Source organism: Euprymna scolopes, chromosome 1 (genome assembly GCF_053919585.1).
Source record: "Euprymna scolopes isolate OS-2025 chromosome 1, ASM5391958v1, whole genome shotgun sequence".
Lineage (NCBI taxonomy): Eukaryota > Metazoa > Mollusca > Cephalopoda > Sepiida > Sepiolidae > Euprymna > Euprymna scolopes.
The window spans coordinates 156,595,911-156,657,637 of NC_136482.1; the positions used below are offsets into that span (position 1 = coordinate 156,595,911).

The 61,727-nt window shown below is 35.4% G+C and overlaps 2 protein-coding genes across 3 annotated transcripts in view; one reads left to right on the forward strand and one right to left on the reverse strand.

Annotated features, from left to right (window-relative positions):
* LOC145276853 (structure-specific endonuclease subunit slx1-like) overlaps positions 1-2,620 on the reverse strand; it is a 251,566-nt gene extending 248,946 nt beyond the window's left edge. Inside the window, exon 1 of one of the 2 annotated variants that reach the window (XM_080128253.1) lies at positions 2,575-2,620. The gene's annotated coding sequence lies outside the window, so the exon portion shown is untranslated. Of the gene's footprint in view, positions 1-1,824; positions 1,979-2,574 lie in introns of those variants that run through there. The other variant, XM_080128244.1, reaches the window with a different exon arrangement.
* Positions 2,621-11,996: 9,376 nt separating this feature from the next.
* Positions 11,997-48,120, forward strand: LOC145276862 (sodium/calcium exchanger regulatory protein 1). Its single transcript, XM_080128265.1, has 4 exons — positions 11,997-12,591; positions 41,875-42,047; positions 44,929-45,027; positions 47,380-48,120. Exons 1-4 carry the CDS (start codon positions 12,519-12,521, stop codon positions 47,431-47,433), a joined length of 399 nt encoding a protein of 132 aa, XP_079984391.1. The 5' UTR covers positions 11,997-12,518; the 3' UTR covers positions 47,434-48,120.
* Positions 48,121-61,727: the final 13,607 nt, after the last annotated feature.

Below are 61,727 nucleotides of genomic sequence, written 5' to 3' on the forward strand. Positions count from 1 at the left end.
CCACTATCTTTTTGTTTTATCACCCCCTGGTCCATCCCTACTGGAAGGTCGCCGCCTACCCCCCCCCCCCATCCATCTTCCCCTTTTTGTTTTTGACAATCTATTTATTTTTCCTCCCTACACCCGATATGAATTCTTCCCAATCCCCACTAGGGATTTTCCCGCTAGTTTTCGGTGCCCCGGAAAATCAGTAGGTGATCTAACTTTCTAGATTAGCTCAGGGAGGACCTTACTAACAATGCACTAGGCAATTTTATTTTTTGTATATATTTTCTAGATACCCCACGAACTGTTTTTCTTCCAAATTCATGAACTTTTTATTTTCCAATGAATTGAACTTTTTTCACACACACACACACACACACACACATTGTAAAAAAAAAAAAAAGAAAGAAATTGCTCACACACACATACAGAAATTGTATATATATCCTTTCTTGCAAAAACGCTGGGGTTTTCATTAGTTAGCTTTAGATTCCACAGAGTGAATGAGGTATTGTGGTAAAGTCGACAAGGCTCCAATTTTTACTTTAGTTACAAAGACCCTGCAACACTCCCCTCCCCAGATCTTATAGGGCCTTGTGCCTAAATTTGTTTTGTCTTTTGGAGATTTTACTTTTTTAAATTTTATATTGGAATTTTTTTAATTGTAATTTTTTCTTTAAACGGAATAAATTAAATATGAAGATCAAAGTGTAGTATCTGTTCTTCAGATGCTGCACTTCCATTTCTTGTTCTCTTTCGGTGGAGGAGCAGTCCTTCACGACTGAGACAATTTTTTTTTTTATTTTTGTACCTTTTCTTCACGTTAAAAAACAACCCCGGTGTCTAACTCTGTCCCGTGGGGAGGCATTGTAAATAGGTACAATAATATCAGGACGTCTCCATTTATGCTAAGCATCCACAGAATGCCAACATCAATATATTATATATGAAAAAGTCCGCTGTGGAATTTCCACAGGTCCCGCTAGTTATTATTATTATTATTATTACTACTTATTTACTTAGTAAAAACATGGTTTATGTACACAAAGAAGTTATTTTTGAATAATGCTGGAACCCATTTCAATCTAACCAATTTTTGTGACTAAAACAGGAATTCACTATGAGGTTGTTTCTTTCATCTTTTGGCTAGTAACAAAGCGTGGTATCTGTTCTGATATTGCACTATCTTTTACTGTCTTCGTTCAATGAAGGAGAAATCCTTCTAGACTGAGAGATTTTATTTATTTTGTCCCCATACAGTGTCCATTTTGGGGAGCTGGATTTTTTCTCATTAAAACCGACCTTGTTTCTAACGATGCCCTCGTGGAGAGACAATTAAATAGGGCGCTTCTACATAATTGGGACGAGATTTTCGGAAATCGTAAAACTTAATTTTACATGAAAACAATGGTATCTGCGTATTCCTCGTATTTTTTAGATGATTATATCAAAAAATTACGAAAATTGACAATGTAGAAAATCAAAATCTCGTCCCAATAATGTAGAAGAGCACCGGATGCCGGGTTGTTTCTCCCCCACCTGCACTACGAAAACAAAAAGAAAACAAACACAAAAATGTTAATAACGCAACACAATCAAACGAATTTTAAAGGAAGATGTTAAAAAAAAAAAAAAAATCGAAACATGAACGTCACTAAAAAAAGCGAATAATAATTTGAAATCATATTCCTTCATTCCATTCACGAGGTATTTATACCAAACAAACATGAAACATCGGCTTGTGTTTACTATAAAAATACGTTGTCGTTGAAAAGATTTTATTTTTTTTAATCAACATTTTATTCTTGTTAAATGATTGCAATCGGTTTGTTATCCTACCTGGAATGATGGGTCGGCCGGAGGGGGAAAAATAATTTGATGTCGTAAAGTTTACGATCGACTCCGAAATTTCAAACCTAACAGAGTTGTTTATTTTCAATAGACCGCCATTTTGATTCCAGAGGGTCACATGACCAGTAAGAGGCGTGGTTTTCAATGCGAGGAGGGGGTGAAGGGTAAAAAGGTCATAGTTCAATTATTCTTTTTACTGCAACGTCCTCCTTTTTTTCAATTAACATTTTCATTACATTTTATTTATTTATTTTTTTTCATCTTTTTCTTTTAGCTAAAAAATTATATTCTCTCTATAGTTGTTACTGTTCTTAGTTGTTTAGTGAATTTGTTAATGAAACTTTTGTAGAATGCAATACTACGGGCTGCTTTCCAACTAACTACAGCATGGGCATTTTCAAGTCTTATATTTACAAGTTCTTGTTGAATCGTTTTCTAAAGTAATCGAATTTTACACATACATCGTCTGTAATCACCAAGATGTTTGTCTCACAATACTTATAACACAAACCTTTGTCCTCGAATGATCTTTGAGCCATAATAATGATAGTTAACGAAGCCTTGATTGTCGTATGGGTGATCAGGTTTCGATCCTGACTTGAGGTCTAGCCGCACTGATGAGCTGTGATACAGCGAAATAGTACTATATGTGGATGACTGTATATATATATATATATATATATATATATATATATATATATATATATATATATATAGTTAAAATCAAGTTCCGTTTACCTTTGTTTACATTCTTCAGCAGCTGATCATTCTGCTTCACGATAAATACCCTGGAAAAAAATCAATTTTGATTAATGTTTACAAGTTTAAATATATGCAAACGAACTTGGCTGTTTTTTTTTTCAGAAATACAAAATATTTTAAAACTGGTAATTATAGTGTACGGAAATAAGGGAAAAGCACACCAGTTACTGTGAACACCGGTGAGTTATGTAGAATATAAAGGCATGAAATTTCATTCTAACATTTAATAAGCGGCTTTATTGGTTATCTTCGTTAGTAGGGATAAGGAAACGGGTTAGTTGTGGAAAGTGTTCCTGTGTCGAGAAGTAGATTAAAGATTAGACAGACTTGTTGAAAGAGACAGAGTTCATGTATGGTTGTGCCTAAACTAGTAGTGGAAACGTACATCCCACAAGATTAGAGACAGTACTGTAGGATTAGAAAGAAAGTTCACATGTGGACGGCATGGACGTTTGTATGTAGAGATAGCCATGTTGGCTTGTTTGTATTCACGTCTTAGCTGAACCCTGAGTCCAAAAACTGAGTGAGTTCTGTTGTGTCACAAGAAAGAAGTTGGGAGTGACAAGTCCATTCCACGTGGAATTGTTGTCAGTCCAAGATCTAAGAAGAAAAAGAGAGTGTGTTGCCGGTTTGACCTTTTATAAACTTGATCATGTGACTGAGAACTGGTTTCTGATTGGACAAGCCAGAAAGGAAGTGTATGCAAAATCTCCAGCCACAAGAATTCGCTCCTGCTTATGTTTGTTGCAATTTCTTCTGCTACACTAGATTGAGTTCTAATCCTTTGATGAATAGTAGTAGTGGTGGCAGTAGTAGTAGTATGGTTGGATCATTGTACTGCTCCAGAAACTACCTGACTACTGACGTAATCCTTTACCTACATTAAAAGCCAGATTCGTCTTAGGATAAAGCACTGCTGTTACATCTAGGGAGGTGCCACTCGGAGCACTCTTTCTTGTCTTGGCAGAGTTCAAAATTGACTTCACAATCTACTCGTAACAAGGATGATCTATTCTTATTCCTACAACCTCTTTCTTACAGAAGAGATGTTGCTAGCCTACAGTGTTGTTGCTTATGGTAGATACTAGTGTAGAAATAAGGAGTAGATGTTTTCTTGAAATTAGTAAGAATAAGCAAACTGGTTAGTCGTAGAAAGTGTTCCTATGTGGAGACGTACCTTAAAGATTAGACAGGCCTGTTGAAAGAGACAGAGTTCATGGATGTCTGTGTCTAAAGTAGTAGTGGAAACATGCATCACAAAAGATTAGAGACAGTACTGTAGGATGAGAAAGAGAGTCCGGGTATGGACGGCATGGACGTTTGTGTGTAGAGATAGCCATGTTAGCTTGTTTGTATTCACGTCTTAGTTGAATTCTTTTTTGGTCCCCCCCCAACAAAAGGAGGGTGGACCTGTAAATTCACCCTTGTCCCTTCGTCCATTTGTCTGTCCGCACTTTTCTTAATAACTACGCCTTCGAATTTAAAAAAATTTTGCACAAACATTAAACATGAAATGAGTAAGGAAGTAACAGAAAGGATTTTCTGGAAAAATTCCAGTTGCCCCCCCCCCCACCTCCTCCAAGGGTGTCTTTCGGGTTAAAATGACTAAAATTGACACTTTTGTGCTTATTAAAAAAAGTTGATACCTTGGAGTTTTATAAAAAGTTGTAACTAAGTGATTTCTATATAATTTTGTTTGTCTATACTTCGTGATAACTCTTGGGAGTGCCCCAGGGGCTCTTTTAGGGCTAATAAAAACACTCCATTTTTGGGACTATTTTACCATATTTGTTCAAAATTTTCTGTGTATGTCTATTTAGCAGTTTTGCATGGTGCTGAACTCAAATTTAAATATGTTAAGGCCTCGGGGACTTTTGGGGCTAAATGTGGGGGGGGAATGATGGGCTTAGTTATTTCTTTTTTTCAGAACTCAAATTTACATATGTTAAGGCCTAAAACTGCGTCGTTTGTTCATTTTCACCAGAATTTTACGTCCCCTGGAGACTTTCGGGGTTAAATGGGAGGGGGGGGCTGAACTTAGTCACTTTTTTTTATGCCTCCTTCACTGTGCACTCACGAGGACCATGCATGCTTCACTTGTTTTTTTTAAGTTCCTCTTAACTTGGTCAGTTCTTTCTCCTTCCTTTTCGAGTACGTACTTTCTGTGGTAACTGTTTTTTTTTTCTTTTCCTCATTTTTACCCTATTTTGTGAAAAAGGTCTAGTCAATATCGTGCCAAAAGAATCTTCTGTAACCTTGTCATCGGACCAACACACGTTGTGTGCAGTTTCAGATGCAAAGGAGACCAAGACAAAGAATAGGAAATAACTCCGACTTGCTTGTTCTTTTTAGCAACAGTATTTATTTCCTTGTTGTTACAGCCGTGATGTCACCCACATGATCTAGATCATTCTCAACGTTTATCATTTATTTCCTTGTTGTTACAGCCGTGACGTCACCCACATGATCTAGATCATTCTCAACGTTTCTCATTTATTTCCTTGTTGTTACAGCCGTGACGTCACCCACATGATCATTCTCAACGTTTCTCATTTATTTCCTTGTTGTTACAGCCGTGACGTCACCCACATGATCTAGATCATTCTCAACGTTTCTCATTTATTTCCTTGTTGTTACAGCCGTGACGTCACCCACATGATCTAGATCATTCTCAACGTTTCTCATTTATTTCCTTGTTGTTACAGCCGTGACGTCACCCACATGATCTACATCATTCTCAACGTTTTTCACAAGATCTTGAACATTATCTCGTCCCTCACAAGATCTTTGTCTTTGTCTTTTTTTTATAGCCTCCCCCCCCCCCATCAATGATGTCACTTATCCTGCCTTTACATCTGCACATTCCACGCTATGTTACAGTATCATATTTCGTTAGTGGTATATATTTATCACAGAGTGCTCAATATCCTAGATTGTGTAAGGGTGTTTAAACGCAGCATTACTTGGGACTCTACAAAGAATAATTTGAAAGTCTTACAAATCGACATCGACACATGGGAAGAACTTACTCTGCAAAGGTCGAAGTGGTAAAAGCTTGTATGTGAAAGTTGTGATGCTCTAGAGAAAAGAAAGTAGGCTCACAGCAATCTTAAGTGAGAGCTTTGCAAAGGTTTAATTGATGGTCTTAACCATGACGCACAGAGCTGGAAATGCCACACTTGTGAACGAGTCCTTTTGTCAAAAGCTGGCTACGTCAACCACCTTAAGTCGCACAAAACTCCTGTTCAGGTCAACTTTGCACCTATTAGTCCGAACCAAATGATCTGTTTAACATGCAGCAAAGTTTGCAAGTCTATTGCTGATATGCGAAGACATGTGATTGTTCATACCCTTCAACCTCCAGAGGAAGTACACTCGATGGAAATTGCTCAATTTGTATGTCACATCTGCTTCAAGATGTGCAAATCTGCGGCGGGAGTGCAGAGTCATCTGAGATGGCATGGACTACAAGATTGGAAGAACTGAATGTGACTGTGATCATCTGGACAGATGCAGCAATCATCATCACCATGTATGTATGTATGTATGTATGTATGTATGTATGTCTAAAACTTTCGACACTTTCACGAGATCGGTATTGTTTTGAAGCTTGACCATTCGGATGACAAATATCAGAAAAAATGGCTCAAAATATCAATTTCTTCATCCTCAATTGGGAGTGCAGAGTCATCTGAGATGGCATGGACGACAAGATTGGGAGAACTCAATGTGACTGCGATCATCTGGACAGATGCAGCAATCATCATCACCATGTATGTATGTATGTATGTATGTATGTATGTATGTCTAAAACTTTCGACACTTTCACGAGATCGGTATTGTTTTGAAGCTTGACCATTCGGATGACAAATATCAGAAAAAATGGCTCAAAATATCAATTTCTTCATCCTCAATTGGGCACTTTTCTACAGAGAGAGCCGCTTTTTTCGCCAATATTTTTTAAAGTCATCCCCTCTTTTTGATTGGCTAGCCTTAATTTAAACCTTCGCCACTTCTGGTTTGGTGATGGACGCTATGGCAAAGACGCCACGTTCTTTTTTCACACTCTTTTCCTCCTTCGCAGTACAGGTTCGAGCCTGTCTGTCTACTACCACTTTTTTTTCTTTTGCTCAACACACGCCTCCAAACACCCAGGCAACGCCGGGCACCCAAGCTAGTATACATCCATAAAGCGTATAAGTTAATCAATCTAAAGTGCTCAATATCCTCGATTAATAGAGCAGGTATGTTTAAAGGTTGTGTTGTCCCAGAAAAACAATGTCACTGTGTTTGTTATACTATTTTGTACATGAATATCTTGAAGCAATCACCATAACAAACTGTTTTTTCTTGCATATTAATGCCTCCAGCCTGATTGATGCAGTCACGCACTGACCAGTCAGCTAGTAGGATGCATTAATCCTATACGTCCCTTAAGGAACTAATTAACCCTGTCAGGAACTAGGCAGCAGCCAGCAGAGGAGCTTAGACCACCAAAGAAGACAGACCTCTCTCTCCTCTTACTCTCTGTCCACTGAATCCCTCCAGGCTGCAATAGCTTCATTGAAGACCTCCACTGGACAACCTGGGGACAATTTAAGTTTCTGCCACCCGATACGATAACATTCAAGAATTTTCTATTCCTTTTCTTTCTTTCACTTTGAACACAGTCCTTCTTTCGGAATAAACCTTTTTTTTGTTAAAAAAAAAACAGATGTTGATTAATTACTGTGTGCTTTTGTGTTGCAAATTAATCTTTTATTAGGAGTTTTTTGCATTCATGCATAAAACCTACCAAAATCCATTCGGTGTTGATTGGAAGTCATATATATATCTTCTTCTTCTTCTTCTTCTTCTTCTTCTTCTTCTTCTTCTTCTATATATATATATAAAAGGCAAAATGTGTGTGACCATTTCGTGTATGTCTTCAAAAGGCTTTTCGAGCACACGCTCCCGGGTTCATTACTATCGCTTACAACTGTTTATATGGGTCCTATATCATAATATGTAGGATTTGGGAACGCGGGTTGTCTCTAGATTTATTTACGTTGACTTTTATGAGATTCGCGTTATTTCGTTTTGTGCCCGGTTCGTCCTGCATTTTAGTATAAATACAGTGAAAAACGTTGGGTTCTCGGCTTTTGCTCTGCTTTCCCCCCTTCCCACCATCATCTGGGGTGAAGTGAAAACTAAAAAAAACGATCGCGCGATGACCATATTTAGCGTCGTGCTGTCAATCAAACCTCTTTTAGCTTTATAAGCTTTAACTTAACACGCTAATCAATTATTCTCACTCGTGGTCGAGACCGTTAAGTAGTTGGCATTGGTTTCCACCTCTGCGTCAAAGCTTCCGGGTTCAATCCCTCCTCCCGACCAAACGTTTTTTTTTATTACTTTGCTTATTGTTTAGTTTGCCCCCCCCCCATACACAGGTTTATTTATGCCATTTTTTTTCCGTTTTGGTTTTGGATTTTTTTTTTACATCGTCTTTTTTATGATATTTAAGCAGGATTATTAATTACCCCCCCCTCCATACACACACCTACAAACACCCGGGCAACGCCGGGTACCCCCCCCCCCCCGCTAGTCTATATATATAAAAGGCAAAATGTGTGTGACCATTTCGTGTATGTCTTCAAAAGGCTTTTCTCGCACACAGTTCCGATGTCGTTACGATCGCTTACAACTGTTTATATGGGTCCTAAATAATAATATGTACGATTTGGGAAAGTGCGTCGCATCTAGATTTATTTACGTCGACTTTTACAAAATTATTGCTATTTTGGCTTCTCGCATGTTGATGAGGCTTTTTCGTATAAAAAGCGAAACTAATTGAAAGTTAACAACGTTCTCGGCATTGCGCCGGGAAAATCAGCTTTGATCAATGTTGTACATCAGACAATTGTTATTCAATCTGGACAATTGGGAGCTGGTCCCCCCCCCAACGTCTGTTGGGAGACAAAAAAACAAAAACAGTGACTTCTATTTGACCTTCTTAATTAGGTCAAATGGAAGCAGCAGAGTTAACTTTTATTGCCCATGCCTGTTTTTATAGTTCAGTAAATGAATTCAAACCTGGATATGTTGTATGTATGGTGCGGTGGGCTAATGGGTATAGTCGCCCGTTTTTTTTTTTTCACACATTAATTTCCAACTCAAGGGTACGGGTTCGATTCTCATACTTACCTACCAAAACATTTTTTTTATTTACCCCCCAACATCTACTTGGCATGGTCAGGAGTCATAATAATAATGCATTATCATATCTGTTAAATGGTATAGAGTAATAAAAGAGTGCTCAATATCCTAAATAGAGCAAGTATATTTAAATACATTGTTGCTTTGGACAAATAACTTCTTTGTTTTTTGTTATCATTAGTACACCAGGCAAATTACACAGGATAACCCAGTAGCAATAGGAATAACAATCAGATTACCCAATCTAAAGTGTTAAATAATCGCGTTGCACAAAAAAAACATCACTAGTGCCATCTATTCAATGTAGCTGCCTTCAGCCTTAATCACCACCTTGATTCGGGTCCGGTACTAGGAACATGCCTTTTCAACAAGTGCTGGTGTTGTGGGAGATCATACTGGTGATGTTCTTGACATACGACCAAATGAAGTAGTCCAGCGGATTCAGGTCGGGGGAGGAGAGGGGGGGGGCCAGTGAGAGAAGGGCACAAAGTCGTACAAAGGTTTCCTTTCCAGGGCAATTGCTCTTGATATATCAAAGGCCTTCGATAAGGGATGGCATAAGGGCCTACTTCACAAGATTTCCAGCTACGGTATTACTGGAAATGTTTTCTCAATCATTAAATCATTTCTCTCCAATAGGTTCATAAGAGTAGTGGTTGATGGGCAGAAATCAGAGGCCCACAGTATTAATGCTGGAGTCCCTCAGGGGTCCATCTTGGGTCCAACTCTTTTCCTGATCTACATCAATGATCTCCCAAAACACATACTTAAATTATTCGTTGACATCTATGCTGATGACACGACCATCTATGGCAACACATCAAAGGCTGTAAATGACAAAGTTCTCTCTAATTCACTCTCCTCTGATCTTGAGCACATGGTACAATGGGGAAGAGGTGGCTGGTCACTTTTAATGCATCCAAAACCAAGCTTCTATCTTTACATCATCAATGCTCTGATCCCCATCTGGCATCAATTGAAATGGATGGCTCTCGTCTTGGGGAGGCTCCATGTTTTGACAAGCTTCTGGGTTTGACCTTTACTCCTGATCTAAACTGGGACACGTACATCAAATCTGTTGCCAGGGACGCTGGGAAAATGGTGAGATCCTTCTACCGCTCCAGAAGATATCTCACTACTGATGCAATTCTCTATCTTTATAAAAGCCAAGTACGTCCAAGGATGGAGTACTGCTGCCATATCTGGGCAGGAGCTGCTAAAAACAGCCTATCCTGCTTTGACAGAGTACAAAATAGACTTCGTGGTTTAGTGGGGGATGCCCTTTTCTCTTCCCTGCAACCTCTCTCCCACAGAAGAAACGTTGCAAGCCTGTCTTTGTTTTATCGCTATTTCCATGGCAGGTGCTCGTCTGAGCTCCAATCCCTCGTCCCCCCTCACCAATCTTTCACGAAAAACACCCGTCTGGCTGAAACTACTGTCAATAATTTTCCCCACTCTTTATCTGTGCCTAAATCCAAACGTAGATTCCATGAGCAAAGCTTCATTCTCAGAACTGCACGCCAGTGGAACTCTCTGCCGCTTGCCTGCTTCCCACCTGACTACAACTTGGACGTCTTCAAGTCCAACATAAACAAACTCCTGACAAACCGGCCCCTTAAGTAAGACACTCTATCAAAACCCCCAATACTAATGATTACTACAATACTATCTCATTGATTACTGTACACGCAATAACCCTTATCCCTGAGTGGCCTTCGGGCCTTGATAAAAAAAAAAAAAAAAAAATGTAAAAAAAAAAAAAAAAAAAGCCAAGCCGGGTCTCTTTGAATTTGTGGGCTAGCACCAAGTTCTGCTGCCACACCCAGGGTCTGCTAGCGGCAACCTGATTGCACCAGGGGAATCGCCACACTCTTCAGCACATCTAGGTACACTTTGGTGTTGACTTTCAAGCCGACTTCGAAGATGTGAGGTGGCATGATGTGGCCCTCACTTGAAACCACACCAAAGACCATAACCGTGGCTGGAAACTTTGTTTTTTCATGACCCTATGATGGTGTTGAAGTGTCCGGATATAAATTCTGAAGATGCTGGCAATGGTCCTGTTGTCATAACTTGGATCAGTAGAGAGCATGAGTTGTACAGCGGCGCATCTTCAATCTTGCTTGTTGAACATTGTGTCACTTTCAGACATGATAGAAGGATCCTCTTGGGATTTGTACACAACTGGCCAAACTAGTAGATGGTATGCAACAAAAAAGAAAACCGGTTTTTATCAAATGGAAATGGAATCGTCGTCTTTTCTAGGGCAACAATTTTATCGTTCAACCCTGTAGTGATGATACATTATCATATCTGGTTATTGATAGTAATCAAAGACAGAGAGAGACACAAAGAAAGAAAGAGAGAGAGAGAGATAGGAGGGGAGATGGAGAGAGGATAGAAAGAGACTTAAAAAAAACAAAAAATTATTTAATGCTGTTGTCCTTGCCCCTGGGCAATGTTGGGTAAAAACGCTAGTCTGAAATAAAGTTTTAAAAAAGTAAGAATATTGTAACTGTAGCGATAACAGACACATAATCTTCATTATATTAAGATCAAAGATGTTACTAGTTTTACATTTAAAATACAATGTTAACTTGGTGATAGACTGCCCGTTCCACTAGGTTTGTAAAAGGAACCTGGCTTCTTCGGGTCAGTCTCTAAGTGGGGATGCCCTCTAGATGGGGGTGAATGGAGAAAAGGACATTTTGTGGGTAAGGAATGGGGGTTAGTTTGTATTTCTTTCTCTTCAAGATGAGTGAAATTTAGAGGAGGGGTAGTGCTCCTATTTGCTTGCCTTTCTGCGAGGGCAAAGTTAGACACAAGGCCGGTTTCTAATGTGAGGAAAATCCAGCTCTCAAAAAAAAAAAGAAGAAAAAAAAAAAACAGGAACAAAAAAAAAAAAAAATCCCTTAGCCCGAAGCATCAAAACAGATACTACACTTTGTAGCATTTATTTGCAGAAAACGTAAAAAAAGAAAAATTGCACCTAAAATATTTTGCTGTTTAACATGTTTTGTTTGTTATTTGAAAGACATTTTTAGTTTAGTGTGAGTATTTATGATTTAAAAAAAAGAAGAAAAAGAAGAACAAGAACAACAAATAAAAAACTAAAACAATTCTAATCCTCAGATTCAGACTGTGACTATTAATGAACATGTGACTATAATTCATACACATACACACACGCGCAGTAACACACACACACACACACACACACACATGGTGGTGTCCTTACTCCTTATTTCATCTCCCGCTCACTCCCCCTTTCTTTCGTTTTGTTTTTCTTGTTTTAACGCACACACACAGTGACAGTAACACGCACTTTAACCCTATTCTTATTTCTTCCTCTCTTGATTATTTTTTTCCTCTCACCATCTTTCTTTCCGTTCAGCTTTCGCGTCATCCCTTTTCCCCTCTCGCTTCTATTTTTATTGTCTCCGTTTTATTTAAAAGAAAGAATAAAGGCAAAAAAAAAAAAAAAAAAAAGAAAGAAAAAAGAAAGTTTCTCGCCCGGTTTATACGCTCTTTTCTCCCTCCTCCTTTCCTGGCAAGTTCCCCTCCTCTTCCCGACTGCTGATTTCTTATACGCACCGTATAAAACCCACGCGCGCCCATATCAGTGCTCTGCAGTTACCATACACCCAGCACTGAGAAAGAACTCAGACAAATATTGCCGGCTTTGAAACCAAATTTCACAAATTTACAATTAATTATTAGCCATGGCCACCGATTTAGCTGGGAAATGGATATTGGAAAGCAGTGAAAATTTTGATGAATATATGAAGGCCGTCGGTAAGTCTAAAAAGAAAATATAATTTTTTTTTTTTAATTTAAATTTTTATATAAAAAAATTAAAACAGACATTTTGAAAAACCCTTGTCATATTTAAAAGTGCCAACACTTGGATAAAAAAAAAAAAAATAAATAAAAAATAAAAACGAAAGCCAAAAACTTATTTAAAACATTTAAACATGAAAAAACATAATGATTGTTTTTAATGAGTCTTAAAACATTAATAACATGGCGTGGAGATTGTTTAATGTTTTAAACTTATTTTTCTTAAAAAAAGATTTAGATGTTTGAAAGAATAGGCAATAATAAAATGGTAAAATTAAAAATCGGCCTTGGTGTTTAACCCTGACCTCGTGGGGATACAAGTAAATAGGGATAATAAAATTTTTTTATAATAAACAATTTAAAAAAAAAATTTTTTACTTTTCAAAAATTCTATTTTTTTTTTTTTTTTTTTTTTTTTTTTTTTTTTTAAGTTTTCCGAGATTGATTACGAAGCAATAATTAGTTTAACCATTTTCGAAAAAAAAGTTTTGCGGAATTTTAAATTAAATTTAATTGAGCGTGCGTCAATAAAAATAAGCACCTATCCAATTTAAAATTATTTAAAAAGAAATAAAAGGTTCCTTACATCCTGTGCAAAAAAAAAAAATTAAGAAATGAATAGATTTAAATATTTTCTTGATATTTTAATCTGTACTTTTTGAAGAAGAAAAAAAAATTAGTTATTTTAGTCCGCGAAAAAGAGCCGTGATATCATTAACATCATTTTATTACCAATAATTTGACAATTAATTACAAAAACATCCCGCTGTTTTTGATGCTAAATAATTGTTTATCCCAATTTTTAATTGTTTTTTTTTATGCCATTAAGACCATTAAAACTTATCCATTTTTTTTTTTTTTTAATAGTTTCGGGGAATATAAATTTATCTATTATATAAATTTTAGTTAAAGACATACATTCCTCGTCTTATCTCGAATCTTTAAATATTTTTGGATCCTTATACAGAATACGGGCCGTGCTGAAATAATACCGTTATTAGTTAGAAACCCATTCTTAACATGAAGAGAGAAGGGCGTTTTGTAACTATTTTGCACTTTCATTTAATAATTTTATAAAGATATCGTAAAAATTGAATTCAACTTAGTCATTTTTGAAGACAATGCAATCTGTAGGATCAGGCAAAGCCGAATTTAGAATCTCAACATTCTCCTCGTCCCAAATCAAACTTAGGGTTATTTTCGTCTTCGTTACAGTCAAGTAAAGGTGCTTGTTAAGATAAAGTCGACAGATCGATTTTTTTTTTTTAAATATGTCGTTTTAAGCAAAAACAATATTGTCATGTCGAAAATAGTCACATATCCAAAAATTACGAAAATCCATTGAGTAGAATTAATATTTTTAGTAAAAAAAGTCTATCGCTATTGGCGGTGTAATCTAAATTTTGCGTTCCAAGTTATATTCCCTGTGTGTGAACTCTTCACTGTCTACTTTATAACATCTAAGAAAAATGCAGTTTTACCCAATTTTCCATAAAAATTACGTCTAACTATAAATAACTTGGGTCAAGATCAAAGTGTAGTATTTGTTCTTCAGATGCTGATTGCTGCACTTCAATTTCTTGTTCTCTGTCAGTGGAGGAGAAATCCTTCATGACTGAGACAATTTTTATTTTTGTTCCTTTTCTCCACATTAAAAAACGACCCTGGTGTCTAACTCTATCCCGTGGGGAGGCATTGTAAGTAAGTAGGAACTTGGTGCTAGTGCAGAGAGTGATATGCGCGCTATTTTTTAAATCGTATTTCCAAGTTTAATTAAAGTTTTCAATAATAACGTTATTATTTACGTCCGAATCACTCTTGCACTAGTACCAATAACTTTCTACTCGATTAATTTTCGTAATTTTTGGATATATTACTATTTTGGACATGGCAATTAAATGCGTAACATTGTTTTTGCTTAAAGCGACATATTGTCAATTCTGTTTTTTTTTTTTCGTTCTATCATGAGGCAGATGTGAAAAAAAAAACCACCAACAAAATATTTTTTTTAGATTAAATATTATTAGGGATTAAAACACTTTTCCATGAACTCTAGTTTACCATGTGTCTAACTTTGTCCACGTTGGAGTATTCACATGGTGGAAAAAATAATTCTTCTCGCAAAAATGGAATATTAAAAAAAAAATTGTTTTATAAGCCTGTAAACGTTTGAACCTCAGTAACCAATATAAATTTTGAAGAACAACCCCCACTTCTGATTTTAAGGGGGGGGGCTTATTTCATCGGAATAAATTTTTTTATTAAAGACCTTTCCGATGTTTTCAACAATTACATGTAAAACAGTGGTATACTGTATGAGTTTATTTTATTTTTTTTAAATTTAAATTGAACTTACAATAACGCATTAAAAAAAGCTGAATGAATGTAGCATGCCGGCAAATTGGTTGGCGACACGTGCCGGCAAGAACCGAGAACCGATAAAAAGACAATAAAATTCTTTAATTGATCGCATCTTAATTTTAAAGAATTGTGAACTAAAAAAAAAAAACTGATACAACGGCTTATATCGATGATTTTGCTAATTGAAGATTCGTAATACAAAAAACATTTTTTTTTTTTAATTCATTCAGTGAAAAACAGTCGTAAATTTTTGCGCATCGCATCGACTGCTGTAAACTATGGCGATTGGAGAGCGTGTTTTTCGTTTTTTTTATTTTTTATTTATTGATTTTTTTTTTTTTTTTAAGACACGTTGACCTGTTCTCGGTGTTTTCGATTAGAGGAGAGATCCTTTTAGGCGGCGGCAGTTTTTATGCTTGGTTTATAACCCAAAGTGTCCGTTTTGGCGGAGCTGATTTAGTCTCGGATTTAAATCGACCGCATATGTCTAACGTTTTCCTCGTGGGCTGGCAAGTAAACAGGAACACGTTATTATTGAAATGTACTTCACACGAATGAAGATGCGAATTCTCAAATATCGCTGACTAAACCGAATTTTATATTTTACAAAAACCGAATTTTATATTTTACAAAAACCGAATTTTATATTTTACAAACAAACAAAAAAATAGTAAAGTTGCAGTATCTTTCCACCCTCAAAAAATCCTTTAACAACTACTATAGGTTTTCGGGGGAAACTAAACACGAAAATAACATTTAAAATTCCAGGAAACAAGTAGTTTCCAAGATATGAAGAAATTATATTTTTGAAAGGTGGGGGGGGGTCACTTTTCTGTATTAATTTAACATAAAATGAGCACCCTATGGCGTTTAGTTTTAATCTTAAAATGGGTAATTGTGTCCTCGTAGACCAACACAAAACTTACCTTAAAAAACTTGATTTCACGGAGTTTTCGGGTGTGCCGAAAAAGAATATCACATTTAGATTTTCCGCAAATAAGTAGTTTTGCGGATATTAAGCAATGTAATTCTTTATGTTATAAATGGTGGCCATTGTTGTACTCTCAAGCGCACATATTTTTTGCCGCATATTTATATAAAAGCATTACAAAAAGTTCCATAAAGTAGGAGCTCATTTTATGTTGAATTAATATAGAAAAGTGATCCCCCCTCCCCAGTTTTTGAAACTATAATTTCTTCATATCTTGGAAACTAATTGTTTCCTGGAATTTAAAACATTATTTTCGTTTTTAGCACTCCTGAAAATCTTTCATAGTGGTAATTTTAAAAGGATTTTTTTAGGGTGTAAAGTCAAGATACTGCAGTCTGCACCCCTTTACCAAAAAATTTTTATTTTTTATTTATTTTTTTTTTTGATAATCTGGTAAATTTGTAAATATTCAATAATAATTTACTGGGAAAAAAATTAGAGAGGGTACCGCTATTGTGTGCCAAAAATACTTTTGTAATTTACGGACCGTTTTGAAAAAATAACGTTATTTAGAAAGCCGGTAAATGTGTAATTTAGCGGCGTAAATTATTTGACAGACAAAACATTATAAAAACTTATTTATTTTTATATAAACCATATTAGACTCAAAGACGCCGCTAAACTACACATTTACCGCCATTCTTAAATTGGAAAGTGAGCGGGTTGGTGGCTTTAACTATTAACTATTCTGTATTTTCACCTAACAATTTAATAAACAAAAGGTACGGCAAAATTCGAATTTAACTTGAAAGTCCTATCTAAAAAAATTGTACGGCTTGTAAACTGCACAAGTACTGAAAAGTTTTAAAAAATGACATTGACGTAATAATCAGATGTAATTTAGTAATAATTTATTTTATTAGGTACATTTTTAATTAGGATTATTCGGATGATTACTATCTTTGGTAATTATATTCATAACGTGTTTACCTTTGTTACCTTCGACCTTCACTTTTATCTTTTCTAATTTAGGAAGCTTTGTGTGTCGAACCCTGGAACCTATTAAATGTTAACGTTTGTTAATATTATTAAACGCTTGAGTTGGATTTCAACTTATAAACTGACCTAGCCTTTGTACCAAAATTCTTTTTAGTCCTATTTTTAAAATTTTATTTCTATTGGAAATCGCCCCAGACAAGACTTGAAGCCATTTGATGTAAAGAAATATAAAATAAAGAAAAAAAAAAAAAAAAAAACTACTTCAGTGTTAAAAACTAGCCAATGATGAATATTAGCTGGATAGGATCCGACACAGAAAACAGCAGTTCTTCCCCGTTTATCAAAAAATAACGCTCATGAAATGTGAGGATTAAAGTAAGGAAAGCCAGATTTACAAAGCTGCCGAAACCAAGTTGAAAATCCACTTTCTAATTTACTGATATCAGTCTAATATAGACATGACACCAATTTTCGACACCCATAGAAAAAAATATAAGTAAAACCTCGTAAAATGAAATTGATTCATCGTAATTTTCACTGTATTGAAGAAAAAAAGATCAGGGTTTAAATCGCATATAAACATTCTTTATTTTACACTGAATAAAACGGACGAAATTTGATTTGACTGTCACAAAATAATCGAAACATAAAAAAAAAAAGAAATTAATTATGGCGTCACAAATATACAAAACACAGGTCTTATAAAACATTAAAAATATAGGAAAAAAAAAACTTAGTACAAACATGTATTATATCTTTTTAAAGTTTTGCTCAATCATTATTCAAGTGAAATATCACAATAGTAAAAGTCTTACCTTTGGATTGAAATATTATGAAAAAGACATATAGATAGGATATCCCCCCCCCCCCCACATAAAAAAACAACATATTTTAAGCAGACAACACATAAAACAATTAACTTCCGGTTTTATATGGAATCTTCTAACTGACAGAATTTCCTTTAATATTAATTTTCAATATCGTAATTTGTAAACCGAAAATTATTTTTTATTAAATTCCTTTTTATTCTAGGATATATCAATTTTTTATTCCTAAAACTAAGCTTTTTTTTTTTTTTTTTAAATCTTAACTAAATCCTTAAATCAAGTTTATCAAAAACTTATTTTCCATACAAAATTTTTGTATGGACATAAACAAAAATTCACATTTTTATTTAATATTAACAGATTGTAAAACATGCCACGCGCAAAGAAATTTAATTAACTCTTAAATCATAATTGTTTCAGTTATTTGGTTTAGAAATTATATTTTTGTTTTGACAAAAGAAACGAGTAATGCAAGATTTTTATCAGGGACTTACAAACAGATTACTGTGTTATTGGCCTTCTGTAGAAAAAAATTATTCACGTTTGATTTCTAAATATTTTTTTTAATAATTCACTATTCAAAAACGGCATCGATTAAAAAAAAATGTGTTTTTAATTATTAATAGTAAGATTGTCTGTTTATTCATAATAAGTTTTAAGACTAAATCTACATTTTATTTTTCACAAACCATGAAAACTTCAATCATTAAGAAAAATTAGAAATAATTTGGGAAATCGTTTACAATTACACAGGTAAAAACTGCCAAATGTAAATCTATATATCTATAAAAGTGAAATTGTCTGTGTGTGTGTGTACATTTCCCTACCAAATTACTCTGTCAATTTTCAAGCTTCAGACTCGAGATTGACATTTGGGAAAATGCTATTGACATTTGGGAAAATCTTTTTAATCGGTTTTCAACCAGAAATTTGGCTGTCAAGAAATCAATGTTCAATGATTTGACCTTTGAAAACTCTACCAAACTCCTTCGCCAATTTTGGATTTAAATACTTGAAATTTCAGATGTAGGTTACTTGGACATGGATCAAACTTTTTAATTTGATTTGAGCCAAAAACAAATGTTATGGGGACAAAGTTAAAAAAAATTTAGGGTTTGTATTGCTGTACACATAGATTCGAAAAAGTTGTCAAAAAACAAATATATAACAAATAAATGTTATCAAAGGCAAGATAAGGTACTTTTCTACCTAACTGGATATATTTTTCGTGTTTTTATTTAATGTAACATGTTTATTCAGCTCGAAAAACATACCGTGTTTACCGATGTATTCGAAAATTCAAGATGGCGCCTCACTCCCTCTTTAACACGGTAAGTTTGGGAAAAGGTGTTATAAATAAAAAACTAGACAAAATACTATTAAACACCCGCCGAATATATGTCAACCTATGTCACGGTAACATATATTGAGCGAGTTTTAACAGTATTTTATCTAGTTTTTTATTTATAACACCTTTTCCCAAACTTACCGTGTTAAAGAGAGTCAGACGTCATCTTGAATTTTCCAATACATCGGTAAACACTGTATGGTTTTCGAGCTGAATAAACATGTTACATTGAATAAAAACACAAATATATCCAGTTTGGTAGAAAAGTAACTTATCTTGCCTTTGATAACATTTATTTGTTATATATTTGTTTTTTGACAACTTTTTCGAATCTGTGTACAGTAATACAAACCCAAAATTTAATCTCTGCGGTCTCTATCAAATTACTCAACCAATTTTGGGTCCAAACATTTGAAATTTTACATAAAGTGTATTCAAACATGAAAGCTTTTTAATCAGTTTTGGGGCGAAAATTTGGCTGCCAAGATGTCAAAGTTGAAAGTGTTGACCTTTGCAGACTCTACCAAACTCGTTCACCAATTTTTGGTCTAAACACTTAAAATTTTAGATGTAGGTTACCTTGAGTCAAACTTTTTTATATATGTATACATATGCACATACTGTTATGAACAGTACATAGGGCCCGAGCAAAGCCGGGCTGAGGCTGAGCTGCTAGTTATAAATCCTTTTTAAACATTTTGTAAAACTTGAATAATTTTAATATATTTTCCAACTCCTTTTTTTCTGAAAAAATAATAAAAGTCTGATAAATCGGCAACATTTGTGGCCCAAAATTAAATATATCTTATTTCATCATTTTTTAATATGTAAAAAACTGAGATGTGACCTCCCCCCCTTAATAAAACTTCTGATAAGATCACATTGGGGTGGGAGACAAAATAAGAGAATTGTTTTTGTATATTAGTTTATTTCGGTTTATATATAGTCTAGCTTTTTTTTAAATAAGTAAAAAAAAATTAATGAAATTGATCAATTTGAATTTTTGGGAGAATTTTTAAATTCACCGGTTTTACTGAGAGTTAAAGAAAAAAGAAAAATGAGATTTTTTAGAATCCTTCTCCTTGAGAATACTGCAAAAAATTACAATAAATCAATTTCATTTTTACAAGTTTTTACTGTTATTATTAGTTTAATCTCTGGTGCTTAACTCAGGAAAAAATAAACTAAACGGCACAGACTATGGAATAGGTAGTAGTAGTAGTAGTAGTAGTAGTTGTAGATACTCTGTTGTGGTCTGAATTTGCCACTAACAAAACTGAATGCTGTTGAACAGACGACTGGCACCACCCTGCATAGGTACACCTATATTCCTTGCTTCTGAGGAACATTATGACCATTTCTTGAGATATTGGCAATTAAATTATTGGCTTGATTTATTTTCTGTTTAGCAACAGGATGCTTCTTGTAGTTTAAATAAGCTATAACAGCTCATGACTAGCACTGATGTTTCTGGTTACTGTTTCCACTGCAATGAGTACCTGTCCATGCCAACATCACAATGATTTTGAAGTTTCTCTTAAATATGTGCTAAAAACTTTGTGTCAGCATCTGTTAGCTGTCAACGTCCTCCTCCCTGTCCAGCTGTGGACTCAACTCAAACTGAACACAGTAACTGATGTCCCTCTTTCCTAACCAGACCAAACAAACACTGTCTGGTTCAGGACAAACCATTTATTACAAATTGAGTGATTCTATCTGTCCTTTTCAGGACAACATACTATATATTAACTGTCCTGCCTAGGATAACTTCCTTTTCAGTCTGCTCATAACCATGCAAATATTTTACTTTTTTACTAGGGAGTCGCCAGTTATCAAAAGCCCAAGAGCCACTTGAGGATATGGGTTAATGAGTCTCAAGTGACTAGTGCAACGACTCCATAATGATTGGTTATGGTGGAAATTGGATAAAATTTGATTATTTAAGAGGAAGGTTCAACAATAACTTTTTTACATTAGACATGAAACCAATCATGTTATAGTCAGCTGAGAAAGAGTTTGGTGGTATTGTGTTCTACAGACAGGCAGTTCTCGGAAAGAAACTTTGCTCATGGGATTTTCGTTTAGTTTTAGTCACAGATGGAGAGTAGAAAAAATTGTTGACAATGATTGTAGATATGCGAGTGTTGTAAATGTTTTACAAGGGGGGGGGGTGAGCATGGACTGCAGCATAGTGAAAACCCTGCCATGAAAATAATGATAGAGCAGAGATATACTCACAACATCTCTTCCTTGAGAAAGGTAATAAGGAGGAGAAAAGGACATCTACTACAAAGTACCTTCAATAAGTTTCTAGACTTTTTTCATGAGGGCACTTTTGTTCTTGTTTTTATCAAGACCCAGAGGCCACTTGAGAAGGGTTAGTGAGTGTACAGTAGTCAATGGGAAAGTATTATAGTAATCGTTAGTAGCATAAATTTGGTAAATTTGATTACTTAAGGGGACAACTCATCAAGAACTTGTTTACGTTGGACTTGAAGATGACCAAATTATAATCAGCTTGAAAGCAGGCAAACTGAAGAAAGTTCCGCAGGTGTGCAGTTTTAAGAAAGAAGCTTAGTTCATGGAATCTACGTTTAGGTTTAGGCACAGATAAAGAGTGAGGGAAATTATTGATAGTGGTTTCAGCTAGACAAGTGTTTTTCTTGAAAGTTTGGCGGAACCAAAGATTGAAGGGAAGAGAAAAGGGCATCTCTCACTAGACTACGAAGTCTATTTTGAATTCTGTCAAGGTAGAATAAGGTCTTTCTAGCAGCTCCTACCCATATGTGGCAATAGTATGCCATCTTTGGATGTACCTGGTTCTTATATAGGGAGAGAATTGCATCTGCAGTGAGATATCTACTGGAGCCGTAGAAGGATCCCACCATTTTTCCAGTGACCTTAGGAACGGATTTGATGTACGTTTCATTTTAGATCAGGAGTAAAGGTCAGACCCAGCAGCTTGTCAAACATAGAGCATCCTCAAGATGAAAGCCATTCATTTCAATTGATGAAAGACGGGGATCAGAGCGTTGATGATGTAAAAATAGAAGCATTTAAATTAACCAGCCACCTCTTTCCCCATTGTATTATGTGCTCAAGATCAAAAGAGAGAGAGAATCAGAGAGAACTTAGTCATTTACTTTTATTGATATTACACACATAAAACTCTAGTCCCCTTCAAAGTAATCTTCTCTGCTTGCAATGCACTTGTACAATTCCAACTTCTGTCTTAGTCAAATAGTCTGTGACAAGGATCGAGTTGTGGACTGATGCATTCATGCAATTCTTCAGTTCCTCACGAATAATTGTGACATCAAACTGTGCTCATATTGTCTCTTATAAACACACTAGCGAGGGGTACCCGGCGTTGCCCAGGTATTTGTAGGTGTGTGTTTTTTTTGGGGGGGGGGTAAATCAGAACAAAAAGGAAACTTAACGATAGTGATTTAAAAAAAAAAAAAAAAAAAAAAATGGAGGGTGGGTGGCATGTGGGCTCGAACCTGGAGCCTTGAGGCCAATAGACTGAGCCTGAACACCTGCGCTATGGCGACAATGTTAATGTAAGAGCGATTAAAGTGAGTCAAGTCAAGGAGGTTTGATTGACAGGTGGCTGCTTAATGAGGTCATTGCGGGAGCGTTACGATGATGGGGCAGTTTTTTGGCATTTGTTTACTTTGTTTCACTGCAGGACTGTTTTTTTTTCATTTACTGCGTCACAGTTTGGGCTTCCCCAAAATGATGGGAGGGGGGGGGGGAAACCAGCTCCCCATTGAAAGGGGCTTGTCCAAATTGAATAGCAATTGTCTGATATAAGGAAAAACCGCATTGATCAAAGCTGATTGCTTTTGGACATTCCCGCCGATCGCGCTGGGAACGATGCAACAACCTTCGTATTAGTTTCGCTGTTATTATGCAAAAAAGACGAATCCACACGTGCTGATCGAAAAATGAATGTTCAATATTTAGCTTTTGAAAATCGGGCAAATTAAATACACACGCAACCCCTTTCGTAACTCGTAGTTATTATGATTTCGACGTGATATAAAAAGTTTTAAAAATGAGTGACGGCCTCGAGAAGCCGACGAAAAAAATCCTTTTGCGGACCTACACAAAAAGCGAACATACATACATACACACATTTTCGCTTTTATATATATAGAAGACTAGGGGGGGGGGTACCTGGTGTTGCCCGGGTGTTTAGAGGTGTGCATGTTGGGCGGGGGGGAATCAAAACAAAAGAATAAGTGAAGTAAGAACCCTGTTTAAATATAAAAACAAAACAATGTTAAAACTTCTTTAAAAAAAATCGCTGCCCGGGTGTTTGTGTTGGGGGGGGGGGCTTAAAAAAAAAAGCAGTTTTGGTAAGTAGTTAGGATCGAACCCGAAGCCTTGAGGCGAAGGTGGAAAAGAAAGTGTGCAAATAACCTGACACGTTACCCGCTCGGCCAACAAAGAGCAACTGAAACACGTTTGAATTTATTTATTTAAAAGTATTAAAAACAGAATTGACACGTGTCCGCAATAAAAGTTAACTCTGCTACTTCTATTTGACCTCATTAATAAGGTCAAATAGAAGTAGCGCGGAGTTAACTTTTGTTGCGGGACAGCTTTTGGGTTTGTTTACCCAACTCTGGCTGGTTGTGTCCCCAAGATTTTGAGATGGGGGGGGGGAAACCAGCTCCCCATTGTCCAGATTGAATAGCAATTGTCTGATATAAGGAGTCTGGCCCCACATTGATCAAAGCTGATTGCTTCTGAACGTTCCCTGGTGCGATTGACCGGGAACTGCCTTAGCTTTGAATTAGTTTCGGTTTTATACAAAAAAGCTGAACGAACACAAGACGGGCTGAAATAGCAATAATTTTATAAAAATCGAGGTAAATAAATCTAGACGCAATGTACGTTCACAAATCGTACATATTATGATCTAGAGGCTATATAAACAGTTCTAAGCGATAGTAACCCCCCCTCCCCGGCAACTAGTGCTAATTAATAGTTTAATAATTCTTATGTAAAAGTATAATTGTGTATTTGAAAATTGAAATTTACTTTTTATTAAAGTGTGACCTGTGTAGGTTAGCAAAAAACAATGTTTCCATGTTATCAATATTACTAGTTAGAATAAGTATTTCTGAAAAAAAAAAAAAAAAAAAACCCCAAAAACGTATTCATGCAATGTAATGGAGGAAAAAAGGCTAGTTAGAATCAAATATCAACTTATCAGGTTCATTGTTATTGTGGTCTAATTTTGAGAATTCCACAATTAATTTTATATATTAGATAAAATGCACACTGATTTTTACAACATTTCTTTATATAATTTAATCTATAGAGTAAAGTCTATTTCAAAATGATTTCTTTCATGGTATCTTCCTATCCGTATGTATAATTTTAACATCTTAAGACTTGCCAATAAATGCATACAAAAATTCTAGAGTTAGGAGTGGAATAATAAAATAAAAAAAAAGTAAATGAAACACTAAAGTTAAAAAATTTTAATTCAAAATAGCCATGTCATTGTTAAGTACTTGATATGTTGAAACTGGCAAATGTAACAGATGGTAGCCATGTTCAGTATATGCAGTTTTTGCACTTTATTGCAGAAAGAGCATGTTTTCGAGCACATCTCTAATATTGTTCTATAACGATAGCAATCACCCCCTCCCTCCTTTCTGGATTTGTTCTTTGTTTTTCTCTTTTCTTTTCACTTTGAAGAAAATACTAACATTCTTATGAGATTGGCTTTCGAAATAGATACCCTCAATCCCGCCATGGTAAGAATGGCTTTCAGAATAGACACCCCATTTTATGAGTGGAGGGTGGTTGTCAAAGTATTTGCCTCAAATTTAACCTTGATATTCGTTGTTAGCATACCCCTCACAAAGATTATACCCCCACCCCCACAAAAAAAAAATTGGTGGGTGACGCGTTGGTTGAAGAGAATGAGATTTGTTTATCGTGCGTGCACTCAAATCTGGCAACCACCGAAGTACAGACCATAAAGCATACCTTTATATCTCGAAAACTACTTGTCGCCACCAAAGTTATTCAGCATAGTTGAAAGCCTATAAAAGTTGTCATTTTAAAGAAAATTATGGAGGTGGAGCTAAGGTAAAAATTCACTTTTAAAAAAATAACCAAAAAAATAAAGAACAAAGTTAATGTCTGAGCAGTGCTGATAATAAGTCTGGAAAATAGAAGTACACAAAAAAAATACTAACATTTTTATGAGATTGTTTTGCTTCATGGCAATTAACCAATTTGAAATTATGCAATAATTAGAGCTATGACAACAGCATATTCTTTTCCTTGTTTTGATTCTCAAATATATATCCATTGATATCTTAGTGATATAGTTCTTAGTTGATTGTGTCTGTGTTGGATATATACTCGAGAGTCAACAATGAAAAGAATATGCTGTTGTCTTAGCCCTAGTAATAATGCTGAATCTGGTCATTTTTGGTAAAGGTGTTCGTATTTTATTTTCATCATTATCGCGTTTTATTCCATCTCCAGATCCACTGTCTAGCAGTGTCCGAGGCATTCTTAAGGTCCACATCGGAGCATACCTCACTTTGGGGGCAACCTGGGAAGATGTGTACAATAGTCTGCATGTCGGCACCGCAGGGACATGGGCGTACTGTACAGATTGTTCCGTGGTTTGACAACGTTCTCTTGAACCCACTCTTTCTGGGGTTTGGGGTTAGAGCCTGTAGGGAGGTTGTCTTTGTGTTGGAAGAGCATCGTTGTTGTTGTCTTTGATTCATTCCACCAATACAGACAGAAGGATGCTGGTGTTGTTTGTCCGAGGTCTGTGACAGTGGCAAAGCTTTTGCAGGGTAGCAGCTGCTGTGGCACATCTTGGTGTCCAACTAGGGGATGGCGATTGTTATTGTTCTGCTTGTCATACTCTGTCTTTGCTATCGCCTGCCGACAGATCTGTGCTAGAGCGATTCTAGACATCCTGTCGACAGATGCTATGATTTTCTTCATGTTGCTGGTAATCGTCCTGCATATCTTCTTGAGTTTGACTTTGATCTTTTGTAGCATGAGCAGAACAAGCCCATGCCACTCTGCGGATTGGCATGGGGTTGTTCTGCTCATGCTAGTTAAAATATAATAAACATGTACAAGAGAAAAGCAGTGGTTTCTTTATTTATTATTTTTCTTTCATTAATGGACCCCCCCAAAAAAAAAACTGTAATTAAATTAAGGCAATTTAGATCAAGTTGTGGAAAGTACATTCTGCCCAAAACCTTGTTTTTCTATATTTCTGTTAGTCTGTCTCTGTCTTCCTTTCACCTTTGTCTTCATCCTCTCTCTGTATAAAAGCCAGATGCACCCTAAAATGGAGTACTTTTGCTACATCTGGGCAGGAGCTGTTCGGCACGCCTTATCCTACCTTGATGGAGTTGAAAATCGGCTTCAAAACCTAGTAGGTGATGCTCTTTTCTCTTCCCTGCAACCTCTTTCCCACAGAAGAGACGTTGCAAGCCTGTCTCTGCTCTATCACTATTTGCATGGCAGGTGCTTGACTGAACTCCAATCTATGATCCCTCTTGCCAAACTTTCACAAAAAACATTTGATTAGCTACAACCACTATATATGATTTTCCTCATTCTATATGTGCCTAAATGCAGATTCCATGAACAAAGCTTCTTTCCCAAAACTGCCTGCCTTTGGGACACTGGCATGCTTCCCGGTTGGATACAACATGATAGCCTTCAAATCTAATGTAAAAAAGTTCCTGTTAAGTCGTCCTCATAAATAATTGAATTCTACCCAGGTTACACCATAAGCAATTACTTCACCACCACCACCATACATTCATTAACCCTTATCCTCGAGTGGCCTTCGGGTCTTGATAAGTGGTGACCCCTCCCCCCAAGTGGAATAAAAAATCTTTCTCTTTTTTTTTTTAATTTCTCTCTCCTTTGTTGTCTCTATTTCTTTCACTCTCTCTCTCTCTCTCTCTCTCTCTTTTCTCTCTCTTTCTCTCTCTTTGTCTATTTAAAAGTAGCAAACGAGGAAGTAAACCTTGAACAAATTACTTGAGCGTTTTCCCTTAAACTTGATATACTACTTTTCTACACAATGACAAGTCTGCATAAAATTTCAAATCATATTTACTGTTTTTACAGAGGATTGTTATCTTTAGAAAAACCAATATTTTATCACGTGACTGATTGATATGAAGTCCACGAAACACTTTACAGAGGAAAAATGGAAGGTTTAAAATTTATTTTCTTTCTAACCCGATTTCTTTCGAGTGGGGGTAAGGCATCATAAATGGGTATCTGCACCAACCAGTTTTAATTTATAAGCAAGCTGTCCATTTAAAAACTCCTTCCCTTATCCCAGAGGCAGTAATGTGTCTGGATTGCAGATTGTGTGAAAGTGTTTGTAGTGGGGGATGGTCTTTAGAGTAGTTTGAGGCGGGGTACAATATGTGGTTCAATGTAATCCACCCCACGTGTAGTGCAAATAACAGACAGTAGACGCTGTTGGTTTGTTGTTGTGTTTGCTATAGGTCGGGACAACTTAACTTTTTATTCTCCTATTTTTTATGCATTGTTTTTATCATTTACTTGTTCTTTTTTCTTTCTACATGTTGTAAACTACTATTTACCACTGTTTGACTGACTCAAATTCACATGTAAATCTTTCATATGACACCAGTAGTACATGTGAACGTGAACTAACTTTACAAGAGGAAATGGCACGTATCCAGTTTACTCTTAATATTAAAAACTGGTTGTAAGACGAAAATAAACAAAATGGCACAAGAATTATATTATGTACTTATGTGTTAGGCATACAAAAAACAGTTAATCATAAATTACACAAATTGATCAAGTATTTCTTTTTGAAAAACAAAAACAAAACATTTTAATGGCAAAATGTCTTGTCTGCCATTTTCTTATTACATTATGGTCAAGAGCCAAGGGACATAATTCTAACTTTGATTCAAGCAAGTTGTACACCGACTAGAAAATATTTACCGATCAAATTTAAAACTATTTGATTGCATAAATTTTGGTATTCAGCTTTTTTAAAAATCTAATAAAATAAAAAATAATAATAAGAATAAGAATAATAAGTTTTTCTGCAATTATAATTTTTTAATATCGGAGCAAAACTGGATAGGCACAAAGGAAACAAACTCCTCAAAAAACCTTGCTAAAATCCTAATGTGTATATTTGTATGTGTATTTTTTTTTAATTTACTTCACTTATTTTGAAGAGTTCAGGAAGCTTCCTACTGAAGCTAACATTTGATTTCATTATAAGTTAAATTTGTACCTGATGTATCTTTTAATAATAATAAGTCTCTTTTATGGCTAGTATCTATAATTTATTATAGATCGATCTTCCAGAGATTGATTCTAAGTATTTTTGAATGTTTTTTATTAGGCCAGTTATCACTACCACAACCGGTATAATATTTATTTCGGAGACCATGTTGTTTTTATGTAATCCTTGAGGCCTTGGATATTTTTTTTTTTTTTTTTTTTTGTGTGTGTGTGTGTGTGTGTGTGTGTGTGTGTGTGTGTGTGTGTGTGTGTGTGCGCGCACATTCAAACTTATTTTAATATGTATTATCCCACCCTCCAACAAATTCTGTCATCCTGTTGACTAAAACAATATTTTCAATAGATTTCAAAAAATGGCATTTGTTTTTTACTTTGTAGAATATTTAGCTTTTATTCTATACTAGCTGGACCTGTTAACCAGTGTTGCCCAGTGAAAGCAGCCCACCCTGTAAAAAATTAAACTACAGTTGTATTTGGTGGCCAACACCCAATGTCCTAATATTAAGAACGGCTTTTGGAATAGAACCCCCCCCCCCCCCAACCTCATGTTAAGAACGACTTTCGGAATAATTTGTAATTTTGGAAAAGAGGAAGGTAACAACTGTTTGTAAATACAGAACAACTATTTTAGTGCGTATAGTCGACAATAGGTGAATTGATATCAAGTAACAAGAAATTGCTGAAAGAAATTACCATATTTTTAACAAAATTTTTTTTGTATAGAGTTTTCAAAGCATGGTATAGGGCAAAATTGTTTTGGTATAGAGTCTTCAAAGCATTTCCTATTATTGGTATATTAGCAATATTGGGCTCACTAAAAGAAAATTATTAATTTATTTTTGGAAGATTTAAAAGTGTTTTTTGTAAAAATAATGAAAATATACATTTTTTTTTTTTTTGGCTAATCTGAAAAATAATACTTATTAACATATTCAATAAATTTCACACATCAAAACACTAAAGATGAAAAATAAAACATATTCAAAATTCGGATTTTCAACCTTAAAATCTGATACGTGCACATTTTTTTTAATTTACAATCCTGACATCTCCACAATACAATATATTTTGCTCGGTTTCGGACGGTTATTTTAAGCATATTTGTACCCATAAATAATAAAGAAGGGGGGGGGTTGTAGGCAAAAAAAACACACACACACACACACACACACACATATATATATAAGTATCGATTATGGAAAAAAAGGCACCCTTATAAAGTTCGTTCTTCACTTAATTATTGGTGAAAATTTTATATTGATTTGATAATTATTTGATTTTTGGTAGATTTTTAAAGAATACTTACTCTCTCCTTTTGTTTAAGGAAATAAACTGTAAGATGTTTAACATCTTGAAATTCGGAACATGGACTTTTGTTATTTCTTTGTTATATATATATATATATATTATATATGGTAAAACTGGTAATTAGTAAAAACCTGAAGTGCTCAATACTTTTGCAGAGCAAATATGTGTTTTATTTTTTTTATTACCATTTTATCTGTTTAAGAACTCACCCATCCGGTGTTGCACTAGAGTAAAAAAAAAAATGACCTGTTGATCCCCCGACAAGAGGGATTTGACCTAGTAATTCACTCTTGTTCGTCCGTTCATTTGTTTGCAGTTTTCTCAATAACTACACCTTGTTTAATTTTGCACAAACATTAGTTATGGTAAAAGTAAATTTTTGCCAAAACAGATTTTATGGGATAACTCTGGTTGCCCCCCTAGGGGGCATTATAGGGGTAAAACTGCCCTCAAATCGTTCATCCGTTCGTTTTTTTAGCACTTTTCTCAATAACCACTCCTTGGATTTGTTTAAAATTTTACACAAACATTAGTCATGGTGAAAGTAAATATTTGCCAGAACAGATTTAGGCACTTCTACGCTATCAGAACGAAATTTTATAATTGATAAATAGTTTTCAGATAAAAAACAATGGTTCCAACTGATTTTTTTTGTCAATTCTGATAAATTACAATGTTAACTTCTAAATTATGCAGTCGAAATTATCTGAATATTACTGAATTATTAAAAAAAGAAAACCCAACTTTAATTGTGTTAGCAGGTGAAAAATTGCAGCCATCTTGTTTTTATAAAATAAATCAAAACAAAAATATAAACAAGTGAAGTAGCTCTAAATTTTTAATGTGACTAATGCAAAACAAATAACAAAATAAACATAACATATACACAGAGTTTCTAAGTTTGTTTTTCATTTGATTTTTTCAAAATTGTTTAATATAAAAATAACTGTTCGCCTAAAAATTAAATAATGTAAAAATAGCATATGTACAAGTTCAAAAACTTCCTAAGTTTTCCAAGAACTATCGGGAGGAAATTATCTCCCTTTTGAACACTCCTCTGTCAATAAGACAATACAATCGTTTTCTTCAAATTCTATTTTCTCTAATAAATTATTATCTATTTTATCAATTTTCGTAATTTTTGGATATAATCATCTTAAAAATACAAGGAATACGTAGATACCATTGTTTTCATGTGAAATTCAGTATTTCGATTTCCAAAACTTTGTCCTGATAGTGTAGAAGTGCCCAGATTTATTTACTCGTGAAAGGGGATGCACGCTCAGCTTATTTACAAAGAAATCGTTTTGTCTACCGTACTATTTAATTTGTAGCTGACTGACATATGGTTGGATTTATGATTTGTTTGTAATTTTGTAATTTTGATATGGATGGATTTATGATTTTCTTTAGGAGGCTAGTGAAAGTGATGCAGTAACCCTGACAGAACTTGAACCTTGTATGTCGAATCCAGTCTGCTCCTTTAACCACTACACGATACTCATCCCATATATGTATTTTATCGAAGCTGCACTAAAATATAATTCTCTTTAAATCTTGAATAGATTTTACTTTTCTCTTGTTACGGCTCACTTTATTGTTCCTATTTGCTTGCCTCCCCACGAGAGCAAAGTTAGACACTAGGTCGATTTTTTTTTTTTTAATGTGGGGAAAATCCAGCTCCCCCAAAAGGGGCACTCTGGATAGGAACAAAAATAAAAATTGTCTCAGTCACGAAAAGATTTCTTCTCCACTGTCCAAGGACAGAAAAGGTGAAGTGTAGCATCAGAACAGATATTACACTGTGATCTTGGCCTGAAGGTTTGTTGTCATTATCGATTCAATATTTATCCCCCCCCCCCCCATCTCCCTGGAAGATGTCACACAAGTGTCGAAAAGTGAGATCGAAGAGCCAGTGACCTCAGGAAGAGTGCTCAGGCTTAGAAAAGCTACCTGGACAGCCCCATCAGAATTCTTTGGTAGGGGCGCCTCAGGAGATTAGTTACAAACTAACTCCTTCTCAAAGGGAGATGTTAAAACCTGGGAAGGTAGGCCTCCTCGAACTGCACAGGACTAAAGCGATAGCTACCTCAACAATGGCTGAGACTCCTTTGGTGTCGAGATAAAAGCCATTTATTGTTTTCAGTTTATGCAAAAGAAATCAGTTGGTTTAATATATGTGCAGTCTTTGTTAAAATTGCTTCGGACTATAAAAAAAAACTATAAAAAGAAAAAGTTTAAAGTGTAAATTTTTTTTTTTTTTTTTTTGTTCATGCAATTTGATGGCTACTTTCACATTAAAATAGTTGTAATTCTGATTTTCGGTCCTATGCAAAGAATTGTTGCAACGATATGCACAAAAACTGATTTCTGGTTAAGAACTTCAGTCTTCTATATGAAATTACAAAAACCGAACAATTTTTCCTTAAATGATAAAAAAAATTTTTTTTGCTCTTTAAAATCAAGCTAAAATATAAACATGGACCTGCAGATTCCAAGTAGGCTGTTGGATTTGTTTGAGACCAATCGTTGAAAATCAAAATACAAAAAGCTCTACACGGATGGGTGGAGCATATATTTATAAAAAGTAATTGATGATAGTTCAAAGTTAAATAAACTTTAATAAATCATTCAATCAATAAGGAAAAAAACTCTTTAAAACAATGATTTCGAAGCTTCTCATTAGAAGAGAAAAGCAAGGTTATCTATAGCATAAATCTCACCTGTCTGTTTAAATGTATGTATGCATACATATATGTATGTTTGTATGTGTGCCTAAAACTTTCAACAGAGTCGATGGATTTTCATGAGGTCAGTATCGTTTTGAAGCTCAACCCTTTGGACGACAAATACCAAAAAATTGGCTAAAAACATTAATTCATTCACCCTAAACTGGACACTTTTCTACAGGATGGGGTCGCTTTTTTTTCGCTGATATTTTCGAAAGTCATCCCCTCTTTTCGATTGATTAGCCTTAATTTAAACCATCGTCACTTCTGGTTTGGCGATGGATGCAACAGCAAAGACGTCACTTTTTTTTTATATATATGTTCTTTTCCTCCTTCGCTGTACTACAACCACTTTTTATTTTGCTCAACACACACCTCCAAACACCCAGGCAAGGCCGGGCACCCACCAGGCTAGTATACATATATAACCCAGCATGAGAACATTAGCCTAGAATTAAACAAAAATACAAATATACTATAGAGAAATTGATGCGGAGTAAAAAATAGAGATAGGGAAGAAATATATACAAAAGAAAAGAAATGATGTATAGGAGAAATATAAAAAAATAAGAAATGATATATAGGGAGAAATATATATCCATTTCCATGCTAAATGGAAAGTAATGTGACCTTTTGTCGAATGACATCTTGAAAATGTTAACTTCCTCGTAGTTCGCACAGATTAAAAATTCCACTGTATGGTGACCTCGTTTTTTTTACATCTGTTTTATATATGTTGGCATCTATTGGATGTGTGTTCATGCAATGGAATATGACTGATGTTCAATTTTTTTTTTACATTGCATGAGAAGAAAAATGTTTTTATTTAACCAAGAGGAACATGCAAGTTTATATTAAAATTCTATGTATTTTTTCAAGTTATGAATACAACCAAATTAAAAGAATAGCAATCTCTCTTTTTATGAGCGCAATTTTAAATCAGTCTATTGACTTTGCTTTCAAAACATTTTAAAACTTTTTAAAACCTTACTTTAGATATGCTGACATCTTTTTTATAATATACTAGAGGGAGTTCTCGGCGTTGCTTGGGTGTTTGTAGGTGTGTGTTGAAAAAAAAAAGTTGTAGTAGGCTCGTAGGCTCAAACCCGAAGCCTTGATGCAAAGGTGGAAAAGAAAGTGAAAAAAAAAAAAAAACCCTGACATCTTACTGATCGGCCACGATGGGACAGGAAGTGAAAAGCGTTCTAATTTAGAGGGGGGAGCTCTGGCAGTGTCTTAATGAATAGCAATTGCCTGATATTTGACGATTAAAGTTGACATGCAGAAAGTGAAAATGAATGAGTTCATGCAGGATTCAGCTTTCTGCCGTCGTGGAGGAAATCAGCCCCCTCCTCTTAGAGGGAGCTCTAGCAGTGTCTTAATGAATAGCAATTGTCTGATATGAAGGGTATTCCCCACAGTGATCAAAACCGATTGTCTTCAACACCTGCTGATCGCTGTTATTTCGAATCAGTTTTGGTTTTATACGAAAAAGGCAAACAAACACGCGAGAGTAAGAAATAGCACAAAAATAGTGTGTAAAAATTGCTCAAATAAAAGATAAACGACCTTCTTTCGTAAATCAGAGATTATAATCTAGGAGTATGTAAAACGTTCGAAGAATTAGTGCCCCCTCCCTGAAAAAAAGCCTTTACCGGACATACAAAAAAAGCACACACACATACACACACACACACACACACACACACACGTTTTTGCTTTTATATAATAGATAAGGTGGTGCAAAAGTTTTGGCCAATAAACAAATTGCTTTATAACTCTTAATTTATAATAAAAATGTTTGAATTGATATCCATCTTCTTCCAAACATTTTTTATTCAGGGTTTCATGATCTTAACACATTTTCTTAGTTTTTGAAAAAAAAAATGCTTATGGTTTTGATTTCATGTGTGATGGTATCTTCGACTCTTTTTAAAGTCCTCGGTTTACTGGCATAAACCACTGATTTTAAGAATTTCCCTATAAGAAAAATAACCAAAAGACGCAACGTTAGTGATTTTTGACGGCCATTCAACATCTAATCTATTTCCTTGAAAATGTTATCTAAATTTCTGCCTACATGATTCGCAAATTGTGGTGGAGCCAAAATCCTGTTGAAACCACACATTTTGCAAAATTGCTAATGGTATGTCATCTAGACAGGATAAATAATAATTATAAATGATACTTGAAATTAGGTAAAAATGAAAAGAATCTATATAGAAGCCGATCTATGAGTACAAGTCTTTGCACCATTCTAACTACTTTTTTTGTATGTAAAGGCATTTAAAATTATCGTAGACTCTTGAAAATTCAGTATGTTATTGCTACACATCTTTGTTTTGTTTTACGGCATATCAGCTACTTTTGAGTCATTTAATGCTGAAAAATTATGTGTTAGATGTTGGTTAGTTGCTTTCGGTGTTTCTTGTGGAATCTTCTGTTATATTTTATTGTATATTTTAATCTCTTTCAGGAATTCAATAATTTTTTCTGGATCGATTTTATTAAATATTTCCCTTCGACTATTCTCTTGGTAACGCTTCATTCAGGCCTGTTTAAAGTTCACACAGCCCTTATTGACCAATTTTTATGATTTCCGGTTCAAATGAACAGCTACGGCAGGAATTGGAATACACCCTACTAAAGCTTGATTGTCACACCTGGTGAATTTCCAAAATGCAATCTGGACGTGAGGACACTTTAGAAGAATGATATGCAATAAACTTCTGTTTTAAACTTGGAAAAAATTCCACAGAAACGTATGGAATGCTTCAGATTGCTTTTGGACCATCTTGCATGAATCAAGCATAAACGATTCAAAGAAGGCAGAGAATCTGTGAGGGATGATGAGCACTGTGGGAATAGTAAGGAAGTCAGAACACCAAAACTGATTGGCCAAATAAAGAATTTCATAGGTGAGGATTATCATCTGTCTATAGAGACAATATAAGTGCACAGTTTGATGTCAGTGTGGAAACTGTACACACATTTATTCACGAGAAACTGAAGATGCGGAAGCTTTGCACAAAATTTGTCCCAAAGGTGCAGTCACAACTCCATCCTTGTAACAGACTATTTAACCAAGACGGGCATCAAGACAGATCCTTACCGTCCCTATAGTCTATACCTTTGTTCCCTGACTTTTAATTATTCCCTAAGCTCAAGGAAAACCTTAGAGGCTGTCATTTGAGGCAATTGAGGAGATGGAAGAGGCTGTGACGAAGGTCATTGACATGCTCACATAAGAGGACTTCCATGGGGTTTTCCAGAAGTTGTTGGAACGGTAGAATAAATGCATTGCAGCCGGAGGAGATCACTTTAAAAGGGACTAGAGTTTTATGTACATACTATCAATAAAAGTGCTTATATGAAAAAGTCTGGAAACTTAGTGTGTGTGTGTGTGTGTGCGCGCGCGCGCGCCAGGAGTAAATGCTATTTTGGTCCAACCTTAAAACTTCGTTTGACTTGTTTTTTTGTATTAAAACATAAATACACTAAAAACATTTATTAAAACAGATTAAACATATTTCTACAATTTAAGAGCACCTGTTGTAAACACCAATGTCTTATAGGGATGATCGTGGATAAAGAAGAATTCAAAATGAGTTCAAACGTTAGTGAAAGGTGGAGACATGAATAGTGATCTATAAAGATCCTTTACACATCAATATATACAGAGCATTCTTGACTACCCCCCCCCAATCTGGTGACCCAGATGTCTCACCATCACCATCTGTATATAGCAATCTAGGGATGGGGTAGCTCTGACCCACGGGCACACTGGATTACTGTCTAACAATTTTGTTTGCAATTCTTTTCAATTAAAAATCACATTGTCGATTTTTAGTAAAATTTGTATAAAAATCCTAAAGTTCACTCTGATCTAGTTTTTACTGACCCTTTAGCTCTATAAAAAAGGGTTTCCACTAGTCCATATGCAGGATTCACACAGACTGGCGTGGTTCAGTGGGGGAAGATGTGGCTGGTTACCTTTAATGCATCCAAAACCAAACTCCTATCCTTACATCATCAACGCTCTGATCCCCATCTGGCATCAATTGTGATGGATGGCTCTCGTCTGGGTGAGGCCCCGTGTTTTGACAAGCTTCTGGGTTTGACCTTTACTCCTGATCTGAAATGGAACATGTACATCAAGTCTGTTGCCAAGGTCGCTGGAAAGATGGTGGGATCGTTCTACCGCTCCAGAAGATATCTCACTACTGATGCAATTCTCTATCTATATAAAAGCCAAGTACGTCCAAGGATGGAATACTGTTGCCATATCTGGGCAGGAGCTGCTAAAAACAGCCTATCCTGCCTTGACAGAGTACAAAATAGACTTCGTGGCTTAGTGGGGGATGCCCTTTTCTCTACCCTGCAACCTCTCTCCCACAGAAGAGACGTTGCGAGCCTATCCTTGTTTTATCGTTATTTCCATGGCAGGTGCTCGTCTGAACTCCAATCTCTGGTCCCCCCCTCGCCAATCTTTCACGAAAAACACCCGTCTAGCTGAATCCACTGTGAAAAATTTCCCCCACTCTATATCTGTGTCTAAATCAAAACGCGGATTCCATGAACAAAGCTTCTTTCTTAGAACTGCACGCCTGTGGAACTCTGTTCTGTCTGCTTCCCACCTGACTGCAACTTGGATGTGTTCAAGTCCAACGTTAACAAATTCCTAATGAACTGCCCCCTTAAGTAAACACTTCATCAAATCTCCACACTAACGTAATGTACTTGCAATAACCCTTATCCCTGAGTGGCTTCCGGGCCTTGATAAGTGGTGATAACTGTGTAAAAAAAAAAAAAAAAAAAAAGACTTGAAAAATCCTTGAAAAGGCCTTATTCTTATTACCTTGAAAAATCCTTGAAAATAAGAAAAATGTCTTGAAAGCCCTTGAAAATTGTATTTATGTGCAGTAAAAATTTGTGTCAAATTATTTTTAATTAAATTGAAATAAATCTCCCTCTATTTTTGTTTTCATTTAATTTCCCTTTTTTTTAAGGGGGGGGTGCATAGTCCATAGCTCTTGAGCCCCTGGAAGAGCATAGGCCATCTACAACTTTTTGTAGATGTTTTTGTAGCGAGGAGGTGAGGGTGGTGGCCCCACGCCCAACCTTCCCAGAAGGTACATACAGTGCCTAGCCTTCCCAAATGGTCGCCCATCTGATACTGGTCAGGCTTAATGTTAATTAACTTCAGTGATCTGACGAGAACCAGTGTGTCAACGTGATTGTGCCATAAATAAAAATGGTCACCCCCCACTAAAAAAAACTTTCCTTCTGCAGACCAGACTCTCCAATCATGACCCCACACTCCATCACGACAGAAAAATGTGATAACTTAAAATGAGGCTAGATGGGTTAAAAAAAATTGACGATCTTGGTTGGAAATTTAAAAGCCATAATGTTTGAGATGAATTTAAAACTACTTAAAACCTCCCAAAAAATGCAGATAGATTGGAAAATAACTCTTATTGGCTATGCTAACATTTATTTTTTTGTATATTTAAAATTTTACCACTTTTTCGAATTGTAAAACACAGCAGATTTTGTTTTGAAAACTTTAATTTTGTCTGGAGAAGGTCTTGAAAAACTTTGAAAAGTCCTTGAAAATGGATATTGAAAATTTATACAAACCCTGATACTGGCAACTTAGTGAAAGGGTGTTAGTGGAGAAATGAATTAAAAACGACAGGAATTGGTAGTAATTGTAAAATCTTTAATAGTTCAAATTATTTAATATGCCAAACTAGTTCAGATGCTTTAGAGAATGGCAAAAAATACGCCCCCCCTCCTATCACCCGGACTTTTGAGTTGAAAAACAATGGTAAAAGTTAAAGGTGTTACATAATGAGTGTAAGTCTATGATTCTAGGTAAAATGGTTTCAGAACGAGTGACAAAATTTGTTGAATGATTGATGGCTCAGAGGTTAGAGTATAACCTTGATAGATAATGCGAGTTGAAGTAATGCCTGTGCTAGAGGGTCTTGTCTGTTTCTCAAAGCAGTCGCTCCTCTCAGTCATGCTGCTGGTGTCTGTGTGTGTGTGTGTGTGAGGGGGGGTTCTGAAGTGACATGTTAATCCCCCCTCCTCCCCACAACCATCTCTCTTTAATTGCATTTTCACCCCAAACAAAGCACAGTGTCACTTTGATATAAGGAGCTACTATTTGGGACAAAATTGCAAGAATACTGTAGGGAGTTGAGCAGCAAGATGTCTGTTTACATTACACTTGAACTTCTGCATGGCAATACATTCAGGGAAACAGGAACCCGGAAGGGAATTCCAAAGTCTATCAGTTTTGGGGAAGAAATTATTAGAGTAGAAGGCTTTCTGGCATCTGGGGATCTCGACTGCGTAGGGGTGGGATTTTGCTGCTTGTCGGGGTATTTACGTTGAGGGGTGTATAAGGGTTTGTAGTTTGTTGGCACATCTAGCATTAAAATACTTGTAAAACGGGCAGAGGGATGCAACATTTCATTGTTGAGAGAGGCTGAAGTCTGGCTGATAGTTCAGGACCTATTACGTCGGCGACTCTCTTTTGTAACTCTGTCCAGAAGTAAGAGACTTGTAGCAGATGCACCAGCCTAAATGTGACAACAATACTCCATACATGGGCGAATTGTGAATACAGAATACTTTAAGGCATAAGTAACATTCTAGCATGGTAGAGAGCCCACCTTCCTTGCATCAGATGTGGCAATGCCCTCGATGTATCTATCTATTCCAACTCATGTTCCCTGTGAATGTTAAGCCGAGAAGTTTGAACAAATTACTTTCAGGTAATTTATCGTTAGCCATAGCTATTGATGGTTTAGAAGGTTTCTTGTAATTATTAAAGGAAACAAGCTCAGTCGTGGCAGCTTTGAATGTCATCGTCCTTTTTTGTCCCCATTCAACTACTGACTAGAGGTCTTCCGCCATTGCCTTAGATATGTGTTCGTTTTAAGCCATAAATGAATAGTATTTATCAACTAGAATATTCTAGTCTTTTATATTCATCACTAAGTTTGTTAAGTTGTTGTGTATAATCTCTATTATATACACTTATCAACAGGAGCACAGATGTCATAGTTTCTTCCTTAAATCAATTACAGGTACACACCTTATTTAAATGGAGGATGTTTTAATAGGGTGTGAAATATGTGCAGATATCAAGCAGTCACAGATAATATATATATATATATATATATATTGAGTAAGATGATTGGTAATTTATAATTAAAATTAATAATCGGTTTCACAAGGAAGAACAAACAAAATCAATAAATTGTACGACTCAATAAAATAGCTCTAGGATATATATGCCTATTGAGCTTATTATATATCTACATTACAACAAACACTGTTTTCTTTTATTTTAATTGTATTAATGAATTTACTAAATTACTAATACATTAAAATAAATTCTGCTCTTTAGACTGTTCTTTTATTATTTATTCTTTTTTATTTTCTTTTTCTTTTCTTTCTCTCTTTCCTTTACTATTTTAATTTTGCTTTGTTTCCTTTTCCCCTGTCTCTGTTGTAGCAATTTAGGGTAGTAAACCAATGAGTGTAAAAACAATTTTGGAGTAGTAAACAAATTAAATTCAGACTTAGTAATGGGGTACAGGAGCGTTTTTTTTTTTTTTTTTTTTTTTTAAGGGGGTGGGGGGTGTTGTCACTCGAACTTTGTATTAGTGATAAGGTTAAGGAAAATTTGCTTAAAAAACAGGAGCTTGTCACTCGAACTTAGAGTTCCTATTTACTTTGGCTCCCCACGGGACAAAGTTAGACACCACGGTCGTTTTTTAACTTGGAGAAAGGTAAAAAAAATTAAAAATTTTCTCAGTCATGAAGGATTTCTCCTCCACTGACAGAACAAGAAATTGAAGTGCAGCACCTGCAGAACAGATACTACACTTTGATCTTGGCCCGAAGGCTAAGAATATCTGCTCTTATGGGGTTAAAGAATATTTATTTTAATAATTTTTTGTCCCTTCCCTCATCTAAAAAAAAAAAAAAAAATGGCACAGAATTTATCTCCTATAAAAATCTTTTTAACTGTCCTAAAAGCCGCAGATCTTATATATTATCTGGAAATTTTTCTCAATTTCAAATTTATTTTTGTGATTAGCCAATCACATCTGCAGGTTAGTTTGGAAGTCAGTTTCTACTAAAAAAAACAAATAATAATGATAATGATCATCATCATCGTCGTCATCATCATTGTCATCGTCGATGATGAAAAACTATTTAAGGAATTGTATGAACTATCATAAAAAAATCAGTTATTTAATGTTTTTAGTCAAGAAGTTTCTTAAATTGTTTCCAATGATTGATTCCAAGTTCAGACTACAACTCTACCTTGAAATTCTTCTGTCTAATTTAAAATTTGCATCTCATAAAGGTTATATTAGCTGTCAATTGTCTCGCATGAATAATTAATGGACGGTCTTGGAGATTTAAATTCTCACAACTCTTTTGGCCTGTTGGTACTTCTGCAGTTTAAAGCCCGTTTTTCCATGAGTCTTGCTCGGCAACTCCCAACAAACAATGGAAACCGTTGGATTATGCAGAGTGAGCAAAAAGAGACGTGAACTAGCAGACGGTAAAAATTGGAAGAAAAACAAGAAAGGAGAGTTTAAATAGGAAAGAAAAGAAAGGGCAGAGTATTGTTGCGCTTCTTCAAGCAACAAATCTTTTGACAAGGAAGGAAAATGAATAATTCCAGGCTGGAATTTATTTGCAAGTCATCAGAAACGGTCCTCGCGTTTTGTTAGGAAAACCGGCTGCTGGCAACACTGAGGTATTTTTGTACGCTCTGCCCCAGCGTAGTATAACCCCCCCCAACCTCCCTATGTTAAGAATGGCTTTCTGAATAAGCATCCCCAACCTCGCATTCTGAAAGCTGTTCTTAACATGGGGAGTTTGGGAATGCTTATTCTGAAAGCTGTTCTTAGATGGAGAGATTGAGGGTGTTTATACTACGCTGGGGCAGGTCATAAAAAAAATACCAGAATAACATTCCATACACAAACAGAACAAAAAATATATTTGTTCACTCATTCAAAGAAACAAAACTCTCCCCCCCCCCCAACAGTAAAATTTATGAAATTATTACTGTAGGGTGTTTGTTTTATTTTCTTTCTTTTTAGTTTTTTTTTTTTTTTTTTTATATTGACTTCCGTCCACTAGGTATAATCCGGCAGTTTCTGTCATCCACCGAGCGAAACTTACGGAAAAACGGGCTTTAAACTGCAGAAGTACCGGCTTGTTTTATTTGAAGGTGACAATTCCTACAATTTCAACTATAGCAATCGGCTCTCGTCACGACCAGATAATCACCAGATGTAGATTGACAGTTTGTAAAGTGTTAGAAGCTTAATATTTTGTTTGTATTATTTTAAATAAAATTTCTTTTTTTTCCAGGTGTTGGTATGGTCATGCGGAAGATGGCCAATGCTGCTACTCCAACCCAAGAGATAAAAATTGAGGATGGCACGTGGAGCATCAAAACAAGCACCACATTCAAGACGACAGATATTCAATTTAAGATTGATGAGGAGTTTGATGAAACAACGGGTGATGGCAGAAAAGTAAAGGTAAATAGCTATCAGTATCAACTGATGTAGAAATTTAATCAAATTATATATATATATATATATATATACTAGCCAAATGTACCTGTCGTTGACTGGGTTCAAAAACAGCCTACAGAAAATGGACTCTGATTTATGAAAGTATGATTATGAAAAGGAAGGGTTGTAAATTTGGGTCGAATTTGGGGGTATCAAAACCAAAGCAAAATGTGATGAAAGTAAAAAGAAAATAGATAAACCCCATAATTTATTATACCATACATGTTCACACTGAAACACTTATCACAATATTCTGTGGATCTATATTAAAAAACCTTGTTAAACTTTGTGACATATTTCCATTCTATGGAGGTCAGGCGCGAATGAACACCCCATAATTTTATTATACCATATTTCTTCAAACTGAAACATAATTATCAAAATATACTTACGCAGATAGATATGAAAAGTCTTTATTAAAGTTTGTGCCTATTTCCATTCTATGGAGGCCAGGCGCGAACGCAGACCCCACAATTTTATTATACCATCCCTATTTAAGTTAAAACATACTTATCAAAGTATTCTTATGTACATCTATATCAAAAACACTTGTAAACGTTTTTTTTTTTTTAATTTTTAAATTTTTTATTCATACTTTGTTGACCAGGCGCGAACGTAGACCCCACAATTTTAATGAACCACTGTTCTGCCATATCAAACATACCCATTCCTGTGTCTCAATGCATCTATCATTATATGTAATCGGGTTTTTAAAATAGTCAACCATATAGGAGTCTACTCGTGACCACACACACACACACACACACACACACATGCAGACATTCAGCTTTATATTATAGATATATACACATGCACAGTGATGCTGATAGCTTTTTAATTTCGGGAGTTCGACTCTTGGATCTATGTTTAATGGGTACTTGGAAAATTTGACCCCCCCCCACACACACACACTTCCATTAAATTCTATTTACACCCGCCATGTGTACTAATTCCATTTTTAAAGAAAATATTAAAATGTAGTTCACCAACCTTTAAATGAAATGGTTCAATTTTAAAGACAACAGTGGGTTGTTCAGGGTTGACTGTGTTTAGTTTTAAAATTCCTAAAATAAAATAAAACAAATCGATTCACAAAAAACCCAAACCCCTAATTGATTTTATTTTTGCATTTCAATATATTAATAAATTTATATGTCCTTCAGGGACAAGATTTATTGCATCGTTGATGCAGAGTGTGTGTGTGTGAACAGTTACATATGGTCACTATAAATAGCCATCTGTTTCAGTCAAAGAGACTTCCTAAGGCGACCCAGAACCTCTCGCCACCAAAAAGAAAAACGTTTTTCTTTTTGGCGTCAAGAGGTTATGTAGCGACCATATATAACTGTTTCTCCTCAAATAATAAAAAAAAAATATTTTGCTCTTTTTATTGAGCACTATCTAACAACCTTGTTGTCTTCATTAGTCCCGACTTTTGAACACCTCAAACCTGAATATATATATATATATATATATATATATATATATATATATATATATATATATATTTCATTTTTAATAAAAACATTTACATGTCCTCCATATGAAGTTAATGTATAATACTATCAGGGCTAGTAAAAATTCCACATTTAATTGAAAAAATAAGTTTTAATTATATCATATTTATGCTTTTAGTGCTTTAGATTGAATATGCCAAAATGACACTTTCTGCATTTCTGTTGTATGTATGTATGTGTCAGGTCATTTCATATGCTACTGGTACCATGTAACCCAGTACTACCTGCCTCATGGTCGGGTCACCGGCGACTAAACTGGTTCCCCCACCAGACTTGTTTGGTGAGGAGGGCGGCTAGTCTCCCTGGAGGATTAAAAACAAGACCTTCCAAAGGGCGAATGAACTCTTTTTCTGGGTCAACGGCCAACTAGCACCGTGTATATTTGTGTGTGTGTATATGTGTATTGGGGTGGAGAGGGCTCCCGTAAGCCGTGGTGAAGGCAACCTTTCTAGGAGAAGCAAATCTCTGATTTAAAAAAACCATAAAGCGGAAGACCAATACCCGCATTAAGCTGGTCTGCAGTTTAATTTGTTGCTGGCTATCTTGCTCTTGCTTGTTGCTGGATCTCAACATTTTGAACCGAGAGAGAGACTTAGCTGTCGTACAAAGCTAAGACTCTGTCACATCATCTTTGTATAGATACTCCCTCAGGCATTTGGGCTCATGAATTCTAAATGTCTGAGGGAGTGGCACTCGTCTGACAAGACGTTGCAATCATCATGTATGTATGTATATATGCTGCAAGATGCCTTCCTGCATATAAAGCACATTTGCTACTGTGAATGGTGACATCTGAAGTGTGTGGGACACAAAGTTGCGTCTTGTAAATCACCTAAAACACTTTGTAGCTACGGCTGGCTCAATCCTAATGAGTAAAATGTATACTCATATCCGAGTTCTGCCAACAACAATGACGATATATATAATCTGTTTACTCTGCAAAACATGACATTTATATAATATTTTTAAATAAAAATATAGCTCTTTTAAAGGTGAAATATGATACGTATGGTTGGTTAGATTTGTGTATTTTATGGCGTATCAACCCTCTTTGGGTTTTTTTATGCCAAGATGTCATACCTTTTTGTAAATGAGATATTGAAGACTATAAAAGATCTAGTATGGTTTAGAGAGTTGGAAAACAGACTCTGGCTTCTTCTCGAAAAGGAAATAGAAACATCAATCGATTGATTGAACTCTAATATTCTATGTGCAATGTCAATGACCTTGATACCATTTAACCTCAACCCTTTTGTACATTTTCTAAAATAAATTGTTTTAAAATTATTTTTGTACTTATTCAGTATTTTTCCTTTTGTTTTTTAAAGACAACATGCAAAATCGATGGCAATGCATTGGTACAAGATCAGAAAGGTTCACCTGATTCAATTTTGTCTCGAGAAGTAAAGGATGACAAAATGCATATGGTAAGTTTTTTTTTTTTTTTTTTTTTTTTTTTTTTTTTATTCTGTAAAAAAATTTTTTTTTCTGTAAAACGTATTTTTTATTCTGTAAAAGTGTTTTATTTTTATTTTTTTATTTTTTGTTTTCTGTAAAATTTTTTTTTTTTTGTAAAAGTTTTCAACTGATTTCATCATGACAGCAGTTTTGGCAGCCATTATCACTTTCCTCAAACAAAATTATATAAAAGAATTTTTGTAATTAGTTTTGTTATATACCCAGTTTTTCAGTATCAAGGAACACAGATTAATGAAAATAAGTCTCTTTATTCACTGAATTTCAAAGTTCTTTTGGATCTTATTAATGAGTTAGTCACGTAACAACTTCAAATTTAGGCTTGTTAGAGAAGGTGATGAGCAACAATATTACGTTATATAGGCTGGTTTTGTTAACCTTACTGCTCTAATGTCTTCTCCCATTTTTTTCTGTAATTTTTTATATTAGATCATCTAACATAATCTGGGATGTTCTCTTCTGATATATGACTCGTCCTCAAATCTGACTCTTAAACCAGCCTGGGAGAAAGCCATTCAATATTTTAATGTGTTTTACAATGTATCAACTCTTTGTTTACTTAATGTTGAAACCCAATGTTATATAGCTGCCGGTTGCTAAATAATTGTGCTTCACGCCTCAGCCACACCTGGTCCGATGATGGCAAGGTGATTATTTTCCAACCTGCCATGGTCCTGGATATGACCTTAAACTATATCCAGTGATGAGGCCCCAGCTTGCAGGCTTTGGGGAGTCTGGAGCCACCCTTTAATTGCCATTGCTCCCAGGTCCACTCTGATCCGGAGTGGTAGTACCAGTTAGGGTCCCAACTATTGGTTAAGTAGAAATAAACTTGAAAACAACAAATATATTCTATTAAAAATTTTTCTTCAAAATCTTTGGATTCGGCATTAAATAACCTGAAAAGGGTTGATATGCTGTAAAATGAAAAACAACCAATCCAACCTGCCATCTTTGATATGAAATATGTTTGGAAAGAAACTTATCCTCAAATAAGACACAGGACAACACATATAAAATTTATTTAGTTTGTTGGCTCTCCAGAAAACAAATCCCAATGAATTATGGTTATGGAAAAGGGACGAGGCACCAAAGTGACTTAGATATAAGCCACTGCCTCACACATCCGACGCTGATGAAATTCTTATGTGAAAGGATATACAAATTGGAAAGCAGAAACCACCTTACTCATGATGTCACACTCTCCTTACACAGCTTGTACCCCACCTCCTTTACATTGTCCAATACCAATTTTTATTGTAAAAGTCTCCATTTCCACTCTATGATGGCAGAGTTAGACACAAAGTTGCTTTTTAATGTAGAGAAAACCTAGCTTCTAAAAAAAGGGTCATTCTGGATTGGTACAAAAATAAAAATTGCCTCAGTCTAGAGATACCTCCTTCACTGACCAAAGACAAAAAAATAAAGAGTAGTATTAAAACAGATACTGCATTTTGAGATATTTATTTGCAGGAAATATAAAAAAAAATTACATTTGGAACAAATTTGGTACCAGGCCATACAAAAGTTTGGGGACACGGGTGTTTTTGGTCATCCTATAATTGTCTATTTTACTCTTAACTTGAATCAACTTGTCGCCACAATACCACATTTACTTACTTAAGATAGCTCCAAATGGTTGAACTTAGCCAAGATGTCAAAGAACCATTAAAAAATAGTTTTGTGACAGGCATTTTCAAATGAATGAAAAAAAAAAAGACAAAAAACTATTTAATAAGAATATCTTTTAATATGTGTGGGTATTGTAACATCGGTTTTGTTGTCATAAAACTGTTCTCCTAGTAATTACCTCCTCCATACTTGAGAATTTTTGGAATTCTGAATTATTTGTATCTAAAAACTTATCAATAATCTTTGACTGTATTTATAAAATCATGTGTATGTGACGTGTCCTTTCTCTTCATGTTGGAAACATGTAAATAAAAAGACGTGTCTTTTACTACGTTTTTGTGTAAAAAAAAAAAAAAAAAAAAATGTTACATTGTTAATTAATTTGTTTTCCTTTGTCGTCGTCAATATAACTTCCAGTATGAAGTCAGTCATTTAAGGAAGAAAGTTACGTTTTCTTTATTTACTTCATAATTAACTTAAAAAGGGTTATTAATTAACCCAACATGAGATTCCTATTTTCTCAAAAGTTAATACAATAAAATTTAGCATTGGTTATTCTTTTATTTTCCTTTTTTGTATCCATTTTTTCCTGTTTACCCCCCCCCCCCCAAAAAAAACAAATCTAAATTGTATTCATTTTATTTTTATACTTTCCATTACTTCCTTTTCAGATTCTTAAAGTGAATGATATTACCTGTACGAGAATCTACAAACGTCATGCCTAAAAACAACAAAAAGCTGCAATGTGAAACTTCTCGACTGCTGCTTCCAATCAACCATTAAAAAAGAAAAATTATTCATAGCAACAGGCCATTAAACCACAGGGCTTTTTTTTTTTTTTTTTTTTTTTTTTTAATTTTTTTTTTTTACTCTATTCAATATTTTGATCCTTCATTATTTGTATATATAAAAGGCAGATAAGAGAAAAGAAAAAATTCTTTAAACAAAGAAATAAAATCTCTTGGTATTTCTTAGTCTTCCAAATTAATGACATTTTTGCACAATTCAAACTTAAGTTTTCTTCATTTTAAGATATTTTATGACAAAAATAAAAAAAACAATCTTTATTTGAGAGTTCAGCTAAAATATTTTACTTGCAAAAAGAAAAACGTTTAGTTTGAATGTTTATAAAAACTATACAGCTTTTTACCAAAGAAAAAATAACATTCATTTATTTGTTTTAAAAAAAGATTTTAACCAACTTCAATTGGATATTGATAAAAGGATTTTCCTTTTGAGTCCAAAGGTTTTTGAAACTCCAATCAAAAATGTCATTTTTGATCAAGAACAATATCTGTTCTCTAAAATTCATTCTGTATTGAAGACCCTTAGTTTTTTGGTTTGACAATCAGCCTGGCTCATTGTCACTCTCATGGGACTTGTCATGCTGTGAAATAAAGAAATTCATCGTCGCTTTTTTTTTTTTTTTTAATTTTTTTTTATTTTTATATTTTTAATTTGAAAAACTATCTTTGTCACAAAACAAATTGGGAACAACAGGCTCAAACTGCTGTGAAAAAATTGACCAGCTGTTGCAAAGCCACACAAACCCAACTGATGTCGAGTCAGTTTATTACAAAATCATCAGCTGTTTCAAATGAAATAAACAGACTACAATGTGTGTACTTTTACGAGAAATTGACTTTGCTGTTGCATTTTTTATCTTAAATGACCAAGCCTAATATGAACATACTAGACTTGTGCCTGTTTTTAAATTCATACTCATTTTTGTATTAAATACTAATCCCTATTAATCCCTAACTCTGCATCAAATGAATACCATAATACTGAGTTTGCTGCACCTTATCATAACAAAGGTAGCCAGATCAGTTTTCGAGAAAACTTCTAGAGTAAATGTGGTATTGTGGTGACGAATCCCTAACTGTGTATAGAACGGATACTATATTACTTAGTTTGATGCACCTTATCATAAGAAAGATCCAGACAAAATTTCAACCAGATCAGCTCAGTAGTTTCTGAGAAAAAGTGGAATGAACTGACAGGCAAAGAAAAATATATAATATGGATAAATTGTGTTCACTAGATTGCCTGTTTAAATAACAATTGAGTGTATTATTTCAGTGTGTTTTTATTGAGCTTATTTACATGAGCAATGGAAAATGCACCCACAAATTCTTAGCTTTTAAAATTGTATTCTAGCTAAACTCTGATCGCAAAAAGTGCATGTAAGTAAATTAATTGGAACCTTTTTTTGCTTCTTGCGATTTGTTATAATTCTACATTCACATGTAAAAACGTTTGTGCTTTTGATGATAGACGATCAAGAAGCTCAGACTTATCCAAGGCTAAATGACCAGTGTTTTGCCTGCCTGTCTAGTCAGAGGCACCATGTGTAAATCGAAGAGTATCAATTATTTTGAACCTTTTAGGTTTGATTGTTTTGTTTTATAGCATATCAACTGTTTTCAATCATTTTGGTAATTTCTTATGCTTCAGTTTTTCATATCTTTAAAAATATCTATGGATTCATTTATTGGTTCCCTAACAAAGGAGGGATTGGACCTAGTGTGACACTATGGTGTCATGAATGCATGCAGTGAGGTGGGATGTTTGACTGGACGGGATGGGGCAAAGGAGTGCAGAGAAATGCAAAAACTTAGCTAGCAAAATAGGACCAACTGCCGAGCTGTCATTACGGGCTTGTTACAGGCAAACCAGATGGTATATTGTCTTAAAAATGGGGACAGAATTGGAATTATCTCGGATGTCAGAGGAGATGTTTGTATTAGAAGGGGCATTTGAAGTAACTCAGGGTGTTGCCAATAGATATCAATGTGAGCAACCATCCCCCTCCCAAGAAAGGGAGAGAGGTGTTGAGTGGATGAGACAAGGGGTGCTCTGAAAGGAAGAGAAAGGATGTTTTTAACTACTCCAGAGACTACACAGGATAGAAGACAATTTGGTCGAGAGGCGAAGTGCCCCACCATGGAAACACGTGTGAAGATGATGAGTATGCCAAGTTGTGATGGGACAACGTATGATCGAAAGAACACCTGTTATATGTGGTGCAGTTTGACAAAGTTAGAGACACTCGGTGTGGATGGTGCAATATGATCCCATTATACTAGTAATTCACTTGTTTGCACTTTTCTCAATAACCACACCTTGGATTTAAAAAAAAAAAAGTTGCACAAACATTAATCATTGTGAAAGTAAATTTTTGCCAGAATGGATTTTCTGGGATAACTCTGGTTTGCTCCCTAGAGGGCATTATAGGGGTAAGATTGCCCCAAAATTGTTTGTCTGTTTGTTCACACTTTTCTCAATAACCGCTCCTTGGATTTAGCAAAAAAAAAAAAAAAAAAAATTGCACAAACATTAGTTATGGTGAAAGTGAATTTTTGTCAGAATGAAATTTTTAGGATAGCTCTGGTTGCCCTCCTAGTTTTATTCAGAACCTTTGAAATCCAATTTTTCATGTCCATCACAACTTGACTCACTGCTATCAACATTCCCAATGTACAACTTCATGATTGACATGCCCAGTGTCAAAGCCATCATTTCCTCCAATGACAAACTTACAGCATTCGGTCCAAGGATTCCACCTGTGCGTGGCAAGTTTTTTTTTTTTTTTTTTTTTTTTTGTTGATTCATCACAATCATAGCATAAATGCTTTTTTTCAACCGTCAGTGTATCATGACAATGCGCACCAAGAAAAACAAACAGTTTCTTTGCATAACATGCATCGCACAAGGTATGTTTCACCTTTACAGCATTCACCTTCCTTGACAGAGAAGTTCTCTGCTATATCTTGGTCCCTTTTGAAATTCTCTTTTCACTCGTGGAAGAGAACCCTGCATGCTCAGCTGTTTTTTATGGGCATATTTTCTTGTAAATACTTGATATTTGATTTAATCCATAAATGTGGTGGCCTTCATACTTCTACTCAGTCAGATTATCTGCAAGTAATTGCAACAATCTTCCCCAAATTGTCCCTAACCCTTATGTAGTTTATGGTTATTATTTCTTTTTAGTAATGAGCCACTACTTAAGCCAAAAAGGGCCAATGAGATTATAACTTCATATATATCAAAAATGGAAAGATTGAGAGTTGAATTATGAAAACCAATAAGAGGAGAGCATTGAAAAGCTCCAGACTTAAAACAGCAGCTGCCCTAAAAAACTGATTCTTCCTCTCCCTTTGTCAAACATAACTTATGGAATGTGAGGACTAAAGGACAAAATAATGGAATAGCAAGAGTAAACCCCAAATCCACTTGCTACTCTCCATAACTTTAACATGCTTTTTGACATTTTGCATAAGTAAAAAGATTATAGGTCTCCATATTATCTGACTGCCAGATTTTGAGCATTTAAAACAAATCTGTCAAAAAGTCAGTACAAATGCTAAAAAAAAAAAAAAGAAAAATTACTAAGCAGACAAAGCTTAGAAATTAATAGCATTTGGGAGCCTCTAAATTGTAAGAAAAACAAAAATTGTACACCCTTAAAATTTTTCTGATGAACGAGACATAATCCCCTGTCGATCTTTGTTGGAGTTGTCTCCCCTTTGTCAACCAATTTTTTTTCATGCATACAAAACCACAGTGATAAAACAAACTCCAAGAATACGAAAATATCTACAGAGGCAGTAATTTTTCTCCTTTTTTTCCAAACAACAATCAACATGCCTGAAGACTGTCAAAGACCAAACCGACGGAAATGTTGCTCAAATAACATTCAAGATTAAAACAATAGTCTGATCAATACAGGGTGACCTCCAAAAAACGGGCCCAAACTCTAATTAGGCCCCCGTTTCTTAGTGTTTTGTCCGAATGAAATAAAACTTTGGTCATAACTAGTTTATTATATTCAAAACATCACATCAAAACACAAGGGTCTTTGGCCTTTTTTTCTCCGTTCTACAGCATATGTTCTAGATGGCCTCCATTTAGCTTTTTTTTTGGGGGGGGGGTCACCCTTTATAAATAATCAGCCCTCATTTCCCAAAATTCAGAACTTTAAAATCAGTCAAAGTTGATCGCTTTTGGCTGGGGATAAGATCATTGAAAATATATTTATAGTTTGGTAGATTTACATGAATATATCAATGATTCATGGTCAGATTAATTTTATTTTAATTAAGGAAATAGTAGGATTCTAAAAATCTAGGATAAGTACTCAGAAAGAAAGAATTTAGATTTTAAAATAGTTATGGCGATCATCATGTTATTTTATTTAACTCATCCCTAGAACATTAGATACAAGGTCAGGTGTGGATTTGATGAAAGTGTTTCTATGGAATGAGCTGGATTTGAACTCAGCGCACCCAGGTTTTCAGTACCTGTTGTTAACCACTTAGCCAACATCAGCCTTATATGGCCATCATGTTATGCATAGTCAACCAGCTGCAGATTCTGTACATGATATTAAAAATTTTGAACTTAATCAAGTGAGAACTTCTTCAAGCAAACTCTTGTGGCAAACTTCATGTTAAGGAAAAATAAATATCCAGACGTTGATAAGACTTGCTCGATTCGCAAAAGAAAAAAATCATGTGCTGATACAAAAAAAAAAAAAAAAAATTAGTTGGGGAAATTAAAAACACACCGAATGATAGAGGAGAAACAGAAAAAGACAAGAGAAACAATAAAATATAAATGGAGAAATATTTCTACACACAGCTGGATACTGACTCTGACACAACCTTGATTCCAGCAAATTTTTGGCAGGTCTTAGGAAAGACCTTATGCTGATGCAGTAGTACTGCACCAAATTTTAAGAAGGGTGCTATGACGTAAAGATTGAAACTACAGGCTTGGTGAACGAGGTATTGCCAAGATGTTGAACCCATAAGAACATGCCCCAAATGTATAGAAATGAAAACATTTAAACAAATTACAGAGAGGCAGTATTTATTTGCTTCCCCACTGAGCAAATTAGGCACAAGGCCGTTTTTTAATGTGGCGAGAGAGAGGGAGGGGGGCACCAAAGACAAGGGTCTATATGGACCATGCACATATCCGAGACGGTTTGTTTTTGATCTTAGTAGATTCCCTCTTAGGTTGACTGAATTACTTAAATGTATTTTTTTACAGGATGGGGGCATCACTTATTAAGATCTGAAGGCCACTCAAGGATAAGAGGTAATGCATGCACAGTGATGGAAATTCACTATTTAAGGGGAGGGTTCAGCAAGAATTTGTTTATATTATATTGGATGACTATGTAGTCAGCCAGAAAGCAGGCTAGTGGAACAGAGTTCCACAGTCGGGCAGTCCTAGGAAAGAAGCTTTGTTTATGGCGTTTATATTTAAGCGCATATTGAGGATGGGGAAAATTGTTGATGGTGGTTGTGTAGCTAGGCGAGTGCTTTTTGTCTGGCATGGGGGACCATAGATTGAAGCTTCATGACCACTTGCCATGAAAATAACGACAGAGCAGAGCCAGGCTCACAACGTCTCTTCTGTTGGACAAAGGTTGCAGGGAGGTGAAAAGGGCATCACCTATCAGATTTTGAAGCCGATTTTGAACTCTGTCAAGGCAGGACAGGTAGCTGTGAGTGGCTCCTCCCCAGATGTCGCAACAGTACCCTATTTTAGCATATATCTGACTCTTATGAAGGTAGAGGGTTGCATCAGGAGTGAGACACCTTCAACCATTTTCCCAGTCGACATTAGCAACTGATTTGATCTAAGTCTTCTGTTTTAGGTCAGGAGTGAAGGTTGTCGAAGCAAAGTGCTTCTTTGAGACTAGAACCATTCATATCAACTAAGGCCCGGTGGGGATCAGTATATTGAGATGAAAAGATAAAAGTTTGGTTAATATTAACCCACCATCTTTTGCCCCACCGCACCATGTGCGAAAGGTCGAAGGAGAGAGACTCAGAGAGATCTTAATTGTTTCTAACCTTTGAGGTGTTTCCATAGATCGTAGTATCGTCTGCATATATGTTGCTGAATGAAATTAGAACGCGGTTTGAGAGACCATTGATGAAGATAAGGAGAGAACTGAGCCCAGACTTGATCTGTGAGGCACGGCAACGTTGATACTTTGACCTTCCGACTTCTGCCCATCGACAAATATTTGTATAAACCTATCGCAGAAAAAGGATTTGATAGTTAAGACATTTCCAGATATTCCATAACTGGAAATCTTGTGAAGTAGATCTTTATGCCAAACCTTACAAATGCGTTTGATATGTCAAGAGCTATTGCTCTAGAGAAAATCTCCCGTTTATAGATTCACTGATCCTATACCAGATTACAGTTAGCATGTCAGCTGTAGATCTTGTAAGACGGAAGCCATATTGCTTGTCACTGAGTAGGTTACTTTTGCTGAGGTGGTTAACAATTTCTGTATTTATCACGGATTCAAACACTTTACTCATGGCACACGTTGCCCGGGACCGTATAAACAATGAAAACAACAAAAGCAGATATTGAACATATGTTTTATTCTTAGGGGAGAGGAATCTTTCAGGGTGTGAGAGAGAGAGAAGATAAAGAGTGTGAGAGAGAGGCAGAAGAGAAAGTTGTTCCATCCTCTTTCCCAAATTTTAATACTGTGCACGTTTGAACTCTCATCGTCGAGTTGATGCTCGAGTTGCCTATTGGCCTTGATAAGTGCTAATATAGAGAGAAGAGAAACAGTTTGTACTGAGATGCAGAAGACTGATCTCCAGTATTTTTTAATCCTGGACAAACAAATTAAGTTTTCCAAGGCGTTGGGAAACATTTCTCCTTTAGGCATTGGTTTAACAGCTTTGCAAAGATGGATGTCAACACTGGTTGCAGCTTTTTGAGTGCTATAAGTGGAATATTGTCAGGACCAGTTGCTTTGCTGGCGTCGAGGTTGTTGATGAGTGTAGCAATATCACAAATTGTTATTTGTTTTGGGAGGAAATTCAGGAGATAAATGGTCCTGGTTGAACAGGGTTGAGTTTGTTGCAAAGTTGATAGAGTTCAAAATAGACTTCGTAGCCTCGTAGGAGATGTCCTTTTCTCTTCCTTGCAACCTCTATCTCACAGAAGAGATGTTGCGAGTTTGTCTCTGATGTATCGTTATTTTCATGGAAAGTGTTCGACTGAGCCTCAATCTATGGTCCCCCCTCGCCAAACTTTCACAAGAAACACTCGTCTAGCTGTAAACACTATCAATAATTCCCCCCACTCTTTATCTGTGCCTAAACCTAAACGTAGATTCCATGAACAAAGCTTCTTTCTTAGGACTGCACGCCTGTGGAATTGTCTTCCGTTTTCCTGCTTTCCGGCTGACTACAATATGGTTGTCTTCAAGTCTAATGTAAATAAGTTCTTGATGAGCCGTTCCATATAAGTTATCAAATTTACCAAATTTTCATTACTAATGATTACTATATTGTCCAATTTCTACTGTACACTCTTTAACCCTTATCCTTGAGTGGCCTCTTGGCCTTGATAATGTGGTGATGCCTATGTAAAAAAAAAAAAAAAAAAAAGTTCTTGGCAAAGAGTTTGACTTTGTCAGATGTTGATGAAATTACCTCAAGCTAGTTGATTATGGTTGGATGGGATTTGTTTGTTATTCACCAAAAACTCATGAGAGCCAGGTCTCTATTCTTCTTTGGACTTGATGGACTGAGCATATGACTCACGTTTTTTTTTTATCATCCTTTTGCAGTAATTGCTGGCAGTTCTAAAGGTGACTTTACTTTCAAAACATCTATTATGTTTAAAGCAATTGAAGTAGTGGTTTCTGTGAGCAATGGCGGCAGCACATTCAGCGATGTAATAAGGCTGGCTGTCCGGTTTCTGTTGGAATTTCTTAAGGGTATATATTTTTCTATGTCAATAGTTAAGCAATCAGTTAAGTTGGATGCTATAGTGGATGCATTCTTTTTAAACATGGATTGTAGAGGTAGTTCTGATATGAATGCTTGAATATTATCTCAGTCCACGATTGAGTATTGATACACTGTTCAATGGAAAGGGATTTTTGGGGTTTTGTTATATTTTTTTTTTTATCTTTATTGGCAACAAAAGGATCAGAAGATCCTCGAGGAAACGGATGAGGATAAGCATACAGGGTTGAACGATAAAATTGTCGCTCTAGAAAAGATGACATGATTCCATTTCCGTTTGATGAAAACTGGTTTTCTTTTTTTATTGTAGACCATCTACTAGTTGGCCAGTTGTGTACAAATCCCAAGAGCGATAGGAACCTTCTATCATGTCTGAAAGTGGCACAATGTTCAACGAGCGAGATCAGAGATGCGCCGCTGTATAACTCATGCTCTCTACAGATCCAACAGGACCATTGCCAGTATCTTAAAAATGCATTGCTGGATTGCCACAAATAACAGGAACATATCCAGGGTGATTAAAACAAAGTTTCTGGCCACGGCTATGGTCTTTGGTGTGGTTTCAAGTCAGGGTCATATCATGCCATATCACATCTTCGAAATCGGCTTTAAAGTCAACACCAAAGTGTACCTGAATGTGGTGAAGAGTGTGGTGATTCCTGGTGTAATCAGGTGGCCGTTGACAAACCCTGGATGTGGCAGCAGGACTCGGTGCCGGCCCACAAGTCCAAAGAGACTTAGGCTTGACTTCAAGAGTGCTACAACTTTATAACCGTCTCTCATTAGCTCTCCTCCTCCTCTGACTGTAACCCACTGGACTACTTTGTTTGGTCATACACTGTGAACATCATCAACGTGACTTTCTGCAATACCATAGCCTGATCGCCACCATCCGCCCAGTATTTGTCAAGCTCCTGCCAGCGCTTGTGAAAAAGGCATGCTTCAAGTTCTGCACCCATATTGAGGCACTGATTGAGTCTGAAGGCGTCTGCATTGAATAGATGTCAGCTCTACTACATAATCAAGTTACTCGACTTGATTTTTTTTTCAATAGAAGTTTTAAAATAAAACCGTAGTGTTGTTTTCTTTAGGGCGACAACTTTATCGTTCCACCTTGTACTTCCCGGTTAGTTGTTAGAAAGAGATCTAGAAGACTTGCAAATTGTGTATAAGCATCAGGTCCCCGAGTGAGTTCCTTAACGATCTGTGTTGAACCATAAGTAAAGGAAAAATCATGACGAAACCTCCCTTCATTGGTTTTGTTTTGAGTGGACTAGCAACATTTGAAATCTCCACAGATGTGAATGTTGGTTAAGGGATGAGCAGACAGGGTGTAGTCAATTTGCTTAGCGATACTCTCAAATATAACTACTCCATCAGTGTGGGGACGTAGAGAGCAAATATATATGATGTGCTATAAGTAAGTTATACACTAAAGCACATTTAGTGATGTTTGGGGTCTTATTTGGAGATGCCCCTGTCACAAGAGAAGCTATCCATAATGTAGGTACAGTTTTGAGGATCAGGTTTGAATAAAAATTAAGAATAGCCTTTTGATGGCAAAGTCAGTTAAAGAAGCAGTTCAGTTTATGCGAGTTTCACACAAAAGCAGCAGGTCAGATTTAGTCTCCCATAATTGGATTTCAGCATGTAGAAGGTTGGAACGTAGACCCATGATGTTAGAGAAGACCTTGTACTAGGGGTCCACATTGGAAGTTGTGGTTCTGTGCTTTTTCTTGTTTTGCACGTTGGAGTTTTTCATGGTTAAGTTTGTAGAGGAGGTCAGCAGAGTTGTTAGGAGCAAGGTTGGGGTGGAGAAGTGAGGAAGAGGATTAGAGACAAAGGAGAAAGTGAAGAAGGAAGAATTTTGTAAACCAGTGAAAAGGAAAAGCTGTAGCAGTTCTTACTAATATGACATCAAGAGGACCTACTAGAAGCTCCTGCATGGTCCAGATTCCAGTCACCAAATGACAATGCAGCAGCCCAGGTATTATGCATCTGCTGATAGGACAGCTTCCTTGGGAGTTAGTTCAAGGTTTAGATCAGTGGTTCTCAACCTTTTTTACTCATGGACCCCTTTTCCCTTCTTTTTATCTTGGTTGACCCCTTCATAACTATTGGTCATAAGACAATCTTCTATTTTTCACTAATATAAATTTTGAGGTTTTAATAATCAAAGAAATATTATATAATTAAGCTTTATTTTTAAATGAAAACTAATTTAATGCAAATAAAGTATTTTACAACAACTATAATAATAATGATAAGTTTTGTTATGTTTTGCCTGTAGACCCCCAGAAATATCCCATGGACCCCCAGGGTCCATGTGGACCTCGGTTGAGAACCCCTGGTTTAGATCCTTGACGACCAGGTGGATAACGTCACCCTTATTAATGACATCGCAACAAGGATAGAAATAGAATGGAAAGAGAATTTAGTGTCCACTAGTTATTGCTCACACAATACTACCGACCGAATATACAGCATTTTCCCCCTTTGTCAGAAACCTTTCTCATTCGTTGAAAATGAGGACTGAGAGATAAAGAAGGGTGAGCGGGAGTTACTGGGCTGCCCAAAAATACATCCACATCTACTCTCCTTAAAAATAAAATAAAATAAAAATAAAATAAAAATAAGTATTTTATCTATTATTCAGATTATAATTGTTCAGAACTATTATTTTGAAGATCAAAATTTAAATGTTTTAGCGTCACAAATTTTCGTATAAAAAAAAAATGAACCAATTTCTGAAGTAAAATAGAATTATCTCCCTTAGACCAATGACGACGATTGCAAAAGTGCCCGTAAATTGTATTTAAGAAATAACACGTTAAAAGTTTCATTGGTGCTTGTTAAGATATAGTCGATAAAATATCGTCTTAAGCAAAAACAATATTACATACTTAATTGTCATGTCGAAAATAGTAATATATCCAAAAATTACGAAAATTCACCGAGTAGAACAACTGGTATTGTGTTTTAGGTGTATCAGAATTTTTGTAGAAATTTTTGACACCCCTAACACGAAACTGCGAATAAAATATAAAAAAACTCGTAATTTCTCCTTTAAAAGTGGGTTGTTTATTTTCTTTATGGATTATACTTCCAAAATAAACTATTAAAGTTGTTTTAAAAGTAATAGAAATATTTTTTTTTATTTTTTAAAAAACAGTAATGAATTTTACGAACTCAATATTTTTCAATTTTTAAACTTTAAAAATCTATCAAAATTTTTCTATTCATTCTATTTTTACGATATTTTCATGGTCAATGTGAAATGTTATGCTCTTTCCAATAAATCGAATATAATATTTTACACAAACGTTTTTTTTTTAAATTCACGCCCCCCCATTTTCAAGTGTCTATTAAAAAGTAAATAATTAATTTACTCACCAAAGTTTTATATATCACAAATTGAAGAGAGAAGGTCAATAAGTAATATATTCAAATTTAAAACAAAAAAGTAGTGTTTTTTAGAAATTTACCTGTAAAGTTCGAAGTTTAAAACCTTTTTTTTTTAAAACCACATTGTTTGTTTTTTCTTTTGTTTTTTTTAATGAAACCTTGGTCCTTGTTCCTTTAATTGAAAAAAAAATAAGGCTTGAATTACATTTTTCGAGTAGTTATAAGCTTGGAAAGCCAGGGGGTCGAATAATTCACGCCTCCGATTTTGAAATGTCTATTAAAAAGTAAATAATTAATTTATTCACCAAAGTATTATATATGACAAATTGAAGAGAAAAGGTCAATAAATAATATATACAAATTTAAAACAAAAAAAAAGTAGTGTTTTTTTTTAATAAATTTACCTGTAAAGTCCGAAGTTTAAAACCTTTAAAAAAAAAAACACGTTTTTTTTTCTTCTTTTTTTTTTAATGAAACCTTGGTCATTGCTCCTTTAATTGAAAAAGAAAATTAGGGCTTGAATGACATTTTTCGAGGAGTTATAAGCTTGGAAAGACAGGTTGGAATTATTCACTATTTTTCACGAAATTTCTGACACACAAAATTGTGTTTTTAGTAAAATAAAGTAACAAATATTGCAGCCATGATTTCCTCATCTGTCTGTAAACACACCATGCAACATACAAATATCTTCGCATGATGTTGGCAAGCTAATCAAAAACCTTGATTCCAGTAAAGCAACTGGCTCTGACGTCATTCCTATTATAGTGTTCAAAAAGCTTCAACCAGAACTAGCTCCCATACTTGCAAATCTATTTAAGCATTGTCTTAAGGAGAATTGCCCCCAACACTCAGGAAAACCTCATCAGTATGTTCCGTATTTAAAAATTCAGGTAATCGGTCATCTCCCTCTCAATACAGACCAATTAGTCTCCTGTGTGTCATGAGTAAGTAACTTGAATTTGTGTTAAACAGAGAAGTAGTCAGCCATCTCATCAAAAATAATCTCTTCAGTGATATTTTTTTTACATAGGCGTCACCACTTATCAAGGCCGATCAGCCACTCAAGGATAAGGGTTAAAGAGTGTAGAGTAGTCAAAAGGACAATATAGTAATCAATAGTAATGGAAGTTCGGTAAATTTGTTAACTTAAGTGGAACGGCTCATCAGAAACTTGTTCACGTTGGACTTGAAGACAACCATATTAAAGACAGTTGGAAAGCATGCAATATGGTTTCCGTTCTGCTAGATTTACGGAAGGTGTGCTAAGTTATATCTCATAGGATTAGCTAATCTCTCGATAGAGGCTTCCTTTCTAGGACAATTGGTCTTGACATCTCAAAGGCCTCTGGTATGGCATAAAGGTCTACTCCATAAAATCTCCAGCTACAGTATAGCTGGAAATGTCTTTTCAGTTATTAAATCATTTATCTGATAGGCTCATACAAGTTAATGTACAGAAATCGGAAGCTCACAGGAGCCTCTCAGGTGTCAATCCTGGGCCCAACTCTATTCTTGATCTACGTCAATGATCTCCCAAATCACATCCTAAGATCATTTGTAAACATTTATACTGAAAACACTACTATCTATGGTAACACTTCAAAGGCCGTAAACGACCAAGTTCTCTCTGATTCTCTCTCCTCTGATCTTGAACACGTGATGGAATGGAGAAAGAGGTGGCTGGTTAATTTTAATGCATGTACAACCAATCTTCTATCTTTCCATCATCAATGATTTAATCCCCGTCTGTCATTAATTGAAATGAATGGCTCTCGTTTTGGGTAGGCTTCATGTTTTGACAAGCGTCTGATCTGATCTGAAATGGAACACGTACATCAAATCTGTGGCTAAGGCTGCTGGAAAAATGGCAGGATCCTTCTATCCCTCCAGTAGATATCTCATTGCTGATGCAATTCTCTACCTATATAAAAGCCAGGTACGTCCAAAGATGGAGTACTGTTGCCACATCTGGACAGGAGCTGATAGAAAGACCTTATCCTACCTTGAAAGAATTCCAAATAGACTTTGTAGCTTAGTGAGGGATGCCCTTTTCTCTACCCTGCGACCTCTTTCCTACAGAAGAGACGTCACGATCCTGTCTCTGCTTTATCGTTATTTTCACGGCGTGCTCGCCTGAGCTTCAATCTATGGCCCCCCCTTCACCTGACTTTCATGAAAAACACTTGTCTGGTTGAAACCACTACCAATATTTTCCCCCACTCTTTATCTGTGCCTAAACCTAAACATAGATTCCATGAACAAAGCCTTTATCTTAGAACTGCACATCTGTGAAACTCTCTTCCATTTTCCTGCTTTCAACTGACTACAATATGGTCGACTTCAAGTCCTACATGAACAAGTTCTTGGTGAGCTGTCCCCTTAAGTAATTCAGTTGACCAAATTTCCACTATTAGCGATTACTGCGATATTTTCCCATTGACTACTGTACACTCATTAACCCTTATCCTCGAATGGCCCCTGGGCCTTAATAAGAGGTGACTCCTTTATATATATTAAAATAAATAAATAAATAAATAAATAAATAAATAAAATAAGAATCTAAAAATATTCGTTTCGGAGTTATGCCCCTTGCGTGTCGATTCTTACCGCCTACTTCATAACGTCTAAGAAAAATGCAATTTTACCCAATTTTCCAAAAAACATTGCTTTTAACTATAAATAACTTTCTACTCGTTGATTTTTCGTAATTTTTTGGAAATTTTACTATTTTCGGCATGACAATTAAGAACGTAATATTGTTTTTGCTTAAAGCGACATATTAAAAAAATCGATCTGTTGACAAGCAC

What these genes read in the sequence shown, in the direction of transcription:
- LOC145276862 (XM_080128265.1), top strand. Translation starts at nt 12,519, where the DNA reads ATGGCCACCGATTTAGCTGGGAAATGGATATTGGAAAGCAGTGAAAAT. An exon ending in TGAATATATGAAGGCCGTCG is followed by an intron (nt 12,592 to 41,874) that starts GTAAGTCTAAAA and finishes TTTTTTTTCCAG; the next exon opens with GTGTTGGTATGGTCATGCGG. An exon ending in AGGATGACAAAATGCATATG is followed by an intron (nt 45,028 to 47,379) that starts GTAAGTTTTTTT and finishes CTTCCTTTTCAG; the next exon opens with ATTCTTAAAGTGAATGATAT.